The sequence below is a fragment of the Oreochromis aureus genome, linkage group 7 (assembly GCF_013358895.1).
Source record: "Oreochromis aureus strain Israel breed Guangdong linkage group 7, ZZ_aureus, whole genome shotgun sequence".
Taxonomy (NCBI): domain Eukaryota; kingdom Metazoa; phylum Chordata; class Actinopteri; order Cichliformes; family Cichlidae; genus Oreochromis; species Oreochromis aureus.
The window spans coordinates 34,075,106-34,145,707 of NC_052948.1; the positions used below are offsets into that span (position 1 = coordinate 34,075,106).

The 70,602-nt window shown below is 39.6% G+C and overlaps 5 protein-coding genes across 7 annotated transcripts in view; 1 reads left to right on the forward strand and 4 right to left on the reverse strand.

The window, feature by feature from the left end:
- Positions 1–2,170: 2,170 nt before the first annotated feature.
- On the forward strand, positions 2,171–23,804 carry LOC116324923 (MAM domain-containing protein 2). 2 transcript variants are annotated; one of them, XM_031745708.2, is made up of 15 exons: positions 2,171–2,488; positions 2,620–2,730; positions 8,890–9,179; positions 12,035–12,119; positions 12,313–12,450; positions 14,325–14,599; positions 16,325–16,418; positions 16,774–16,920; positions 18,615–18,734; positions 18,867–19,009; positions 19,851–19,947; positions 20,096–20,254; positions 20,332–20,585; positions 23,508–23,592; positions 23,690–23,804. In XM_031745708.2, exons 1-15 carry the CDS (start codon positions 2,458–2,460, stop codon positions 23,734–23,736), a joined length of 2,076 nt encoding a protein of 691 aa, XP_031601568.1. In that variant the 5' UTR covers positions 2,171–2,457; the 3' UTR covers positions 23,737–23,804. The 2 variants fall into 2 exon arrangements, with proteins under 2 accessions (XP_031601568.1, XP_039471135.1); XM_039615201.1 differs by lacking the exons at positions 2,171–2,488; positions 2,620–2,730 and adding an exon at positions 8,666–8,777.
- Positions 23,805–25,552: 1,748 nt separating this feature from the next.
- On the reverse strand, positions 25,553–36,721 carry slc30a5 (solute carrier family 30 member 5). 2 transcript variants are annotated; one of them, XM_031745666.2, is made up of 16 exons: positions 36,200–36,720; positions 34,689–34,811; positions 34,309–34,375; positions 33,987–34,072; positions 31,803–31,890; positions 31,274–31,361; positions 31,081–31,157; positions 30,736–30,906; positions 30,363–30,651; positions 29,141–29,349; positions 28,104–28,261; positions 27,883–28,012; positions 27,440–27,689; positions 27,135–27,361; positions 26,690–26,818; positions 25,639–25,809 (listed from the first exon to the last, which is right to left on the reverse strand). In XM_031745666.2, exons 1-16 carry the CDS (start codon positions 36,268–36,270, stop codon positions 25,639–25,641), a joined length of 2,334 nt encoding a protein of 777 aa, XP_031601526.1. In that variant the 5' UTR covers positions 36,271–36,720. The 2 variants fall into 2 exon arrangements, with proteins under 2 accessions (XP_031601525.1, XP_031601526.1); XM_031745665.2 differs by having other exon boundaries at positions 25,553–25,809; positions 27,135–27,689; positions 36,200–36,721.
- An 816-nt stretch (positions 36,722–37,537) lies between these two features.
- LOC116324916 (annexin A1-like) lies at positions 37,538–43,725 on the reverse strand. The gene is made up of 12 exons (XM_031745696.2): positions 43,661–43,725; positions 43,089–43,194; positions 42,853–42,958; positions 42,554–42,648; positions 41,252–41,365; positions 40,750–40,840; positions 40,402–40,538; positions 39,881–39,974; positions 39,097–39,192; positions 38,735–38,793; positions 37,855–37,977; positions 37,538–37,727 (listed from the first exon to the last, which is right to left on the reverse strand). The coding sequence occupies exons 2-12, from the start codon at positions 43,155–43,157 to the stop codon at positions 37,671–37,673; spliced, it is 1,041 nt and encodes a 346-aa protein (XP_031601556.2). The 5' UTR covers positions 43,158–43,194; positions 43,661–43,725; the 3' UTR covers positions 37,538–37,670.
- A 1,503-nt stretch (positions 43,726–45,228) lies between these two features.
- Positions 45,229–57,324, reverse strand: tmc2a (transmembrane channel-like 2a). Its single transcript, XM_039614482.1, has 20 exons — positions 57,203–57,324; positions 54,845–54,887; positions 54,298–54,723; positions 54,022–54,177; positions 53,809–53,899; positions 53,641–53,722; positions 53,441–53,547; positions 52,662–52,760; positions 52,167–52,309; positions 51,781–51,928; positions 51,274–51,462; positions 50,986–51,165; positions 50,390–50,548; positions 49,971–50,099; positions 47,726–47,793; positions 47,284–47,523; positions 47,069–47,194; positions 46,752–46,830; positions 46,212–46,329; positions 45,229–46,121 (listed from the first exon to the last, which is right to left on the reverse strand). The coding sequence occupies exons 1-20, from the start codon at positions 57,237–57,239 to the stop codon at positions 45,931–45,933; spliced, it is 2,811 nt and encodes a 936-aa protein (XP_039470416.1). The 5' UTR covers positions 57,240–57,324; the 3' UTR covers positions 45,229–45,930.
- Positions 57,325–68,597: 11,273 nt separating this feature from the next.
- The window catches only part of zfand5b (zinc finger, AN1-type domain 5b), an 8,662-nt gene continuing 6,657 nt past the window's right edge, over positions 68,598–70,602 (reverse strand). The window contains exons 5-6 of the mRNA XM_031745646.2: positions 70,407–70,535; positions 68,598–69,744 (exon numbers count right to left, since the gene is read on the reverse strand). Of these exons, the coding sequence (XP_031601506.1) occupies positions 69,596–69,744; positions 70,407–70,535 (278 nt within the window). The 3' untranslated portion in view covers positions 68,598–69,595. The remainder of the gene's footprint in view (positions 69,745–70,406; positions 70,536–70,602) is intronic.

The window sequence follows — 70,602 nt, forward strand, 5'->3', positions numbered from 1 at the left end:
ATGTCTTCTCATTAAATTCTAGCTGTTATGCTACGAATATTAACTCTATGACAAAAGTATTTGACCACCCAATATGCTTATGTTATAGCTGAAGGTGTCATTATACAGCCGTGGCTTTTAACGTGCACGATTTTCGAGCTCTGCTGCAGAGATTTACTCCAGAGGGTGTAGAGGAAAACTTCTACGGGTCCTGGCTTTGTGCATGTGGGAAATGCTGTAATATTGAAAAGGGAAAAGCGGTGTCCTGAAATTAAAAGTATATTTTCTAAGTTAAAAGACTCATTATGTGAAAAAATCTCTTGGTGGCTCAAATGAAAAAAGAAGTACTGTCCATATATTTTTGACTACTTTATGCACTTTATTGCAATAGGAAATCTGCACTGGAGTTAAATTGGAGCATCTGGAAAAGATTTTCAGCAACACAATAAAGTCTGTGTTTCAAAAAGACCCACATGATTATTAAAAAATGATAAAAGTGTCACCACCCAAACAGGTTCAGCAAGAGCAGGAGTACTCTTCGCTGGGTTTAGATGTTTTGGATCCCCATCAGGTTAGAGGTGCCCGATTGCTTTACTACTTAATAAGCAAGGAATCAAAGGTATATGATACACTGAATGAACAGTAAATGTCCCCCAAATCTTCTTTTTTTATGTTTTTTTTTTATCACTGCCAAGAAGTTTTTCGTAGTGTTTATATGTGTGTGACGTGTGTGTCATTCTGTCTGTAAACACGATAGCTTGAAAAGTTTTGAATGAACTTTGTGGGGGTGTAGAGTGGGGTCATGTTAACAGTCCATTAAAATTTGTCACCTTAACGATTTATTGGTCAAAAATGAACAAAAACTCTTATAACCTAGAAACTATGTATAAACTTCTATAATTCTTACAAAGTCGAACCTTCATCAAATGTCTTTTATCTTTAAAACTATGTTTAAAATGCTACTGCCTTTGTTGCTATTGGCAACATTTAGGCAAGTATACCAATTTATGAGGATTCGAACTCCACAGAAAGCGAATGTCTAGTTAGTCAGAAATAAACTGTAAACTCAAGCTATTCATGTGCAGTTACTCACATTATCCATTACCTACTCCCACATCATGTTTGCGTAGTCAAAGTAATAATCTGCACTGCAAACTTCTTAAAGTTTGCTCAAAAAGAACACAGAAAACAAAATGAATAAATACGAAACACATTACTGTTCCCTTAAAGGTAAATACAGCCCAGAGAGGGAGAGCTGCCTTGACGGAGGAGTGCTTCTTGTTTTCCATAAGTTCATCATTTAGTTGACAAAAGCCTCTCGCTTCTCTCCTTCCAGCCTGATTCATGTAGCTGTAACGTTTTCATAGCAGCCGGTGCACTCCAGAGTTTTCATGTCATGGTAAAATTAGCTCTATTATTTCCTTTTGGGTGTCCATTTACCATCTTCTACCTCCATCTGAACCTACTGATCAATGATGCCGCTTCTCGTGAGAGTCCGACGGTCAAAAATATTCAATTGTGCACATTTTTTGAATAAATGTTGCCCTTTTGTCTCAAAGGATTTCTCTATATGAAGCTGGTAAAAACACTGACACCAGGCCTGTGTGACATAATATAATTTAATGCATTCAAAGGTTGTAACAACAGGCCCTCCTCAAAAATGTGTAGTTTTTCTACACCGCTGCAAGTTACTGCTGACCACTCGACACTAAAACACCTACAGAGAGGAGACAACCCTTTACAAATTCATCTGAAGTTCATATCAGGACAATCTTTCATAGCGCATTATTGTTTGACAGTATCACAGCACACTGATAGGGGAGGTTAGTGTACACCCAGTATACATAGTTTTACCACACAGTCACATTGTTCACACCATAATCAGGTTGTTTGCAAGGAAACTGCAAACTCTGGAGATTTTAGGCATTTTAAAAATGTACCGACTCTGTCGGTTTTCTCTGATAAGGACAGTTTCGCTCATTAGGCTCATGTCTTAACTTGAAGACACGGGCCTAATGCTCAGGGTGGGGGATGAACTGAGTAACTGAGCTGTCCTTGCACAAGACATTTAACCCCTAACTCTGGTTTTGCTCTGAGGCCAACAGATCAGAAGAGGAGAGCTGCACAGTCGTTGCTGTTTTAAGTCAGTTTCTGATGGTGTGTGAGGTGCCCCCCTTCCCAGCCTCTTCATTTTCTCCTTCCTCCTGCTCCCTCTCTCGCCTAACATCAGCCCATCAGTCACCTTCTTTCTCCTCCTCCTCCTCTCCCTTTTTCCTCCCCACTCTCCACACAGACAGTGTGCTGCCAGTCTGTGAGCTGGAGAGACACTCAGACGACGCACAAGAGAGAAGTCTTCAAAAACAAACTTTGCAGAACCATCTTGCATTTTCCCCGACCGTGGATGAAAGAGGACTGCTCCTTGTTCTTTTCCTACATCCTCCAAGAGTTTTCTTTGTATGTTTTCCACAGAAAGCAGCAATGCTTCCATTCTACCTCCTAACTTTTGCTGGTGAGTACATCTTAACGGTTTTGGCCAGTGCTGGTGGATGAGGGCATGCTTCTATTAATGCCAGTTGCAATGATTCATACTTACCATTCCCTCTCTCTCTAACGTCTTCCTCCTCTTCGTTTCTCTCTCAGTCACCATCCAAGCCCACAGCCAGGTGTTGCCAGGATCTTGCAACTTTGAGTCCAACACCTGCGGATACACGTCAGATGCAGACTTTATGAGCTGGACCCTGCAAAAAGATGGTACTTAAAACGACGGCACACTGCACTTTCAGGGTTTTAAAACGGATTTAATGTAGGAGCTTATAATGAGTGTAGAGTTGAAGATGTTTTAATGACAGTTTTGGTGCTGGTTTTGATGGTTTTGGCTGTGCCACTAAAGAAGCCCCGGTGAAAAGAAGCCCATCTGGTCTGCATTGATTGCAGCATCTCTGAACATCTGGAGTCAGTGAAATAACACATTTAGCTATTCTCGTCGGGTTGGTACCGCTGCAGCTGATATGAATGAATGCTGCACACGCCCTTATCTTAGTATCTGTGTTATATCACCATCTGTTCATGCAAAGTGATCAAAGCCAACAGATGGATGAATGAAGGATAAATGAAACGTTTGTGCACACTTTGGTCGCCGTGGCGGGAAACAACAAAACTTCTTAAGCATTGCTGAACAAGCATCTGTACAATTGTACACTCTTGTGTGGTCCATGAACAAAATACTGAGAAGTCTTGAGCTGTATTTATCCTGGTGAACTAGTGACAGGGTCTCGTCACGTAAATAGTGACATGAGGTGGAGCCCGCTTTAAGCCTTTGAGGTCTAAGTGATCACCGGTAATCACATTAACCCAAATATAATCAGAATCGTATCAGATTTTTTTTCCAGACTCTTGGCAATCAGAGATTAAAGAAATTACTCGTTCTGATAGATTAAATCCTGTTCATATTTTTCCAGAAAAGCCCATTTTGCCTTTCTCTCTCTAAAAAAAAAGGATTGGGGGCAGAATTATCATCAGTGGTTTCTATGAAACTGATCCAGTCCAATAATCTTTTATTTAATATATATAAATGTGGATCACTGGTGATAACCTTAACCTTGTATTTTGGAGAAAGGAAACAAATTTGGGAGAGTAATTTCAAAAATACTCAAATAATAATATTGAAAAAATCCCCAACACTCCATATTTTGATTGCCTTGACTTTTGATCATGACTAAAGTGGGATGTATGCTTGTAACTGGAGAATGAAAGTACACGTCACATGATTGTGACTGGCCTGTTCATACCATCGTTTCCTCTTATGTATTTTTGGTTACTTCTTCTGCCGCCATTTTTCAAATCGACTGGAAGAAAACACCCAGCACAAGTATAAATGCTGGCAATGGTATCGACCCCTTGCATAGGCTCTACTTAGAGTCGACGCAGAAGCATAAATCATGCATTATGCAGAATTCATGGTAATGTGTTTGTGTCAGAGGGTTAAGAGGATTCGCCAGTAGTTTGCATAAGTGTTTGGCTTTGCAGAGTGAAGGATTATGGGTATACAGCCTATGCAGAGGTGCTTGTGTGCAGTCCTCCAAAACCACCAGCGCATAGCTGAATAGGGAACTGTGTGGTGGTAAAATGCTGATTGGTTGAAAAGTTGGCCTGAACAGGAAAGGAAAGGACCGCAGAGAAGCACAGACAGTGGACACCTTTCATTGTTTTCAAACACTCAGTGTCACTTCAGCTCTTTGCATCCTGTAATTGTGACAATTTTCTTCACGGCCAGCTGAAGGAACGGCAACAGCCAAAGCGAGACTAGCCCACAAATCCACATATTTTTCACACTGCTCCTGAAGTCAGTAAACACCAGGAGCAGTAATCCAAAGAACAGAGGAGGTGAGGGGAAAAACTGGACAGATCTATATAGACAGAAACAAGAATGCCACATACACTTAACCACACAATACACTGTGACAAAGGTTACAGCACTATACACTCAGGGCTAATTTGGGGATAAGACACAGCTGCATGTGATCTAGACAATCGGAGAGGAAGCAAAACTCAAACAGCCATAGAAAAATAGAAAAACAGTCATACTAAAACAGGAAATGAACAAAAGCTGTTACTTATGTTCATGTTTAGTGTGTCATTCTTGTTTCACTAATTCAGGGGGAACACCAGAAAACCTAACACAACAAACAAATAACAAACTCAAATTAGGAACTGAAGGTAAATACAAACAAGAATGTAGAACTAATACTGGAACAGTAAACCATCTAGAAAGGCATTGAAAAGTCTAAGAAAACTTATCTGGAGCTATAAATGCAATCAAACTACATTATCAATATATTACTGTATTGAAAGGACATGACAACAGAGATCCAAAACTCAACCTACAAACAGTAAGAATCAAAACTTCAAACAGAAGAACCTGAACAGAAACGCAAACCCAAATATATTAACTGAGGATTCCCAATCCAAGAACAACCTCAAACCCAAGGACCATTAACTCCGATTCAAGCATTTGCTAACAAGCTGTGTTCACTGATATTGGGTTTTAGAAGTCCTCTTGAGCCTGTGCCGTGACTTACACTGTGTAACACCTGTTTTTAATGCAGAACGGAGGACCTGACAATCAAAACCACTTTTTGGCCTTGTCCTATGTGTAGATGGTAAGAGGTTAATAAATTAAGTGTTTGAGTCCAAGGCAACTGGACTTCTTATTTAAGTTCTTTAAGATGTTTTACTTGTCATTCAGAAGGGTTCTTCAGTTCTAACAGCTGATGTGGAGTCCCAGATGTTTAACTGCTAGTGGGGCTTACACCTTGGAGGTGGTCCTGAGAGTCCTTGATACTGACCTGTCATCAAATGAGCGGTTAGACTCACATGAGCTAAAATATGAATACCTGGGACACCTAATGAGTTTTTAGAACTGAAGAAGCCTTTTGGATGAGAAGGCAACCATGACCTGGATGACTGAGAACCCACTTACACGACTTCTTGCCATCTATTCAAGGATATAGTTAAGGTTATAGGGAGGTTAACATCCTGCAGAAAAACGACTGTAGCTTCATTTTAGAGGCAAAATTTTTTAGTTTCTGAAAATGAGTCTGTTTAGCTTGTGGTTAAATCCATCCCTAAGACTAGCCCTTACTCACCTATGATCTGGTGGGTGATAAGAGGTTAGATGATTAACAGTCATAAAAAAAACAAACTCTTTATCTCTAATCTTGAGCCATGTAACTGGTGAGGCAGAATTTCTATCACGGCTCTACCCTGCTGCTCCAAACCCTGCTGAAGAAAACCTCTAATTACCACTTTTTCCCCACTACGATGTTTGCTCACAGCCCACTTTTTCTGAAAATTGCTCTGCTCCTGTCTGGGATACTGTGTGTTTTCCTGTTTCCATCTTTGTTGCTAATGCCGCTGGCGTGCCAGAAAAGTCGGTGTATTTGGTGCGTTAATAGTGTGCTTAGTTCCTGCTCATTTCTTTTCCTTTCCTCCACTGCTCCTTATCCCTTTCATTGCTCTGCGCAGCCAGAACGGGAGCAGTGAAGTCATGTCAAATGTATGTATAAAGCAGTTTTTATGTACCCTTTTTTACTCTGCTTGAAACCAAATCAGGCATTGGGATGATCTAATCAAGACATTGCATCAGTCTGAGGTTTTCACATCTGTTGATTCGGTTTTTAAATATAAACAACTGCAGTTTACTGGGGGGGAAAAAAGAAACTTTGAATTTTCCAAACTGAAATCATCTCAGTGAGTGTGTTTAGGAGGCCTGGGGCAGCAGGGCATTCCACAGGGACAAATAATAAATGACAGACCACTAAGAAGAGCTCAGAGGACCCTGGAGCAGAAAAGAGTTACTGAGGTGGATTTTATGATGCTCCGACTCAAAGTGTCTTGACTTTGGCCATGAATCCTGATGCAAAATGTCACATCCTGTAAATCTGGGCTTTCTATAACTTCTTTCAGATAAAAAGGTCCAGTAAAACTACATCTGATTTTTAACAGGTTCCAGTCCTTAAACAGAAAGTGTAAAGAAAATGATTGATTTTTGCATATTATCTGGAGCTGGGTCAGACACATTTTATAATTCCAAATATTTAAACACAAACTGATGCTGGGATTTAAATCTCCTCACCTTGTGCCTAAATAAAGAAAAATATATTTGACAGATCAAGTTCAGTCATCAAGTTCGCTTTTAGTACAGCCAAGCTCATGTTGGTTTGCTAGGCATCAATCTAAAATGAAATCCCAGACAACTGGATAGATCAGTTGATTCCGGCCTTCATTTTAGTCCCATTATCAAACAGAGATGTCAGAATGTCCAAACCTGCACATCGATCAGTTAGCCTGTTAGCTGCCTCTGTGTTCGTATTTAACTCAGTTAATTAGTGTGGCTGCACTTTGTGGATCGGCTAATATGATTTCCAGTCCAGCAACAACAACACCCAACTCTGTTAATTTGCTAGTGGCTCTCAGTTTGTGCTCTCACAAGCTAGCAAATAGCTTGCTTGTTAGTAAGCAACAAACGGTATAAAAGGTACAGTATGTACCTTGATTTCTACCAGAAATTAGAATTTGTTACTTTAGTCCAGATTTACTAATGCATGTGCAGTCCTGTGAAAACACTAAGTGCACCCCATGATTTATCTGGCTATAAAACACCTTTTATTAGAAATAAGCTAAAGTAATTGTTTTCTGTATGAATTCATCAGTTTCTCACTTTGTGAAGGAATTTTGACCCATCTTTCATTGAGGTTTCCAAGAATTTGATGATGCACACAGACTTTCACTGGGATATTGAAACACCTTGACCTTTTTTTTCCGTCTTTCTGTTGTAGATTTGTTTGATCAGATGTTTTCCTCATTGTACTGTCAACATTTAGCATGCTAAGTGAGGTTTGTAGAATCTGAAATATAGCTCTTGGGTTTTCTCTGAGCTTTGCACAGTTTGACCTTGCAGTGAATTTGCTGAGATCTACTGATGATCGCTTAATTAAGTGCATTTGAAGAGCAGCACCTACCTGCTATGTACACCCTTAATTCCTGTGGAAGCAGTAAGGACTGCATAGAGTCCTGTGAAAACCGAAAACTGGACTGTAAGGGTCTGTCTTGTATTACAGTGAAACATGGGTTTGCAGTACTTTAGGTTTTTAGTCACATTTCTGTACAGACTTAGGTCCACAGTGCAACCTTTTCTGCATGTATTTTCTTAACAGTGCACACCCTTTTAGTAACTTTTCTCTAGTAAGTTCTGAACTGAAATTACTGCCAAAATTCAGATATTAATGGGAGACAGATCTAAAATGTGTTAGATGTCTGAATACTGACTAAACGTATAATAACAGTCTGCAGAAGCGCAGCATCCTGCTTATTTGGCTAGCTTTATAAATGGCTTATGTCATGCAGTTGTGTTGTTGATTGTTTGTGCAATCATGCAGAGACATATGAAAGGCAGAAGTGGTAATAATTTTCCACATTTCTTGTTCCTTTTTGATCCAAGACCTTTTCTTTGTCAGATTCTTGGGAAAATCCAGGAAAACAGATGTATATTCACCATGAGAGTGGCTACATTTGGGTTAAATTAGCATTATGAGCTATCATAATGGTTTAACCTTGAAGCTGCTTTTCTGATGAACCATCTGCATTTTATTATCTATTATCATGTTGTTTTTGTCTTTGTGCATCTTTTTATGCCTGGCCCTTCTCATGAAGGCTCTATATTTCCAATTAGTTTTACAGCTGACACATACTTATAGCTGGTATTCAGTGTGCTGTTAAAAATCTACCTCCAAGGGCTGAAAGTTTTTAAAGTCTTATTCCAAACATTGAAACGTTTGCTTTAAAGCAAGACATCACCAAGCTTTTCCTTTTTTATTGACATATGTAATATTAGAGTGGTGGCTGCTGATATCAAAGGCAGCCAAAGTTTCCAATAACAAGGTTAGCTTATGTAATATTAGCCATTCTGGGCCAAAAGATCAGCTTCTGACTGCCCAGTTTCAGACATTTTTTTCCCATTCTTGGCTCTGTATGATGTCAGAAAGAGGGTTTTTTTATGCAAGTTTTCAAAAGTTGTTTTTGTCGGGGACTCAATCAGAAAGAAGCTAGCTTAAAGCAGGAGGAGCTAAAACACTCTTTTTCAGACAGGATAAACTGAAGGCCCAGTAACAGACAAACAGTGATCATTTACACTGTGAACCATGCAAAATTTACTCTGGTAGAGTCCAAAAATAAAAATATGGAGCTGGAAATGAGGAGACCACATATACTTAACCTTATTGGCGGCACAAATATTAAAGGTTTGTACAGCAGCACAGGGTGAAAGATCAGGTAGCAGGTGTCATTAATATGCTCTTGATCATGCTTTGTTTATAATGAATGAAATGCTGTGTTTCTAATCTGTCTGTTCAGGCCGTTTTGTCACAGTGGAAGCAGCCGTGAATGAGGATCAGGAGGACTACATAGGCAGTGGTGCTGACCCACAGCGAGAGATCATAGGGGTGCTGCTGAGTCCCCGTTTGGATCACGGTGAGTGGAGCTGCCTGAGGCTTGTCTATCAGATCACAGAGTCAGGAAGCCTGGAGGTCCTGCAGCGCACCGAGGGGAACAGCTTTGACAGGCCGCTGTGGAGCAGCCGGTTGCCCTCCGACAGCTGGGTGGTCTCAAGCATGGACCTGCGGAACAATACAGAACCTTACAGGGTAAAACACTTTTCAAATAGTATCTAATCTTTGTTTAACAAAGAGATCAGATTAAAATGTACCAAAACATGGCTGAAGTTCCGCCAGAGGCTCGAGGCTGTTTATATCTCTTTTTAAAATATAAAAGGTACAGCAGCTAAGCTATTCTTAGGTACTAAAAGTTGAAAGGTTGTGTAGATTACAGCCAGAAGAAAAGGTATAAAATGGAAAATGTTCATCCTCTACGGACTCGGCTGATAAACACCCAGCTGTCTAGTTGTACAAGGAAAAAAAAACTAAGGGTGAAAGGTGAAAGAAATCCCACTGCACTTCAGTTCAACTTGCTCACAGATTGCCAGTTAATGAGAGAAAATGAGTGCAAAGAAAGGTAAAAGTAAAAAATAAAAATTTACTCACAATTTCCTGTTTTTATTTTCAAAGACTGAAGATGCAGTCTGACAGCTGATTTTCTAACCTACTGCACATATGCATAAAACCTCTCAATCTCTCATTGAAACAACACATGCAGGTTAAAATGACGCATGCAGACCTAAACTGAGGCGAGTATGAAACATGCTCGTAATTATCCAAACACTCTGGGAATAGTACACCACGTGTTTACACTATATGCAGCGGCAGAGCTGACTCTGACAGGGTCTGTGACCTACATCAGGCTATTCCAGACCTGTGCTATGTGCAGGCCCCTCAGTGCATAAACACATTTCAGTCCAGACCTGGGTGAAGAAAATTAATGTGCCAGTGGTTTAGATTTCACACCAACTGCTGAAGCATTGTGCTATTTACTCCCACTCAATGAAATAAATTCACCCAGCATTAACTTTTGTTATTGGAAACAAAAGCCAGCTTGACTTAGGGATGCAGGTAGTGTTAGTTTGCTAAAGATGGGACATACTTGGCTAAGTTTAAGTGCTTTGGCGCCTGCTGTATTGTTTTTTGGAGGCACTGGATGAGAGAGTAAAGGGTTATTAGTTAATGATGCCAAGCTGCATCTGTAGACAGTACGGGGTTTTGCAGGGACACAGATACCTGCGAATAACCAAATAACAAAACTTGTTGTGAGAGATAAACTGACTATTGAGATAAAAACATATGAATGTAACGGGCTACGTCTAAAATATGTTTAATTTTTCTGTAAAGTTGGGCGTTTTAACATGGGAATCTGTGGGGGCTGACTCACTTTTAGCTCGGACTCCAGTGGCCACTCAAGGAACTGCAGTTTTTGACTCTTCACCTTAAATTTAAAATGTTCAGCTTCAAAGCTGCAACCTGATTTCACCTTTCTCTCGCCACATTGAGTAAGCCAAAAAAAATTTAATTCATTAATATTCCAATTATTTTGGGGATTTAGATGCATTGGTAGGACTATCTGTCCCACCTTTAAATATGGAGACTTGTTTCTGCCAGTGAGTAACCCTATTTCTGGCATTTCTTGCCACCTTGCTGTGCCAGAAATGTCCATGCTTCCCTAAATTAAAGCAATAAATAAATAAATAAATAATAAACAAAACTTCTAGTATATATACACATCATCCAGCTGAGGCACTCTTCAGCACCTGATCACCTTCAGCTACACTAATTTGAATACACATTGTATCAAGAACAGAAACCTGAGGAAAGCCAAGCTAAAAAATGTTTTTAATTTGTTTTCCGATATCTCTTTTTATCGCTTCATAAATCAGAAAAAAACGTCATCATAGTAATAAAATAGCAGACAGATTAATCCATGAAAGATATAAACAAACTCCTTTATAACCTCTTTAAGATTATAGGCAGGAATAAAACTTTTTAGATTTGTCATGTAAATTCTAATAGAGTGGATATTTCTGTGTCAGAGGTTGAGAAAGTAAACAGGTGAACGATGCATTGTTTTACTAATCTATATCGCCACGGCAGTTCACCAGATGAGTACGTTTTTGTATTTCTGATTATTGCTGTCTTCCTCCCTTCACCCACAACTGGTCACGGAAGATGGCCGGCCCTCCCTGAGCCTGGGTCTGGTGGAGGTTTCTTCCTTTAAAATTTAGTTTTTCCCTCCCACTGTTGCCAAAGTGCTTGCTCATAGGGGTCGTACTACACTGATCTGCTTGTCAAATGGACATATTCCAATTATTTTAGGATATGATGAGAGGACCCAAGTGCAGGCTACAGAGAGAAAGACAAAAGATTTCAGGAAACAGACTGTACTAGACAGAAAAATGACTGAATATCAGGGAACAGGTGGAAACTATCAACAGCAGGTGAAAATAATGATGGCAGGGGAGACGATCTCAAACGTGAGAAGACAAAGAGAGGATGTAGACACAAAAACAAGATACGTGAGAAAAGAAAATCTCAGAGTAAAACAGGAAATAACTGAAAGACAAATAACTAAGACTAAGCAATGAAGGCTGGCAGTAAACATGATGACAGAGACAGGGCAACACAGCAGGCAGGAGAAGAAAATAGTAGTTCACCACAGGAACCATGATGATTTACTTAAAGAGGATGCTTGACATTAAAGCTTTTTGAGCATGCTCCAATAAACCCACAAAGTATTATCAAGCTGTTTTCACTTTAGAGGTTTTTGAGCCACTTTTAGCTTGTAGTTTTGGCTTTATTGCACATTTGCTGCAAAAACAGTCTCAGCGTTTTTCCCCCAAACCACCTTAACATCTTAAAAGGCATGACATATCTTATAAACGTGTTTCTTCTCCATCATCCTGTGTGTCATTCCCTCTTCTGCACGCCACTTTAAAGTAAATCAGAGTCAGGAAAAGTAGACTAGCTGTCAGCATTCTTTGTGAATGAACTCTTTTTAACCTCATGTGATGTCAGACCTCACTTCGGGGGATTACTGAGCATGTGTCGTTGATTAGGTCGTCATCGAAGGTAAACCTGGGTCGAGCAAAGGGAGCAGCGTGGCCATCTTTGAGATCCACATCAGCCCCGGATACTGCCTGGGTCGGTGACTTCACACTTATGTCACTCACACATTTTACTTTAAACTGAAAGAAAAACATCACCCACATATGTACGCCTTGATGAAGACCATCTGCACCCTGATCCTCAGACATTACAAAGCTCCGACAGCATGAAAACGCTTTCACATGCGCACCCATAACAGCAGGTCTGTTGTTCATTTGTCTGCCTCTAGAATGTGATTTTGAGGAGTCTCACCTGTGTGGATACAATAACCAGTGGAATGCCAACGTAAACTGGTATGTGGGAGGAGGCGAGGTCCAGGTTGTCCACAATGATATGCCAAATGATCACACATACAACAACAGGTCAGGTGAGCAAGAGTGATTTGTACATATAATTACTGGGTGTACTATTAATGACTCTTGAAGGGTCAAACAGATTTTAGTTCATAAGCCAAATACCACAAAGTTAAAGAGGGCTACAATGGGTCAAAGTACAGGTACAAATACAAATAATGAACTGCCTGGGATACTTTAAAAAGTGAAATTTCATCATTATATGTCAGACAGTTTAAAATATGGGATTTAGTTTCTAGGTAGTGCTTAAAATCTGCATACTTTCTAATGACCTCTTGGGATGGGATGTACTAATTATTTAACGATTCTGATTCCATTATCGATATCACTTATGATTCGATTTCTCACTGGCTCTGCTTTGGGACTAACCACCATCACTAAGCAGGATATGAAAGACATTCATGCAAATGTCATCAGTATTTCCCTTTTTTATTGTGTTCTGTGTTGGGTAGTAATTATTACACATATTACACAGAACACTGTTCTTAAATATAACATAGTATGTTGCTTAATCACTTCCAGGAGAAAGTAATTGCGCTGTCTCATAATTACCATTTACCAATATAAACCTGAGGCACATAACCCTGGGCTAATGAGAATACACATACGATCTTTACCTTAGCATTAAGGAATCAACACAAAAATGACAACACGAAGCAAGGATTAAAACCAGCACAAAGAGAGTTTAAAGCGATTGCCACAGTGATTCTACTTTAGATAACTGACTGCTCATCAGTTTGTTATCCGTTGAAGTTCAGGGTCTGGCTCCTGGGCACTCTTGTCTTTTTGTGCAATTAAAATAAAAGTAATGTCCATATGCACTTTAAAGACCGCGCCACTATTTTCCTAACTGAAGTCAGTTGAGTGCAAGTGGAACCCGCGAGTGGGAACAATAGGTAAGGAGACTAACAACTCCAAAAAATTTAACTACTGGGAACCAGTTCTCTACAAGAACTCTAATGTCTATCCTTCCAGTCTGTTTCCACTTTCTTCATCCAATAAAGGGAAAAACAAGAAAAGCCCCCAAATTCATTAATCCATCTTCTTAACTGCTTACCAAGTTCAGGGTCATGGTGGGTCTGGAGCCTATCCTAACAGATGGACCGAGCCATAGTCCATCACAGGGTGCCAAACTATGCCTTCAAGTGCAAAGCAATCCAGTCAATCCAGACTGGATCCTCTGGAGCAGCAGTCCCCAACCCATGGGCCACGGACATGTACCGGTCCGTGAGCCATTTGATCCCGGGCCGCGAGAGTTGAGGCTCAGGTGTAAAAATTGATGGTTTTCAGGGTTTTTATTGTTTTTTTTATTGTTATTTTAAATTGTTTTTATCTTTAACTCAGTTTCCCTGGGTCTTTTCCCATGTGTTATGAATAAATCTTCTTTTTTTTGGTACTGGTACTGGTTCTATTTTGTTGTATTTATCCGCGACACCTTAAAGACCGGTCCGTGAAAACATAAACTGGTCCGTGGTGCAAAAAAGGTTGGGGACCGCTGCTCTGGAGGGTTAATTCTCGGCCCCGAGCTTCACATTTGATACCCCTAATCCTGGGGTTAGGGTTAGTTTATTATGTTTTTCCTAAGTGGTCTGTAGAACGGTCACTAGTTTGACTAGGCTCACCTTTTACAAAGATTACAAAGGTCTGTAATGACTTATCCTATGTGCTTGACTCTAACTTGACAAGAATGGTAAACATAATTCAAAATGTACCCAGAATGGTCCTATCTTTCAGACTGACAGCGTCAAAGCAACGGATTATCATAACTTTTAAAGCTGTTAAAGCTTTAAAGGCTGTGATGAAGGTCTTTACACAACTAGAAATCACCAAATCAGTGTTTACATGGTCTAAATAAACCCAGAAAACTCTGCCACTTAATTCCTTTCAGGTCACTTCATGTACGTCGACTCCATCTACGCCAAGACCTTCAAAGAAGTGGCCAAACTGGTGTCTCCAATGACGCAGGTGCCGATGTCCGGCTGTCTGAGTTTTCAGTACCAGCGCAGTGAGATGGGAAACCTCTTCTCTGTTTTCACCCGGGACCAGCTGGGTCAGTACCAGGAGTTGTGGAGGGCAGGGTTGGAGAATCAAAACGACTGGACAGAGATTCCTGGAGAGTGGATATCTGTGCAGGTGGACCTGAAGGCACCGTACTCGGTACAGGTCAGTTCAAGACCTCTTATAAAGTCTTATGTGATGACCTAATGAACAAAGCAAGACCGTTACTTTTAAAGAAGGCAACTTTTTTTCTTATAAAAGCAAAAATAAATTAAATGGTAATTAAATATATACTTTTGCTGCTGTGAACCCAATTTTAAAGCTAGATACTTTTAGAAAAATTCCAATGATGTATTCTTGAGCTCAGAATTATCTTATCTTATGTGTTGTGCTCCTCTTTTCTGTCTTGTCTTTCCCCTAACCCTCAAAACAAAAGTCTCTTCCTGTTAAAAGAGACCCCACAATCAGCAGATGCTCTCTCTAACAATGTATGTAATATTGTAGGATATGTGACAGTATAAAGTGCCCGGAGACAACTGTTGTTGTGGGTTTTTTACAATATAAAACTGATTGAATTAAAAAAATAAAGTTTGCTATTGAGGTATACACCAAAAACCTCTTTGAACCTTAGTGGATTGCCACGGTCGCCCATAGTTTGCACGGCAGAAAACAACTTGCCTGTAAACACTGAGCAGAAGGGAAATTGTGAACTTGCAAACCAAAAACCAGAGAACCTTTGCCTTCAAAGGGAAAGTTGCACATTTTAAAACGTGTTGATTGCAATAGTGAGGCCCAAGTTTTAGGCTTCAATATGGTCCATTGCAGACGCAGACAGCTGGAGACCAAACGGTTGAACAGTCATTGCTCTTATACTTCTTTGAAGACCCCTTGAAGTTCGCTGCCGGGAGCACATGTGTAGCTGGCGCATTGAAATGTTAATTCTCAGCAGACAAGTATACGCAATCACAAAAAAAGGCAGGCACGTGGACATTCACATGGAGCCTCATGCTCACTGTGTGGCAAAATATATCGAACTTGAAACAAAGCAAACCCTAGTCAAAAGTACTTTACTGACTTTACTTTGAAGAAGAAAGTCCTCCATTTCTGGTTTGCATTGCACTTTTTCCATCCATCTATCCATCCATCCATCCATCCATCCATCCATCCATCCATCCATCCATCCATCCATCCAAACAAAAATAGATTGGAGAGCATATCTCTAGTGTCATTGGGGAAATATAAAGACATTAACTGTGCTATCAATTGTGTTATTGTTTGACAAATGTTACAGATCTTGTATGTATATTTCTCTGTCTCTATGGCCACATGCAAGAGATGATTGAGTTGGATTTCACTGAACATCTCCTTTATTCATATAATGGTCAGGATTTTAACTTTTAAAATCTTTAATTGTTCCGTAGCTTTAGTCGTGTAGTATTAATTGAAAGTGCACGTTTCTGACAATGTAAAAAAAATAAAAAAAATAATGAGTGACTGCTTTAATTTTTTTCCATGTGTACGTAATATAGTCACCAGTGTATCTACAAAGGGAATAATACAAGTAATCTATGTTAAGGTAGTGTTAATTGATAGATTAATTGATAAACTGCTTACGGTCTCATAGGTATACATGATGACCTGTAACACAGATGTTCTGGTACGTAATAAAGTGGGCAGGGTTAAATGCAGTGACTCTATGTTAGGTTATCTTTAAATTCTTGTGCTTCCATCATTTGTCTGACAAATGTTTTTGTTCTTTATTTGATTTTAAAATGTTTTGGGGTTTGACTTAAAACTCCTACTAAACTATGACTACTGTGCATTAAGATGTAAATGTGAACGCATCTGTGTGAACACATAACGGCCTACAGCTTTATTTATGTCCTTTAGGTGGTCTTTGAAGTGGCGTTTAACAGTCCACGTGGCGGACGTGTTGCACTTGATGACATTTCCTTTTCTTCACAGTTCTGCACCACAGACACTGGTGAGCTGCAAATAAAGCCCCTTATTCTTTCACCGCTAATGTCACCAGTAAAATAGTCAAACTGGGTAAAATCTTAAGCCTCCAAAATATTCAGATTTTAAGAATTTCAATTAATTAATATCTTAAAGCACCAAATCCAAGTAGCAGCAAAGTCATAAAGTCTTTCATATATCAAAATTTGGGAGTTTGGATGTAGATTAAGAAGATTAAAATAACCATGATTAATATAGGATTCATCCTCCAGGGTCTACAGATGTTAACATGAAATCGAATACAAATGTTTAAAGGACTGAACAGGAGCCACAAAAGTGTTTCTCCTACATTAACCTGCGGTTTCTGTGCATTTATTCTACAGAGCCAACTTTTGATCCCTCTATCGCCAACTGTGATTTTGAGTCTGGTTTCTGCCTCTACACCCAGGAGCAGGCAGAGGAGTCACCATGGAGAAGAGTCTCTGTGAAGCCCAACATATTCAGGAATGGAGACCACACCACAGGAGCAGGTGGGAAAACAACATCTGACCGTGGACTCTGTAAAACTTCCACTGTTTAAAGGGGACTTAATACACTTTTCTGTATTTCCCGTCATATATAAAGTGTGACAATACTGTTAAAAATGGCCCAAGTTTCAAATAATAGGGTAAGCTGATGTGCACGTAATTATGCATGAATCATGCAACGCTTTTAGAGTCCGAGAATAAAAATACAAGCAGAATAGGTCAACTGTGAGGCTGCCTCAGAGGGAAACTCCTGATTTTTTCCACCACAAAAGAATCTTTTTGGTTAGAAAAAAACATCTAGCAGACCAATACTTTTATTCTACCTCATCACCCAGGTTTCCTATGGGCAACACATAATTGGCTTGACCATAGAAAACCCACATAGGGGCCCCAAAGGGCAAAACTGGTATGGGCCCTGGATGGGAACACACTTGGGGCTCATGTGGAAAAATGTGAGTTTGCCTTGCCCACACAGCTCCACGGTTTATCCACACCTACTCGCAGTGCGCCCAGATGTGCTCTACATTTCATGGCAGTACTGTGGGTTTGCCCACAGCGGCCCCATACAGGCCCCAAGAGGGCACGTTTGCTGGGTAGTTGAGTTTTTTTGAAATTTCTTGAAGTAGTCTTCGATAATAGTTCTCCAAGCTTTGTGACATCGAGGACATTGAGAGTTTTTCTTTGGATGTTGACTGCCTTTTCTTTCATTATCTGCAAAGATGATCCCCTATTGCTACAATAATGTTGAGGTCCTGGCTCTGGGAAGGCCAATCCATGGTCTATAGTGCTCCATTGTGTGTTTTTCATTTCCCTTTCTTAAGACTAGCTTGTTATTAGCCACACTTCCACTGAAACCATTACTCATGAGTCTTAAGAGAACAGCGTGGATCAAGTGAAAAGCCAGATTTTTTTTTTTGTATTTCCTAGGGACATGACTTTTGGCTATTTATCACCTGTAGATAGTTTCCTCCACTCCGCTCCACTTTTGGTCTGAAAAATATTATTTTATGCCTGTCGAAGTGTGATATCTTTGGCACTTTTGTGGATTCAACTGAAGACATTGGAACAAATTATTTTTTGTGACAGGCTGCTAGTAACAAAGTGCCAGAAGATTAAAGAGTTTAAAATTGGCAAAGTTGTTCGTTATGTTTAGACGCAGCACTGGTTCATCTCAGTGTTAAGTGGCTTAAACAAAAAAAACAAAAATATTCCTCTGATAATTGTCAGGTACAAAGACTGGACTAAAAAATGAGTGAAAAAGCAGCCAATGGTCAAAGAAAAACTTTGAAATACCCCCAGAAAGCTGTTCAAGACCACTTATAAAAATACAAGAAAGTCTGGCTCCTTCATGAAGAAATGAAGGCTTTTACACAGAACTGTAGCTGGTAAACCAAGTGAACCACATAGCATTAAGAGCCTGGTATTGTTCTCATTAGATGGTGGATGTAAACAAACATCAAAGCTGTGAAATTTAGGCCAGCGTTTTGGTGGCTGTGTGTCTGTCGGCTTTTTCGACATTTCTTTGCCTTCACGTGGCGACAACATCCATGCATGCAAACAAAGCACAGTTTGCCACTGAAAAACAGTCGAGCAGCAGATCATTACCAGGTGTGAGTGGTGATGGGAACGATCACAGCAAGCAGATTCCGAGGAAGAGAGAGTTAGCAAGAAAATAAAATGCTGTCTTCTCCCTCCAGGATCTTTCCTGTTGGCTCATGCCCGACTGGGCCCACGCTTCGGCTACGTTAGCCGTCTCATCGGTCCAACTCTGGCCGGGAACATGAAGTACTGTCTGACATTTTACTTCTCTTTGAGGGGTGAGCTGCACCCTGAAACTCGACAGATTCATATATTTTCCCTGCAAGTTGGCATTTATTTGAAATGTGTGAATCTTCTGCTGGAGCTGATCTGAATGATTCACCAACCAGAAATAACTCTGGCAACTGCAGGTTTCAATCAGACGGACCAGGCCCTGGCTGTTTATCTGCTGCAGGCGAACGGCAGCCAGGAGAAGATCTGGACTCAGGCAGAGAGGTCGAGGGGAATCTGGATCGCAGCGGATGCCACCTTCCAGACGTCACAACCTGCCAAGGTCAGCTATAAGGAAGTGGGGGAAAAAGCACACATGTGTGAAAGAATAAACAAGGAGGTGGATAAATATATATCCACCTCCTTGTTTATTCTTTCATAAACATATATATATATATATATACACACATATATATATGTGTGTGTGTGTGTACCCTTGTTGACGTTTTCCTGGAGGAAAAGAAAAAGATGGAGGGCTGAAGATTAGAAAGGAGTGAACAAGACAGAAAGGAAAGAAGAAGGAAAGAACCAATAGAAAAATGGGAAAAGAAAGAAAGAAAGAAATGAAAGGAAGCAAGAATTGGGATGCACAAGCATCAGTACAAGAGGGAGAAGGAGGGAAAATGTGCAACTGACAGAACTGAAAAGGAAAAGTGGGAGCAGGAAACGAGGAATGAATTCAATAATTATGATGGAAAAATATACAAATAATGGGAGTAAGGAACAGAGTAAATACGGGGGAAGAAAGAAAAATGAACAACAGAGTGAAGAATGTGAGAAATAGCCAAGAAACACTGAGAAATGAAAATAATTCTTCAGAGAGGGAAAGATAAACAGGAGAAACAGGATTTTTTTAATTTAGTGCTGCTGTAGGACATCATCATCATCACATGTGCTGCGTGATGAAAATAAAGTCATTCAGATGCCAAAGTGCTCAAAGGATTTCTCCACACTGGCTCAGTATTTCACTCATGATTCATTTCTATCCTCACAGACTAACTGAGGCTCGTGCACACACCAGCACCAACCCAAACAAAGGGTTTTGGTTAAAGTGTCTTTGGTTGGGATCGATCTTTAAATCTGTAAACACCTCGTGGCTCACCGGTTTGTCCTGTGTTGTTCAGGTAGTCTTCGTGAGCACCTGCAGGAGTTTCTGGGACTGTGGCTCTGTGGCTTTGGATGACATCAGCATGAGCCTTGGAGAGTGCGAGCTGGTGGCAGGTAACAGCTACAAAAAAAGCACAGAGAGAGAAAGAGATGGTTTTTATTTTATAACCCTGCTTTCAACGAAAAAACCCTACTAGCCTAAAAAGAAGAAGCAGGAACCCTGCTGCTTCTCTTATTCGGCATATGGATTTTCCTCTTGTAGGCCTGCTGTCGTCTCTTCTCCCTGGACGCTGTGATTTTGAAGCAGGGATGTGTGGTTACACTCAGGACAAGAAGAGCGACGCTGCTGACTGGGAGAGGAGGAGGGGGCCCACACCGACCTCATACACCGGACCCAGAGGGGACCACACGACGGGACCTGGTGAGTCACCTCTTCTTTTGTGAAAATTGATCCTTTCAGTCATTGTAAGCCCCTGACCTACACTCTGTGCTCCATAGGATACTACCTCCACCTGGAGGCGTCGCCGATGCTGCCCGGCCAGAACGCCCGGCTGCTGTCCCGCCCCGTGAGAGGAACCAGGGGACGGCACTGTATTAGCTTTTTCTACCACATGTATGGGTCGGGCACAGGCCAGCTTAACGTTCACATCAACAAATATGGAAAGGAAGAGCTGCTGTGGCAGAGGAGTGGCGAGCAGAGCATCGCGTGGCTGAAGGCCCAAGTCGAGTACGAGTGTCACAGCCAGCATCAGGCAAGAGTGGAAATAACTTTCCCCTTAATGCAGAAAAGTTTTTTTTAAACAGTTTAGATGAAGATGATGGTGGATGCTGATTGGCAAACAACTCACTTTAGGACCACGTGAGGACAGAACTGTAGAGCAGGGGTGCTGATCTCAGTTTCTCTAAGAAGCCATGCTGAGAAATGAGGATCACTTTAATGTCACTGAGATGCTTTAATGCTTTCATTTAACCCTCCAGTGTGGCCCACTAGACTGCTTTGGAAAAAATTTAGGAGGCTATGCATTTCTGGAATTTTTTAGTAATAGATAAATGGTAAATGGCCTGTATTTGTATAGCACATTACTTAGTCCCTATGGACCCCAAAGCGCTTTACACTACATTCAGTCATCCACACATTCACACACACTGGTGATGGCAAGCTACATTGTAGCCACAGCTGCCCTGGGGCGCACTGACAGAGGCGAGGCTGCCGGACCCTCTGACCACCACCAGTAGGCAACAGGTGAAGTGTCTTGCCCAAGGACACAACGACCGAGACTGTTGGAGCCCGGGCTCAAACCGGCAGCCTTCCGATTACAAGACGAACTGCTAACTCTTGAGCCATGATAAACAATTACATGACAGAAAAGTTACCGCTTAATAAATCCGGGACAGTCTGGGCAGTGAGCTACAAGAACTTTTTCTGTAATTTTACATATTTACCATGTAGAAAAACTGAAGAACCGATGCTGTTGAAATTGCACTTCTTTTTCTTATATTAAGATATCTCAGGGATTAAATGTGTAGTTAAACATCTTTACACTGATAGAAAAATCAAAGTGGGCTCAACATGCTAACAAAAAAACTTTAAGGTACCCCTTCATTATACCACTTAAATCAATAACATGTTTCATAAGCTGTTAAGCAGCATAACAAACTAATTCCTGATGTAAAAGCGAAATAATGCGTCTTTAATTTTATTCTTTAACATTATTTTCAGTGTCTGACAGGCATGAAAATAACAGCTCAGTGGTTCTGTGAGAAATTTGAATTTAAAAAGGCAAAAGCAGAACATGTAGTTTCCTTTTGATAACAGGGGAAAGAAAATCACCCCAGTGTGGCCTTTCTGACTCCACTGTGATGAAACTCGCCTCCACAGCTCCATCTCTTTGAGATTTGGCACAGATAAAGATGTTTTGTTTTTTTTACATAGCTTCAGGCTTCTTTTCAGTTCGACGGCTTATTGACGACTGTCATTTTGGAACCACACACAACCAGTGGTATAGAGTCATTGCCCAGGAAACAAAGTAGCCTATATGAGACTGCATCATGGAAACATGGGCCTCGCTTTAGTCTCGGTAAGATGAACTCAGTCCGACATCCTCTCTTGAAATATTCTGCCTTCAGCATCAGCTTTGCCCCTGTCAGCCTGCAGGTTTGGTATAATTGGTCCTGTCTGCACTCATCACTGTGCAGACTGCATGCACGAGTGGGTGTGCCAGAATATACTGAGAACCTAAAATCAAGAAATTACAGCGTTGAGTGAATGACTCTCAAGGTGAATGGATCTTATCTGCAAACAAGCTTTAGCGCATTTGATCTCATTTGTCCTCTGTGCAGGGTATTTCAACATCTCGGCTGTTTTTATTTGGCTAAATGAAAGTTTCAATAATTAAAGGATCATTTTTAAATTTCGCTCGCTCCCCTTTGCTTTCTCTTCTTTCTCCCCACCACTCCCCCACCCAGTCGGGGAAGATGACTGCTCCTTCATGAGCCAGCCTCCGTTGGACTTCCCTTCATCTTAAAAGGGATTTCTTCCTCCCCACATTCACCAAGCACTTACTCGGTGTTGCAGGTCTCACTCTAATTTTGTAAGGTCTTTATCTTACAACATAAACACATTGAGACTAGGAGTTATAAATAGAACTGAAAATTTCAAAAACTCATTCTCATAGGTTAGATATGAAAATATTCAGTGGAGTAGGAATTGTGATTAAAAATCTATAAAGAACATTAAAAATAGTGACAGTAAAATTCAATACTGCTGTTAATAAGACAACAGATTAGTGCTGCAGAAAATTGCTAACCTGGTGATTTAGCACACAGAGCAGTGAAATAAGCATTTTAATTCAATTTAATTATTCTATTGAGTTTGTTCTCTGTGCTGCGCACTACTAAAGTAGTACTAAAGCTTTAAACCGCCTGAGTCTATTTAATGTTTTATTAGCTGCAGTTCCAGCAGTGTAAAAGAGACTCAACAGCAGATCAGTATAACTCTAATACATTCATGTGTCACCAAATTAATACACAGTTTGGGCTTTATTCAGTGGTTTTAATAACGTACAGCTTAACCTAGCACATATAAAATGTATTCCCTCTGCAGATAATCTGAAACTTGCATAAAACATGCTGTAAATAAAAGAATTGTTGAAAACATGGTGCTCCCAACCTGGTCATGTGTTCAACATCGGTTACCATGGTGATTTAGCCAATTTAAAAAAAGGGCCACTATCATGATTCAGAAAACTCCGACTTTAAGCTGAGCCGTTAATCTCACTTCGTAGCACAGACCTGCATGATCATCATCCGTGCAGGTCTGTGCTGCAGCAGTATTAGAGCTTATTTATAGGATAATTCAGTGTAACTCAGAGGTAAGAACAGAGCAGGTCACTTTAGTTAATTCGCAATTATTTATTGTAACGACTCACTTGTTCATGATTTGAATCAGAATCAGATTCAGAGTGCCTGTTATTGTCAGTGCATTGTAAAATACAGCGAAACTGAAGCGCTACTTCTGCAGGTGTTTCAAAATAAATAACACAGTAAAAAAACAAAAAAAACATTAATAAATTATTAATAAAACTAATGACAAAAAAGTCATTTTTCTAACGGGGGGGTCCACTGCTGACCTGAACTTTCTTTATCTAAACAGTTTATTTGTCTTTTTGTCCTAGATTGTGTTCGAAGCGATCAGGGGTTCTTCAATAAGAAGTGACATTGCCATAGATGATGTTGTCTTGGAAGGTGGACCTTGCCCAGGTAAACAAACTGAAACATCCTACAAAAAAAGAAAAGATGCAAGAAAGGATTCCAGGTTCGTCACAACCTCCTGCTTTCTTTCTTTTTTTTCCTGCAGAAATGGTGATCAGCGCCCATGTGGGAACCTCCAATGAGATCGAGTAAAGGGTTCAAGGAGTGAAAACAGCGTATAATGCTTACCCCCCTCCCCTTCCTGTTTTTTGCACATTACAGACAACTCAAAATGTTGTTGAGTCTGACTCCTGCATGTCAGTCTAAACATGTGGACAAAGGAAACTTCTCATGTAGTTTCTCTCTTCTTGGAGCGACACATATCAGTCATGTCACAGTCAGCGTTTCTCTGCACTGTAGCAGCAGTGAGCATGTTAAAGTGTTTTTCTTCACATTTGTATTGCATTAGATTAATGCTCATTGCTCAAATAAAGCGAGGACATTCTTTAACATGACTTGCTTTTGGTTCTCTCTGTTGATGCCTGGAGTCGGATACAAGAAATATTATATTTTACTGTCCCCTAGTGGGAATACAGCATAGCATACAGGGCCATTTATAAAGGAACAGTGTGAGGGAATTGAGATTCCTTCTCAGGTGATTCAACCCTCAGTCACACCTTGAACCATGTCGCCTGAATAATTCTTATGGTGGCAGGGTGGGTAAATGACGCTACGGACCTCTTCCAAGGTGACAACCACATTACGGGTTAAATACCTGAGACTCCCCATTAGCTCTAAACTGAAGAAGCCTCTTTTCAACAAGCTAAATAAAAGTTTAGCTCCCTTCAACTTAAACCCTTAAGTCTGCAGTAAGAACCAACCTCATAAATTTATTTTTTTTTAAAAAGAAGTTACATCAGAGGCTCCACACTTCTGTTTTTCCTACACAACCTGTTCATTAATCACCTTAACTGACAGATGAACAGATGAATGGTTATCGCAGATATTCTTATGAAGGGTTTGAAAGCAAATCAGCTAAAATCCTCCGGTCCAAACAGTGGACTGTATAGAAATGTTTTTTGGATTTAAGTGTGGCTGTTCTCATGATCATTCCCCACAGTTTTAATTGGATTGACTGGTGATTCTACAGTGGAATATGGACATTATATTAGCACTGCCAGAATATTCCTGACTCCAGAGATGCTGATGTATTCTCATACACACACCGGTCACATGCATGCGTAGGTAAGCGCCCTAACGTGGACCCTGTACTTGTAGCCCATCTAATGTCATGGTAACAGAGGTCTGATCTTCACCTGATCTTGGATCGCTCCAGCTTCAAGCCTGGAAATGTCAGAGTAACCTGCGAGTAAATTAAAAATAACAGAAGACGTCATGTTTACGCATCAGTAACTGTAACAAAAAAATGGAAACAAAGTGAAGATTTATCTTGTTCATATACCTCTCCAGAGTAGTTTGTTATTGTTTTTGATAAGATCAAGACAATGTTTCCCAGTTTTTCCATGTTAACCTGACGTGTGCACATATTGTTCACCCAATCTCGCAAGAAGATTAAGAATCCTTCCCAAAATTCCAGTTTTTTAGTCTTTTCAAAGCTGAATCGAGCTAAACATCTACGGTAACAATTTTCCCTTCTTGAGTTATCGATTCAGAAGATATTTAGAAAATTCTACCTCTGACCTTGACTTCAAGGTTGCGGAAATTCTAATTTGTCTGAGATTTTTAGTAGCTACATCTAGGATATGAATACAAAAGCCTACATCACCTTCAAGCCAATCGGACTAACAAACCTAGATTATCTTTAGAGTCTGATTGGGTTTCATTTTTTTCCTTTTAGAATAAAGTTAAAATGTCAGTTTACTTGGAGATAGAGTGTCTGCCATCATTCATATGGTTATAATTGTGGTTTGACATGATAAACCAATCCCATAGCCTCTCTGGTGTGCTGTGAGTCTTTGGTACAAGAAACCTGAATTGTGACACTGGGTAAATAAAGACGACAGCAAAATAAAACCAATATATTCAGATTTATTTAAACCACATACGTACACTGTACATATCAATGAAAACGGACTTGTAAGCGTTTCTTTTGGTCTACATGATGCACGTCCCGTCGTTCAGGTACTTCATGGACTCCATCTGCTGCGTCATTGCCAGAACTTCGTGAAACCCGGTGCTGAGACCTGACATGTGCTGGAAGTACGCCTCCTTCTCCACCTGCACCGACAAATTGTTCACGCCGGCTTCTTTCAAAATGGCGGTCACCTGTTGAAGACCAGAATTACAGTCCACCATAAAAATCCTCAGAGCCAACAATCTAGCCTAAATGTACCTGTAAAACCTTTCTTTTTTTACATTTAAATATTTAATAGTAAATAAATGTGCATAAAGATATTCTAAGAAATTAACTGAACACAACACAGAAAAAAGAGCAGCATGTGAGTGAGAGAAAATATATTATTAATGCCCCCGTATGAATGCTTTTTGAAGCTTTAGATGCTCTAACGGAATATAAATTCTTAAATTAATGTTTAGACAGTTTTTTTTTGCTCTTGCAGTATTCTGAAACGTCTACATCAGTGCTGGTATAGGAGGAGAAATCAAAACCGGAAGCAAAGAAATCTTAGATTCTTTTTTCCTCCACTACATTTATTTTTTACTTTTTAGTTACTAAATATTGTCCAAACTGAACAAATTAACCCTGTAACACCAAGTTTATCAGATTTGATGCTTGAGGTTTTGAGACAGTGTGATTTTTTTTCCCCTGTAAAAACCTGATGTTTACAATCTGACACATGCACTGCATTTGAGCAATGAACTGTACAAAAATGCCTAGTGTAGGAATAATTATACAAATTAAAACTCATATATGCAAACTGACATTTAATTTAGTCTTTTTTTTGTTTTGTTTTTAATTTGTCAGAAGGTTCAATAAAAACTCAATTTTTTTTTCACAGTTCAGGTTTTACAGGATAAATATATAACTGTACTTCTTATTTATGCTTTATTAATATCGACTAAGTAACTACCCAGTAATAAACCAGGTGTGCCATTACAAACAGCCAAGACAATGTTTGGCATTCATTCACCAAACATTAGGATTCATTGCTGTAAAGTAAAACATCAGTATTAAGTTTGTGCCAACCTGCTGAATGATCCTCTGCTCCACCACGTCAGACATGACCTGGAGGTGGATGGTTCCGGCGATCATGTTGGCTGAATGCCTCCAGAAATGAGGGTCTCTGTACGATAAAACTCCTTCAATTTTCTCAATCTGAAACATGAAGAAAATTTAAATCAGAATTTTTTTTTGAAAGTTCCTATCCTGTCGTTTATGTCCATAAATGTTATATATATACAGAATCCGCTGCCACAGCAGAGTCCAAGCTGTAATTAGGAACTAAAAAGTTAAAATAGGTAGGAAGTAGTGTAACCTGAAAAATTATTTTCTCTATTTGTGTACTAGCTTTCCAAATTTCATTGATCCTGCAAACAGATAAGCAGTTCTCAATACAGATGCTCTTCCTCTCATGCACGTAGAAAAAAATTTCACGACATTCTGCTGAGCAACCCCATCTAGATCTCCTCACCTTTTCCAGCGCATTGTTCAGGTCCTTCTCATGCTCTGGGGGAGTTCGCAGAAGCAGAACCTCGCAGGCGTCCTTCAGCAGAGGGATGACACTGAGGAAAATGAGAGTGGCAATGAAGAGCGAGCATATGGGGTCAGCGATCAACCAGCCGAACTGCCGGATGAGGATGGTGGAGATGATCACGCCAACGCTGCCCAAAGTGTCGGCCAAGACATGGAGAAAGACACCTGGAGAAAAATAAATCAATATCATGACTTTATCTAGCTTTATGTTTCTCAGCACAGACCATGTTCTCAAACACACACCTCTCATGTTGGCATTCATGCCTCCAGAGCCGTGGGAGTGCCCGTGGCCGCCATGCCCGTGGCCTCCGTGTGAGTGCCCGTGACCTCCGTGCGAGTGCCCATGACCACCGTGGCTGTGCTCACTGTGGGAGTGGCCATGATGTGAGTGCCCGTGGTCATGTGACGAGCAGCTTTTGCTGCCATGGGAATGAGCGTGACTGAAAGCGCAGATGCCCACCAGGTTGACGAGTAAGCCTCCAACAGACACAGGCTGCAGAGAAGGATGAACAGAGTTCAAACCAGACGAACGCTTTCATATTGTCTCTATGATATCCAGCTGTACTAATCAGTATAAGATCACTCCAAAACTGACAAGATGCCACCAGGAAATATTAAAAGGCGTGATTTTAGTGACCAAAGGTAAGAAGGATATTCACATGGTGTGGTGCATGCATTTTACTCACCGTCAGCATGTCTGTGTTTATGTTGGGAGGATCCAACAAACGGGTGACCGACTCCACAAAGACAAAGAAAGCAATGACCATCAGGAACAGGCCGTTGATGAATCCGGAAAGAATTTCAACACGACCGTACCTGCAAAACCACAAAACACTCAGTTCATTAAGAATCCAGCTGGAGGTGATGTTCTTCAATTTTACGATCACAAGTTCTTGATGGATTTTACCCATAGGAGAAGATCCTGGTGGCTTTCCAGCGGGTCATGAGGGCGGCAAACAGGCCCAGAACTAAAGCAGAGCAGTCGAACAGCATGTGGAAACCATCAGAGATGAGTCCCAGGCTGTTGGTCCAAACGCCATAAAACAGTTCCACAAAGGTGAAAGCCTGAAGCAATGCAGAGCAACAAAAGTCTTACGACATACCCGCAGCAGAGTGTGTGCGCCTAAACGCAGCAGGCGAGTCTTTCAACAGCTTGAAATGCTTTAATGTATTAGATAAAATTATTTAAGATGATCTCCAGATGTGATAATCTAATTCTTTTATTTAATTGACAACTGGAAATTACTTTTTTTTGCATTCTGTTCAGTCAGATGCAATCCTTTGTTCTCACGGTGGTGTAGATTTTATTATTTACTTATTAACTTGTGCATTTCATTTATTCCACCTGTTATACTTTTTTAGTTTAGTTTATTCTGTATTTTTTTAAGAAACAGGCACAAATCAAATATTCATACACACCCATCCCTCATTAAAAGACTATCCATTCAAAATATAAGCACAGTATAAGAATCAGGATCATTAAGGGTTAAGAAATGTGGAATTTCATTCATGTTGACATAAGCGTTTCTTTGAATAGGTTTGTAAAAGTAAAATATGTAAAATATTAGCTTTTAGAAGCCAGCAACTGTAAAATGTTAGACTGCTCCTCAGGTCATTGAACCCTTTATGACATATTTTCAATCCACAATGGCAGCTATGGTCTTTATTACTAAGATTCATTTTAGCTGGAAATCTCATTTCCAGGCACAAATGTCAGTGAGATGTAGATCAGATCCTATTAAACAGCTGATATTAAAGACTGTAAGCTCAGACGTGTGTTTTTCCCCTTCATTTCTCCTGTATACGCTGATCCGTTTATGGACCTCTAAGAATTGACGTGCTGCTTTCTGTTACTATTGTGGTTCGGGTACGGAGCTCTTACTTTGAAATTAGACGGTCTAAAATGTGAAACATCAGAACAAAAATAAGCAACTTCCTACACACCAGGTTGAGACACAGGAAGTAGAAGATCTGTCTGGAGTCATACTCCTCCAGGATCTGTTTCAGGGAGTCTTTGATGAATCGTGGAAGGGACTGGGATGTGTGCTGCAGGGCGTCACCCATGAAATTGTAGAGAGGTGTCCCTTCAGGGGAGTAACCCACCAAGGTGCCCTTCTGACCTTTCTTTGAAGGAGATGAGAGAATATTGGACGCTGCATGGAGAGAGGAGGGAGGGTAGAGAGGTGTAAACAGGGGTTTTTGTTATTATTATCCATTTCTAATTAGTTTTTATTTATTTTTTCAGTTCTCAGTTTAGTTCCAGTTTGAGAATGGGTTTGCTTACTTGTGGTTAGTTTTAGTCTTTTTTTTGAGTATTATTGTATGAAGAGCATGTACCAGTACAGGGATTACAATAAAAATAAAAACATTTTGAAAACAGTGGACTCACAGTCTTGTTTAGTGACTTTACTGAGACCTCATCAGGCAAGTTTTGATAACAAAGTTTTTATCAAAAGAAAAAAAAAAAAAATACTAACACTAAGGCTATTTTCTCTCTCTGTTTTTTTTAATTTTAGTTAGTTTTCCCAAGTCCACAAAATTGTGTCAGTTAATTTTATTCATTTATTTTAGTTGATTAAAATATTTTTCACATTTGGCTTTTTTGTTTAGATTTAGTTAACTATAACAACTTTGTCGTAAACCCTGTTTAAAGACCAGGTTTTGACCCAAAATAAAAAAATAAATAAAACCCACAGTGTTTCAGAAACACTTTCACTTTACGTAAAAGACAGGGAGAATGTTTTTTTGTATTTGAACAGATAGAACAAAAATTCCTGGAGAAAGACAGATGTAATGTTTTGTTTCTATACTAACTTCAGGTTAGTCCCTGCCCGGGTTTTAAAGGATGTAAAGGAGGCTGGAATCTGAAAAGTCAGAGGTGCCATATCTGGTTTTGTGACTGCGTTTTCTCAGGTGTTGCTACATTTTACTAAATGTTGCCATGCACCAACTTTCTAAAATAGGTCTTCACTTTTGTGTAGCACTTCCTGAGAGGTGTTTACTCCATTTTTTCAAATCCCATCACGCATTTCCCAAAATGTCTGTTTTCTGTAGGCAGTGTCAATTAATTTTTTTTTTGTTTTAAGTCTTTCTCCCCATTTAATTTTAACTGTTGAATTCAAAATATGAATTAAAAGGCAGGTAAAACAAATTAGCCGTTACTCACACATAATGAAGAAGATGGCGCTAACCAGCACTCCACCGGAAAGCACATGCTCTGTGCTGCCGTAGTGCGCTGGTTTGCTCATGGAGCGCAGCTGGTCAGTCAGCGGGTGAGTCCAGAAGTTGGCCAGCAGCAATGCGCTGAAGAAGAGGGCCAAGGCGCCATAACGGGCGCACCTCGGCATCTCCATCTTGGCGCTGCAGATGGCCTCAACGTAAAACTCCAGGATCATGACGGAGAAGATGATCATCCCGAAAGGCAGGACAAGAGAGGACCACGACTCCACTTTGCTCTGGGGTTGAGATGAGATTCATCGGTTTACAACACGGGGAGCTAAACAACAAACACATTTCATTAGGTGATCTGGTGCACGTACTTCTGTGGTCGCAGAGAGTACTATAACCCAGGGCAGCAGCACCAAGGCAGAAACCAGGTTGTCGAGGGCATAGAGACGTTTGGCACCGCCAATCTCCACCGACAACTTCCTGGAGGCCGTGTGGAAGCCGACCTTCAGACACAGGGAGGCCACCAGCAGCACAACACCACCCTGACAGGAAGTACAAGTACACATTACCATAAACACAAATATATATGACAATAAGCAACTGAATCAGGTAGAAGGAGCACAAATTCTCTTTCTTCGGTGGTAAAATGAATTAATTACTGCAAAGCCAATATTTAGAAAGAAAAAACATGAAGGTAAGGAATAAGCTTTACTCACTTTGTGATCTGCTACCCCTAAAAATGAAATCACAGTGTACAGGAAGTGGGTGAGAGCGCTGTCATGGTGTCCCTCAGCTGGTTATGAGGGGAATCAAGGCAAATGCAGCAAAGGACAGAGGCATAACAACGCAACACAAACACATAAACTAACAAACACTGAAAACAGACTAAAGTGTCGGATCAAAGGATACGGTGCTCGGCCATCTTTGCCATGAGATCATCGTTGTCAAAGAGGAGCAGGCAGATCACAGCGATGATGAAGAAAGCAGCACCTCTAGTCTGCACAAGTCACAGCAAAGTAAACACAAATGCACATTATAAACACTTAACACACAGAGTTCAATCAGTTACCTTTTTCAAAATAATGAGTGTTTCAGCTATTATTATTCGCCAATTTGGTGCCTCTTTGCCTGCTCTATAATACCCTCTGTAAATGTAATTTATCTGCAAGGATGGACCAGTTCTTAAACTGCATATGGAGGAGACATGTGGCTTGTAATCGGTCAGTTACATTTCAGTTTATAATTTACACAAGTTTATATTTATAATGAAGATTTGTTTCCTTTGCACAAGGAAATAAATACAAACACTACCCGTACTTTTCAAACATCAGGAAATGAAGGAACAAACATGTTACAGATATAAAGCGCTCATATCGTATAACCACAATCACGCCGACGCTAAAAGCAGTTTCTGCCACGTGAATTTATGGCCTCCTACCTTTGATGGCCCTCCTCCTGAGTTTGTGAAGAGGACACCAAGAAGAGCAATGACCACCACGTCACTGTGCTCAAACAGCAACAACGTTCTGTGAAAGACACAATTTTAATACTCATTTGAATTATTAGGCAAATGAGTATTTTGTCCACATCATCCTTTTCATGCATGTTGTCTTACTCCAAGCTGTATAGGCTCGAAAACCTACTACCAATTAAGCATATTAGGTGATGTGCATCTCTGTAATGAGAAGGGGTGTGGTCTAATGACATCAACACCCTATATCAGGTGTGCATAATTATTAGGCAACTTCCCTTCCTTTGGCAAAATGGGTCAAAAGAAGGACTTGACAGGCTCAGAAAAGTCAAAAATAGTGAGATATCTTGCAGAGGGATGCAGCAGTCTTAAAATTGCAAAGCTTCTGAAGCGTGATCATCGAACAATCAAGCGTTTCATTCAAAATAGTCAACAGGGTCGCAAGAAGTGTGTGGAAAAACCAAGGCGCAAAATAACTGCCCATGAACTGAGAAAAGTCAAGCGTGCAGCTGCCAAGATGCCACTTGCCACCAGTTTGGCCATATTTCAGAGCTGCAACATCACTGGAGTGCCCAAAAGCACAAGGTGTGCAATACTCAGAGACATGGCCAAGGTAAGAAAGGCTGAAAGGCGACCACCACTGAACAAGACACACAAGCTGAAACGTCAAGACTGGGCCAAGAAATATCTCAAGACTGATTTTTCTAAGGTTTTATGGACTGATGAAATGAGAGTGAGTCTTGATGGGCCAGATGGATGGGCCCGTGGCTGGATTGGTAAAGGCAGAGAGCTCCAGTCCGACTCAGGCGCCAGCAAGGTGGAGGTGGAGTACTGGTTTGGGCTGGTATCATCAAAGATGAGCTTGTGGGGCCTTTTTCGGGTTGAGGATGGAGTCAAGCTCAACTCCCAGTCCTACTGCCAGTTTCTGGAAGACACCTTCTTCAAGCAGTGGTACAGGAAGAAGTCTGCATCCTTCAAGAAAAACATGATTTTCATGCAGGACAATGCTCCATCACGCAGCGTCCAAGTACTCCACAGCGTGGCTGGCAAGAAAGGGTATAAAAGAAGAAAAACTAATGACATGGCCTCCTTGTTCACCTGATCTGAACCCCATTGAGAACCTGTGGTCCATCATCAAATGTGAGATTCAAGGAGGGAAAACAGTACACCTCTCTGAACAGTGTCTGGGAGGCTGTGGTTGCTGCTGCACGCAATGTTGATGGTGAACAGATCAAAACACTGACAGAATCCATGGATGGCAGGCTTTTGAGTGTCCTTGCAAAGAAAGGTGGCTATATTGGTCGCTGATTTGTTTTTGTTTTTTGTTTTGAATGTCAGAAATGTATATTTGTGAATGTGGAGATGTTATATTGGTTTCACTGGTAAAAATAAATAATTGAAATGGGTATATATTTGTTTTTGTTAAGTTGCCTAATAATTATGCACAGTAATAGTCACCTGCACACACAGATATCCCCCTAAAATAGCTAAAACTAAAAACAAACTAAAATCTACTTCCAAAAACATTCAGCTTTGATATGAATGAGTTTTTTGGGTTCATTGAGAACATGGTTGTTGTTCAATAATAAAATTATTCCTCAAAAATACAACTTGCCTAATAATTCTGCACTCCCTGTACAGCTGTGAGTCTGCAGACACTCTCATAAACACTTGTAGGAGGTAGGGATAGCGTAATAAGATAGAAATTATTCACAAAAAGTTCAATTAAATGCAGAAAAACTAAGTAAACAAGTAAAAATCTAAACAAAAGCCAATAAAACGCCAGTAACAAGCTGAATATAATACAAGAACAGCTCTGTAAAGTAAAATACTTGCTTACTACATTAAATTACCACTTTAAAGTAGCTGTGTAAAATGAGATGCTACTGTACTAACTGAAGAAACATGCAAATATAAAGACATAAAGACAGGTGTCAAATAATTCTAGTGGAAATTCTGCCAGGCAAAGCAAGGTTGTGTCCTTGTACACCTCTGGCTGACCTGACTGTCTTGTTTCTTTCAAGAGACCACCAAACAACCATTTTTAGTCCAAAGAAACACAATGAGACTCGGGGAGGGATTTGAACTGTTTTTCCTGCACCTCTAATGCTGCATTTGGTTTTATTTAACTACTGTTTAACTACTTCTTACCTAAGAGGTCCACAAAGAGTTAGGCCGAAGAAGCCCAGGAGGGATATGACACAGCTGAAAACAGCATGCTTTAACAACTTTATCCACTGCAAAGAAAGCAGATTCATCAACAGACATTAATACAATGCACAAGGTGTTTTTTTTTCCTTTTGCAAAGCCAGACTTAAAATATCTTAAGCACGACATATATAAGAAAGGCTATAACAAAATCACTAAATATTTAGCAAACATTCACGTGTTCAAGCTAATGAACAACGGTAAAAAGAACAGGAAAATTAGAGGTTGAAAAACTGACAAATTTAAAAGGTAAAGTCCAACAAACCTGTCTTTTTGAGATGACTTTTCCAGATGAAAAAGGTTTTTGGAAAAAAAGCAGAAACACTGCACTCCTAAGACCAAAACAAACAACCAAAAAAAGTATCAGCATGTTTTCACCATCCATAAATACAAAATTAGCAAAAGGTCTTGGTGAATAATCACATTTTGTCTTTTAACTCCACCTCGAAAACCTTAAACTCACTCACTGCAGCTGGTAACACGTTCAGCTGAGATGATGGACATTAAATATCTATTCATCGCTCTTATTGAGCAAGTGTGTGAAGTCAACAAAAATTGACCAGAATAACTGTAATTAAGATTTTTGTCACTACAGAGCAGCCCTAACTAACAATAATACATAAAACAAACACAAAGAGTACTTACCCTAATTTCAGTATGAAGATGAACTGAACTATGTGAACCACTTTGAGGATATCGTATGACTCAAAGATCCCAAGAGCTTTGAGGACCTTCGAGATGACCAGCAGAACAATGTACCTGGTTAACCTGTACAAGGAAAGAACACACTACACATTAGTACAGACTGTGGTGATAAGAGTAAAAACAACTGTCATTTACACTGATGCCCCACCTAAAATCTAACACCATCTCTTTTTGCCTTGGCCACATTAGAGGTAGAGACAGGTAAAAAGAAAAACTTTAATTCACTGATGGTTTAAAGAGAGTCTGTGTGTGTTCCTTTTTTGCACCTCAGACTTTCAACATAACAACACGTCATGCCACCTACAAAAACACTCTGAAAATTATGCAGTGATTGGATTCATTAGTCATGGGCAGGAGAAGGAGTACAGAGCACTAGTTGAATGATTTTAGACATAGAGAGACTCTCTAAGTCTTTTGTGGCGTGATCTAAGACAGCGGTCCCCAACCCCCGGGCCATGGACTGGTCCATGACTCGTTTGGTACTGGGCTGTGAGAGTTGAGACTCGGGTGTGAAATGCATGGTTTTCAGGGTTTTTATCGTTATTTTTTACCGTTTTTTATCATTAACTCTGTTTCCCTGGGTGTTTTCCCGTGTTATGAATACATCTTTTTTTTGTACCGGTACTGGTTTTATGCTGTTGTATTTATCTGCGATACTTTAAAGGCCAGTCCCTGAAAATATTGTCAGACATAAACCGGTCCATGGCCCAAAAAAGTTGGGGACCGCTGATCTAGGAGGAGGAATGATCTGCTTTTGAATGTGAATAAGACCAGAGAGATGGTGAACAACTTAAGCTGTGCATATCCTGGGACAGGATGTTGATGTGGTGGAGGAATACAAGTACCCATGTGTCCACATCTACAACAAGATGAACTGGAAGTCAACGACAGAGGGTGTATAGAAGAAGGAAACGATCAAGCTCTATTTCCTAAGCAAGAGTTTGAAGATTTTCTCAGTTAGTTGTGGTGAATGGAGTGTAATGTGCTGTGGTCTGCTGGTGATTCAGCATCACAGCCCGTGACACAACAGACTGGATAAACCGATTCTTAGACAACCCCTGATAATTTTTAGATGTCCACTAAAACATAGCATGCTAGAGTCAATTCTTGAAGGTTTTTATACCAACATACCGCTCAGATTAAGGGCATAATTAATACTAATTAATTAATAATACTTAATAATAATGTAATGACTGTTAGTTTATAAGCAAATCTGACGACTTTTTGTCAGTGTTCTTAACTATGGTGTCTGGTTGCAAATATCGGACACAACAAACAATGGGAAATAATAATGGGTTTTCCACTGCTGTGGACAATTTATAGAGTAATCAATTCTTCACAAACGCTAACATATGGACTACAGACTCATGGATGAGACTTGACTGATTCCGTGACATAAAAACAGTTAAATCAGTTTAAACTGAGTTTTTAATGAAGGGTGGAGAACATACCTGGAATCGGGCACTTCGACCATCCCCAGCTGACCCCCTGAGAGCACGTTGCTGCTGTATTTTTCTTCCATTTTCAAGCTCCCCAAACCACCAGCTCCACTCCACCGAGAGTTACTTCTGTTACTTGTGCATCCTTTACATCGCTGCTGGCGGGAGAGTCAGCTTAAACTACTGTCTGTTCACTGCCGGAGAAAATAAACGGGCTTCTTCTGCGTCCTATTCATCCTCCCGTCAGTGTCTGATGTGTAAACTACAATCAGCTGGTAGCCTTGTTAGCGTATTAGCCGGCTAGCTAGCCACTTTTTCCCCAAAGTTTCCAGTGGCGTCACGTCCTCGGTGTACGGTTCACGTGACCCAGGCGCATGTGGACTCGCGGTCAGAAAAAGATAATGAAAAGTTATGAGTCTAAAGTGGCCGCAATAACTGAGAAAATCCGCAATGACAGGATAAAGAAAATCAAACACCCAAGCTGCCCGTGTTGCCACGGCACTTCCGGACACGGTAAACTGTCCACGTCACGTGCAATTATTCGTCAGCCTTGCGCCTGCGCGGATGATGAGGATAGAAGGGTTTTTTTTTTTATTTTATTTAGAAAGTTGTTTTATATACTTTTTATAAACATTTTCGACGTTTCTTTCTTTCTTTCTAGAGAAACATACAAAACATATTTTAAAAAGTTGTCCTGTGTCGTGTCCTCCGTTTATGCTGTGTGCTCCTCTGCTTCGCCTGTTCGGTTTGTTTTTCTTCTACTCTGTATGTTTTTGTTTCTCCTGTGGGTTTCCAGCACTGAGTTTTGAGTTCATATTTTGTCTCCTGGGAGACGTAAACCAAGTGCTACTATCTGGGACCAAATGCTGCTTACCACTCAGTGTTATGAGCAATTTTTAACCAGATGCAAAACATACCACATTTCTTTTCAGTCCTTTCAAATAAAAGTCTCATACATTTTGGCACTGGAGATTTGGTTTTTTTTGTTGTTGTTTGTTGTTGTTTGTTTTTGTTTTTGTTTTTTAAAGCATTTTGTGTTTTCAAAACACTAAAAAAAAATGTGCGTGATATTAACCAATTCAAAACTTTATTTTAACCCTAGATGGTTTTGCCAGTAGGTGGAGGCTATGGGCTTATGTAATATAAAAGCCTTACTTCTGATACAAAGTAAAGATTTGAAGATTAAATAGAAAATACTGTACTTGATTTCCCATTTTATCTTCTGCATTTCCAATAACCAAATATATTTTAATATACATTTCTACAACTTCCTCATACATTATCTTTCAAAGGACATTAAAAGAAAAAGAAGAAATACATTTTGCCAGAAAGAAGGCATGAAATGCTTGGTGCTGGAATAACTTCTTTATTAAAGTTTAATCTCAAAAGAACAGAGTAGTCATGCATTTCAGAGTTAAAGCTGTGAGTATTTAGTGGAATAAGTTGGTCTCGGTTTCCAGAGTAAAATGGTAACAGATGAAGTTCAAAAAGCTCCACACAGGCTAAGCAGGACTTTCCGATAGTGCTCCTTGGTGTCTTTCTGTGGAACAAAGATATTATTAGCTGAAATATTCAGATACTGTATGCTGTCATTTGAGTTCACAATTAGTAAAAACAACATAATAACAATGGGTTTTTTGTGTTTTGCTTTTTTTTTTTTTTTTTACCTCTATGTCATCATTTAGGGATCTTTGGTGACAGTTCCAGTATACCTCCTTGATCTTCTTGAGGTCGACCTCAGAGCGACTCACCAGTATCCTGTTGAGAGTTTTCTCACACGTGCCTGGTTTCTGTGAGAGCAGAGCAAAGTTTTGGTTATTGAATACTGTAAAAAATAATCTAAAAGGTTATGCTGTACAGACGTTATGTTGGCGTTAAGCTCCAAACACTTATTCAAGAGTTAGCTGCTGAGCAGAAACCTTTCAGTGTTTTGGGTGGCCAAGAGTACGGACTCCTTCAGCAACTCGCGGTGTTCCTGTAGCTGTGCAGTATCCTAACACAACTAAATAGTATGTACAAGTACTCTCAACTGTCTGAGGCAAAAGTCTAAGCCATTCATCGTGGCATTTTCTAAATGCCATTTGTTAAACTAAGGTTATATAAAGTAAATTTAAAACAAACTAGTGCTGTTATTTGGTATGCTGTTAAGTATTGTATACTTAATATAGCTTAAGTCTTTAAGGGGACTTAATTTTTGAGGGAACAAGTAAGTGAAGTAAGTAAATAAGTGAAAAAGTGAATCTGTTTTGCAATGTAGATACTGCAGAAGTGCTCAGTTTCAAACTGCTTGAACAGTTTAAGACATCCAGCCTACTCACAGACTTGAACCTTCCTTTTAAAATACATAAATCAATGTACATTTATCTGAATGGATGAATACACACACAAGCGTGCACACACACACCCACACACGCACACACACACACACACACACACACACACACACACACACACACACACACACACACACACACACACACACACACACACACACACACACACACACACACACACACACACACACACAGGGGAAAAAAAAATACACACCTCTAAAGCCTTAACAAGCTTCTGGGCAAAGACAGCTGGTGTGTTCCAGGCATATTTTGCTATGGACATCAAAGAGAGATAAACAGTTACAAAATGATCTCAAGTTGAGTCCAGATGCTACCTCACAGCTGTGTTATAGCCCATACCGTGGAAATCTGTTTTCAGGTTATAATCAATCTTAAATATTTCCTGATCTAAATGTACACAAGACGTGCTATGGCATCACATTTGTGATACACATTTCCTGCTCACAAGAGGATGGATTTCATCACTCGCATGTCCTTTGACCTCAGCCCACCCCCACCTTGAACAGAAAATAAAATGAAAACTACATAAACTGATGAGGACAAACATCAACTTACCAAGGTCGATGAGACAATTTTCAGTGTCTCCTTTCAGCTCCTTTTTCAGCACTGTGGGTAATTTGACGTCCGTTTGTTTGCTATATGCCTCCAATACTAACAGGTAAACAGACAAACAGGTAATTCTGGGTTATTAGACCAAATCCAAATATGTTCTTAAGGCTATGCAGCATATTTAATTAGCAGCTGAGGAAATAAATAGGTTTTAAAATATTTATAAACATAAACATTCAGATTTTAGTGAACAGTGAAACATTAGACTGAAGTTCTAAAAAAGAAGAAAACAAATACCGCATTACTTCACCCAACAGCAGCTTCGATTGGAAATTTATGCAATTGTATTTGTGCTAGATGCCTTCTCAAGAAAGGTTTCATGGTCTGATGAGACAAAATTGAGCTATTTGGCCACAGTGACAGGAGGTCTGTTTGGAAGAGTATAGGTGAGGCTTTCAAACCTAAGAAAACTGCACCAAGTGTCAAGCACAGCAGTGGTAGCATCAAGCTCTGGGACTGTTTTGCTGCCACTGATACATACATTGCACAAAGCGGGGTGGATAATTAAGAAGAAGGACTAGTTCCAAATTCCTCAGCTTTAAAAAGTAAACAGACTTCATAACTCACTTAAAATCCAGACTGACTTTGACTCTGTATTGTTCTCACACTGCTGGGTGTGTTTCACCTCCTACCTGCAAGAGTGTGGTTCCACCTGTTTTTCTAGATGTGCGTTGTGTCTAATGAGTCAAACCCAACCAAGAAGAAGTGTTCAGACGTTTCAAGAACTCACCTTTTCGGAGGTGAGGATAGCTGCGCTTGGTCATCAAGTCAATGAAGGTGGACACGTTGAATTTGCTGCCCTGCTCACATAATGTCAGCAGCGTCTACAGACAGACAAAAAAATGGATGATAATCATAATGACTTATACTTAACTGCAGTTCCTCTAGTGGCCACATGAGACTGGCTGCAAAAGTCAGCTACTGACTTCCACGGTAAAGTCCCTAGAATTACTACACTAATAAACATATTTACAGCCTGATACAAAGGACTGCTTTATTAGTTTGTTACTTAGCAGATAAAGCACAGTTTATGGGTGTAGATTGCTAACCAAGTGTGCTAATGTCCACCAACAACATGTTTGAATTAATGACCATCTTTTATACCCTCTGTGATTGTTACATTATGTGCACAAGAGAAACTAGTCCATATTTGGCCAAATGCCACAGATAGGAACCATCAAAACATCTTCTCACATAATTTGGTGACAACATAAAGCAAAATAGTTTAAGATTTTGGTTACGTGAATTTACCTTTGTGTCTTTTGAAACAAGATCATTGTCTACGCGAGTGCTCTCATCTCTACCTCCACTTAGTAATTCCAGGAGGCTCTTGGTGTAGTTGCCACTGGTCTCACTTTTAATAACTTCTTCCAGCTCTGTTTTGTACTCTGAGGAATCAGAAGAATTTCAGAATAATGGTAACAGTTTACAACAATATGATGGCCAAATGTGACTACAATAAGTCTAGCTTGCTAGCAGCTACAGACACTGGAGACACTTATGAGTGTCAGCTAGATATCTAAGATGTTGTATAAAATTCAATCTTAGTTCAGTAAACCCAAACAACAACCATGTGATATCACATGACTGTGATAAAACCTTGTTTGAAGGCCTTCTTGATCTCTTGAATCTCTTGGTTTGTTCTCGTTGCCAAAATCTCAGTCAGAACTTCCTCATCTGTGCCCAAACCCTGTTGGAATAAATCAAATAACAAAAATAATAAAATCTATAAACAGAAAGAAAAAAATATTTATTTAAATATCCCTCAAACAGAATTACAACTAAGTAGTTTTTTATAACTTATTCTGATCAATATGTTTAGCTATTCCTTAACATTAGCATAAAAATATCCTTCAGTTCAAACTATGGTTCAGTGTGCTGCTGGGAGGGTTCTTGGCCCATACTGAACCCACTAGCAAATTTGTGATCGCCATTTAATTCAGTTCATAGTAACACAACCTAAATGATAAACTTAGTCTAAATATGTAACCTCTTAATGAACTGAAAAAAAATTAAAACTATAACACTGCTTAATGAATTAAAACAAAAGAAGTAATATTGCCCCAAATCAAAGGTTTAGTACATAAACCACAGATCCTACCTTTGTGGCTTTCCTAAGTTCGTGGGCATCATAGTGAGCTGGTGTCATGAGCAGTGCCAGACAGATGACCTCCAAGTGTGCTGTCAGAACTGCTTTCAAATCGTCAGCCAGCTTCTGCAACACACAAGCATGATCTACATGAAGGACTACTGTTCACTGTAACCATCTTTGAGCTTAAATTAAACATATAAAGGTTATCTTTCTATATGAACACTGCCTTTTTAGACCAATTGTGACTCAGTTATATGGTTGTCCAAAAATAATACTGATTTTTTTTGCATTCAGTGACAGATACCAAGTGTTCAAGCCCCTCAACATCTAGAGAACCACTTTCAATTGAAAGTTGCCCAGTGGTGGGCAATCTGTCTCTTGCGACAATGGTCGCCTATGCTCATTCAACTCAGGTATATTTCTATATAAAAGCAAGGTTGTCATTTTGAAGTAAAACTTCTATTCTGCAGCAATGACGTCAACATTTGTAGAGGAATTTCTGTTTCAGATCTATAAGAACTGGACTTCACCAGCTGCCAACTTGACCCCATTCAACCACCTTATTGCAGATGGACTCCATTTTAGCACCAACAATTTCAAAGGCAACAAGACTGCAAGTTTATTGAAGATCGTCACAGTTATTTTGGTCATGCCACAGTCTCCAGCAGCCATTTTCTCTAGTGTGCCTGTACCATTAGGGAGTTGGCAGGGTAGAGGCTGTTTCATGTCTGGTCTGACAGCATCTGAGATGGCAGGTATGATCGCCATGTTTGATTTTTGGAGCTAGAAGCGAACATATTCCCATGATGCGCTGAGCACTTCTCCATCACTCCAGTCTTTGCACTCCTCAGATGTTTATATTGCTCATTAACACGCCTCCCTCCCTTAGCCTGGTTCTGCTGGAGGTCTCTTCCAGTTAAAGGAAGTTCTTCCTCCCTACTGTGGCCAAGTTTTTTTCCTGATCATTGATTATTGTAGTTTACTTTAATTCTGTAGGTCCTCAATGTACTATATAAAGTGGCTTGAGACAGCTATTGTTTTAAACTACTGCTTTATAAAAGATAGGTGAGACATTTGGACTCATGGAATTGAGGTTTTAGGTCAATAAGATCCTGTATTGAACTCTCATCAATTCAGAATGAGGTGGAATAAGATTTAAAAAAACATGGCAACTTTTCTTTTAATCTTTAATAGAAAGCTTTGCAGTAAACAGCAGCTTTAACCGCCACAAAGTGGATGTGGTGTAATGTATTTTCCTGTTCTCAGGCTCATGCTGTACATATTTGACTCTGTCAGAAATTAATGACTCACTCTCCCATTTTCCGTTTCATAGACTGCTTTGATATTTTGCCTCTGCTCGTTGCTTCGCTTTACCAGGACTGCAATGATCACATCCTCGTTCACTCCTGTTGGGGCGACAAGTTATATTTTACTGAAAGCACCACAAAATGTTAAAATCATTCAGGCCAAAAGAAGCAAACCACCTCACACCCAATTCAAAATTGCAATAAACATTTTGTCTTTTCCAACCTGTATTTCAGCTTTAAACTTCATATCACGTGGGGAAAAAAATTCATATAATACTTTAAAACGAGAGAGAGCACACATACCTTTACTTTCAATGGCACGCCGAAGAATTGCAGTGTCGTCGCTGGCATTGAAGTTTGGATATGGAGTGACTGTTCCATAATATATAGGTTTTTCCTTACCCTTCACCTAGAAGATCAGCCAAAATACAGACTTTAAAGGATTTAAAGAAGTTTAATTCCCAGCCAGTGAAATTCATATGAAATTCAAATACTCAAGTAAGCAGACTCAGGTGAAATATCCTCACAATATGACTCACTTTGACAGTGTCATCATCGGAGTGTCGGTCATGGGAGAAAATGTCCTTCAAACGATCGAAGAATGGCATTTTTGCTTGGATGAGAGATTTAAAAACTGAAACAAAACTGTAAAGAGAAAAGAGAAGAGCGTAAAGGTATCAAATTTGCCTCTGCAACCACCCTCGCACTCCCTTTCCATCTCATTCTGTTTAGCCCTCTGTGATTGTTAGCAGCAGGCGTGTCTGGGAGGAACCACACAAACTGCAACTCATCACAGCAATCAAACTCTCCACAATGCTCTACCACAGACATATATACTCTGTTTTAGTCATTGTGAGTTTTTGGCCACCTTGCAAATATTTATTCCTCTTTAACAGCAGTTCTGTAAGGTCCATCTAACTCCTGACCTCTACTGGTTCCACTTCCTTCCTTACTCTGTGGCTGATCTGTCCCTGTCATTATCACGTTCTTCATTAAGTTATCTTTTTCCCTTTTCTACCTTTTTTCTACATCATTACTCACCTCAAGTTCCTCGTAACAATAAGCAAAACAAGAGTTCCAGTGTTTTACATGTCCAGGAAGAAACCCTCACCTGTGCTGCTGAAGACCGTCCTGCACTCCAGCTTGTAGCTACTGCACTGTAAAGCTCACTCTGCTGCGTCCCCACCCATCACTGTGCATTTTCACATGCAGAGGTTCAGCCAATCACACCGTACCTCTTAAATTCTTTTGAGGTGAGAGGTTCATATGCCTCTCGGACTGGTTGGGGAACTTTTCGATTCAGACTTCTTTTTAAAAAAAATCTGTATGCATTACCCTTTAATCAAACCACTTATTTTATACATGCAGACAGACAATAAAACTGACAGGTGATGTAAATGCACGCTCATAAACACTGAATTGTTGGGGTTTTAGGACAATTGTATAACTGAAACTGGTGACTTATATTTTTCTAAGTTGGCAGTGTTAAAGGTAAACAACATTGTTGATACCAATCAAACAGTACTTTCAGGTGTACTCTGTGTGAAAATGTTCCTTGATCATACCTTTGTGGCACCTTGAGTTGCACTGCAGGTAATGGAGGGAACAGGTTTTGACACAGGAGAAGCACATATGGTATTAAAAACACTGCATTTGGTTCTGCTGGATTCATTTTAATAGAATGATGAGACCACAGGTCTCAACTATATATTTTGCCTTTTGCCCTATTTTGTTTCTTAATTTTCTTTCACTTGGCTGGAGCTCAGTGTTTCTTTTCTCTGTGGTATCATAAGGTTACCCTGGTGCCACTCATATAATTTCTATATTTTTAAATCTGTTTTTCCTACATGATATTATAAAAACAAAAAACTAAACGCTGCTGTCAGTAGTAGGGGAATATTGAAGGAAACACAGCAACTCACTGTTACTCTTGGCAAGTATGGGAACATACTGTAAGGTCTGAGTATATTAACATAACAGCAGGTGAACTGCAAAATAAAATACCAGTGTGTGTGTGTGTGTGTGTACAATTCACAAGGGGTGAGGGTCTGGGAGTGTCTGTGGACAGCAAGAAATGAAGTTAGCTCTGTTTGATACAGAGTAATGAGGGAATGGTGTTTGTAGTGACTAAGTTGGATTATCTTATTTAAGGTCCAGAGTGCAGAGGTAGGGATGAGATATGTCAGAGGGTAGGCTGGGTCCCAGAACTGAGGAAGCAGGTGCTGTGGAAAGTGGGCCGGGAGGTGTGATTCCTCAAAAGTACTGAGTTCCAATGATGTAAGTGAGGCTGAGGCTGAGGCAGGTGTAAGGACTGGAGCTGGCTGAAAGCTGAACCTTCAGGTAAGTGAGCAGATAGGCACAAGAATCACTATAGTAGAGAGTACAGTGCATATGTGGAAGAGAAAGCTGTAAAATCAACATTAATACTGGCAATCATGCTGCTAATAGCATAAATACACCAAATTTACAGTAATCAAGGGCATGGTATCATTACAGTAACCTATGGTAGTATACAATATATAATAGTATGAAAATTGAAAAATTAATAACATACTGGCAACTGTTCTGACAGTTTTACTACACGACAATCACTTATAGTATAAATGAAACAGAAAATAGAAGCAAATAAAGAAAGTAAGCTGATATTTTACAAATGTTATTGAAAGAATTTTATTGGAAAGTCAGTCTCATACAATTAATACAAAGTTGGTGTAAATATAAGAAAAAATATGTGAAAATGAACACACACTGTTTCTACCTTAAGTAAATGGATGTATATCTAGGTTGTAGGTAGGTTATCTTCAAAATTATCACATTATTTTAACATTATTAACATAGTGAAATTAAATCAGTGACTACTAATATGGCTACTTCTATCTAGTTTAATAGTTTATGTGCCCTTACAGTTGTTAAGTTGAACTAAGTTGCACCTGAGTGTTTATATATTATAATTTTCCAGCCAATCAGAAACAATTTGGCTGCCTATTTATCTTTCACCACATCTACTTAAAAATGCAGGATGATGAACTTTAGCTTTCTTTATTTGACTTTCACCATTTTTTCTCTCCCTGTCTTTGTATTATTATGATCTAGACCTGGCACCAACAATGCCATGTCAGATATTTCAAGTTTAGACAGAAGCTATTGACCAAGAGATGTCCCGTTTGGGCCATACATTTGGCTAAAAGGGCTAAATATGGTTGCAGTTTAGCTACTGAGCAGAAACATAGATGGACTGTACTGTGGGTTACAGTTTATAGGATAAAAATATCCAAAAATTCTTTCCAGCTGACTTCAAGGAGCTGTTAATAAAGTCTTCAGTGAAATTTAGAAAGACTGAGGAATGAAAACAACCTACAGGAACATTAGTTTCTTTCGCTGTTATCTCGGAGGTGGCCCTCTCCCACGGCCTCGACCGGGTCCAGGTCCTCTGGGTCCAGGTGGCCTGCTTACTGGCGCTCGAGCATTAGGATTGGGCGATGCAAGAGCCACATCTTTCTGCAGGTTAACACCTTTGCCGGCTGACCCGGGCTTTGTCTTTGTTGGTTTTGGTTCTGGCTCCGGCAGTTTTTCTGTTCAGGGAGAGAGAAAACAGTCCACTTTGTAGCCTAATCAGAGTTACGCTTTGAAAATCAAAGCTATCATCAGGGTGTGGTTCTGACCAGGCTCTGGTGGATCAGGGGGAATGAGGGATCGGTTCGGCAGCAGGTCCTCCAGGTCTTTCATGACCTGGTTGGTGGTGTCTGCATTGTTCCGACGATTCTTCTCCTCGTCGCGAGCCTGGATTGAGAAATAGAGTTAGGTAGTAATAGTTTTGGAGCTTCTATTGGACACAAGAATAGATGCACACAATATGGTCTTTGGGTATGATGTACTATAAACAAGAAAAGACTAGGAATTACAGCTGGCTTGTTCGTTGAGCAGATCTTTAAGTAACTTAATGTCCCAAAATAGAGGGAATCTATGTCTGATGGCATGTAATAACAATCTTGGATCTAACATTAGTTCATTAGCAGTAAAAACCTTCAGGAGTGCCTTGAGGTAAACATAAATGTCTCTATCAAACATCACGACCACTATCACTAGCTAAATTTCTGCTCAAAAGTTATTATTCCAAGTCATAGTTTCAGCAGTGCTCAGCTCCACAGCAAGAGCCCCATTCAGCACATGTGCAGACTGAACTGTGGACTTTTTCTACACACCATCTTCATCTTTTTCTTCAGCTCCATGTTGGAGTTTTGGTATGCTTCAGATACTGAGTTCAAATAATAGATGGCGAGCCTGTAAAAGAGATGGGACAGGATTCATTTTCTTGAAATTTTCTTTTAAAAAAAAGGGATTTTAAGTAATTGCACACCCGCATGTAGGCCAGTTTGTGCTTCTATTGTTCAGTTTTAGAATGTATGATTACATAAGATTAACATTACAAAATTGGCAAAACGTTCCACCAAATGAGTAATAATATATTTAGGGCCAAAATTGAAAATGATGCATGGGTTTTATGTGTGTCTGCACTCACACCATGAGGAGTACAGCTGGTATAATGAGACCGGGGTTAGCTGCATAGCTAAAGAGCGTCCCCATGAAAGCCGGCAGGTCCAGGTCAATCGTCTCCATGACCACGTCAAACATCTTGTCCTTTCCACTGCAAACAATAACTCACTTGCTGTATTTCATATTAGCAAATCACTTCATGTATCTCATGTTCAGATTAATATCTGTGCTTTTTATCACCTGAAAGGCCCACAGTCAAATGAAGGTGGCAGCGTCATGATAGTGTAGACAACAGGTAGCAGGCTGAGGAAGAGCACGAGGAGCAGGAGACCCATGTAGAAGTTGTTGGACTTGGAGGCCTTGAAGACTCTCTCGTGGGGGACGTTAGTGGCCATCACAGCCCAACACTGATAGTACATGGAGCTGAGGAGGCGGAGCACATTGATGCCCACCAGCCCAGGAGCATAAAATGCTCCCATCCTGATATCAAAGAGAATCAAGTGAGCAGGTAAATACCAGCACGAGATTGGGTTATCACCAGAAATAGGTCAAATTTAAAAACACTGAGTAGGAAAAAGATGTATTATAATTATCACATAAATGGTTTCTCAGCTTTAAAGTGGCATGATAATTAGAAGGATTGTAGATCAGTGTACATGGCACTCATAAGAAGAGTTTGTACCAAATCATGCCTTGATTGAAGACCAATCCAAGAACATTGCCACTGATGTCAAACTCACCATATGATGGCTGAAGGGACAAAGACAAGTATTAGTTTCGCAGCAAAACAGACTAGTGGGTACAGGAAACTGGAGCAAGCATTAATATTTGTCAGGTAATTCAATTAAAACGCTTCAAAAGACACCAGCACTTGTCAAGTGGTCATGCCTCTAGCTCCAGTATGCAGGTGGATGAGTTCTGCAAACTATCTAACAAAATGAATGAAAGGATACATTTTTAGATCAATTTTGGTCTCATTTTGAGCCTGGTTCTGCCAGAGGTTTCTTCCTGTGAAAAGGGAGTTTTTCCTTCCCACTTTCGCCAAGTATTTACTCACAGGGGGTCAGATTTTGTGCCAGATTTTCTTTCAGGCAAATGCCTCCAAACTACTAAGAATAGTACCAAGGACACTAGCAAAAAAACACAATCAGAGAAAATTAAGGGGAAAGGGTTAGGGATAAGGTGAGAGCCAGTGTCTGTGGCCACCACCTGCAAAAACATTACTTTATCGTTTTGAGTTATCATTTTGTTAGCACTGCGCGTTTTTTTATGTTCATTTGCACCAAAGTAGCTGAAATGGATCCACAATGGTTTATGATTCCTAACCAGACAGATTATTATTTCTGAAGTTTAACAGACTTTGTGTTATACTGTGATAATCAAGTGTTCTCTTAATTTTTATTGAGCCACATTTCATCAAAGGTTTCATCAAATGCTTCACGATTCTAATGTCCAAACCTACAGTGGACCTCTGGTGTATTCCTAAATAAAATCCATATTACTACATCTTGTTTTACCGAAGACATATTGACATCTTATGAAAGCAAGGTTATAAATGAATGACGACTGGATTCCATTTAGCCTCAGTTTGAGGCTCCTCTCCACATGTACAGTGTCCAGAGATATGAGGGAGCTGTGGACAGTTTACATCAGGGGTCCTCAATCTCAGTCCACGAGGGCCGGTGTCCCTGCAGGTTTTAGATCTCACCCTGGGTCAACACACCTGAATCACATGATTAGCTCATTACCAGGCCTCTGGAGAACTTCAAGACATGTTGAGAAGGTAATTTATCCATTTAAATCAGCTGTGATGGATCAAGGAACATCTAAAACCTGAGGGACACCGCCCTCGTGGACATGGGGACCCTGGTTTACATTAATTTGCTGTATTTTCCGCACTATAAGGCGCACTTAAAATCCTTTAATTCTCTCAAAAATCGACAGTGCATCTTTTAATCCAGTGCGTCATATGTATGAATTCCGGTTGTGCTTCCTGACCTCGAACCAATTTTATGTGGTACACAGCACTCAAAAATCTGTCAAAAAATGTTGTAGTGCGACTTTGGTAAGCTACGAAGCCGCACCGCTTGATGGATTGTCAGAGCATTGCGGCTTTTGTACTCAGGAGCCTCGCGGAGTAATCTGGGTCCAAAACTCCGTCCGCTTCAGGTCCCAAAGTCAAACAAACACTGCAGCATCACTGAGAGTTAAAAACCGTCTGAATTCTTTCACCTTTAATAAAGTGATCAGCGTTGCTGCGTTACCAGGTGTAACAATTAAGTTTAACAGGCCAGGCATCCATGAAAACAGAATTTATTAAATTTAACGGAGTTAGAAGTTAGCAGGAAGTTAGCTCGCTAGTTCCCACCTAAACATGATATAGCATGTTCTGACTGAGAGATTTCTGAAAAAATTAAAACGTACAGCTCTGCTATCACTTCCAACATAAATGAAGACAGAAAACTAAACAGCAGTGATGTTTGTAGGGTTACTGAAGTTGGACCAGCTGGTATATAATGATGTGCTAAGTGATCGCCAGCAACACAGCTATGTTAGCATAACATAAACAGTGAAGCTGGAGGATAAACGCTAACTTCAATCGCATGGCAGGATGCTGTAAACGGACCAAACTTCAGTCAGGAGAACAGCTGAGATAATTCATCTACAATACGAGGTTAATATACTGCAACAACATGGGAATAGAGCAGCTGCGAGAGAATTCAACATTAATGAATCAATAGTACGGAAGTGGAGGAAGCAAGAAGAATGAGTTGAGTAAAGCTTGACTTATCTGACTGTTTTGTTTCGCTTAATGCACCTTATAATCGGGTGTGCCTTATGTATGAAAACAGACCCGTTTATCAACAGTGCGCCTTATAATTTAGTGCGCCTTATGGTCCGAAAAATACGGTAATCAAGAGACTTACAAATCCAGCCTCCAGGTCCCAGCACCAGCAATAGTTGAGGAAACGCACAATCACGGCTCGGGCAAAGTCACCAATCAGGATGGTCAGGTAGGACACCTGGATGTCTGACACAGTCAGCTTCACAAACTCCTGGAACAGCACAGTTAAACATAAATTTTAACACTTCTAGTTCATGCCTTCTTTGGAGTAATTTAAAACTGCTCTGTGTGATGCATAAAAAATATGAACTGTGTTGGGGGTATTCCATAATTTCCCAATTTTTGGCACATCAGATGAAGAAGGAGGAAGTTTCTGATCACATTATCCAGACCCAAGTAATTATGTTTTCTGAAGACATGCATTTAAAATAAGTGGTTGTGGTCTGTCTTGCAATTGAGATGTTTATAGATATATAAAAAATAAGTTGTCATTTTATTTACAATGCCCACTGCAGTCTCCCAGCAGGGTCCTCTAATGACATCAGCTGGGTCCATTGGAGGTGGGGTGGCCTCCGAGTCATTCATCAGACGTGAGTAGTTAGCGTAGTACTCCTTCATGGCCCAGATGGAGGCGTTCTTTATGGCCTGCTCTTCCTCCAGCTGAGGAGAACAAAGAAGATAATCTCTGTGCGTGTGTGTGTATGTATGTATACATATTGATATAATGATAGATGAGCTATAGATAGATAGATAGATATGAGAGAAAGAGAGAGACAGAGATATAGAGACAAGAGACATAGAGATATAGATATAATGATCTTAATTGGAGAAGATTTTCCTTCAATTAACCAGTTTGAAATGTGGATGATGGACTCTTCTAATATTTGTAATGTGCAGTTTTATTTATTTATTTGCTCCAACTGCAACAGAGAGAAAAGTAAAATTTTTAAAAATCTTAATGTGAGAGGTAAATTTTTGTAATATATGTAACCATTTCATTTGAGTGCTTCTGTACAAGGTTAAATTTTGGCTCAACTTTACAATAACTCAGATAAATGTGCCACTGTCAAATTGAATGGAGACGACAGCTGCAATACCTTGGTGTTGACCTCATCAAACAGGGCGAACAGAAACGTGTAGAGGTTTCCGAGGAAGAGGGCAAAGATGCGTCCGAGCTGCCATTTGAGGGCAATCCGAGGGTGGTAGTCCTCCAGCTCAGCAATGGTCTCAAACAGAGGTGGACACACCAGCCCCAGAAGAGACATGACGATCTCCATCTGAACAAACCAGTCAAAATGATTCATAAGCTTTTATTTTCGATCTCCATCATCTTTATATAAACCGAGCTAAGTATTTACAAGCATTGTGACTGTGACCAACATTACCTCATTCTTCTCGTACCAGCTGAGGTCGTCCCTTGTGGCGAACTCCTGAGATCTCTTCACCACAAAGTAGATGAGGTACCCACTGCCACCGAGGCTACAGGTGATCAGGAAGTTAGCAAGGACTCTGAGGAACCTGCGCAGATGGATGTTCTCGTCCTTCTGGTTCTCCTGCTCGTCCACAATGGACTCCTGTTCTTAGCCAAACATGAGGGGAACTGACTGTCAGTAGAGCACTTTTTCATTATAACAAGCAGTTATAACCAAGCTATTATAGAGACTAAAAGGGTGAGGTCGTTTATGATCCCTTTATATTTCACACAGGAATACATTTTTGAATGGCCCTATTTATGTACAATAAAATCATGCCTACAATATAAAATAAGATAATAAAGTTTCCTTGCTAGACCAATTCCTGTAAAAACTACAAAATATTGTAAGAGAAGTGTATTGGATGTTGTATATATTCCATACTGAGCATCCCAAAGGCTTTAAGATTGCTCTGGTTACCTTGAAACTGGTGGTGATGGAGGCATACTTGTTGTCAGCGGTCTCTGCATTGCCAATGAGGTAATCCCAGCTGGTGAACATCTTCCAGGCGAAGGTGAAGTCTGAATCCTCCCCGTCTCCACCACCAACATCAGCATTTTTGGCCATTCTGCAAGCAAAGAAAGTAAAAAATACCGTACCTACTAATTCACCTTCAGATATTTTTCACAAACTAATCAAAACTTTTGGCAAAAAATCAATCAATCAATCAAAATATCCCTGCATCCATCCGTTTTCTTAACTGCGCATTGAATTTAGGGTCACCTGGTTTGTGAAGTAGGTGACTGAACTGTTAACAATTAAAAAGGCAAATGCATGCGTCCTTCTGCGCTGTGCTGCAGACTCACGTGCGGATCACAAGCATCAGGCTGTAACCGAAGGTGCCGATGCCGACCATGAGATAGGACAAAGGTAACCTGAACTTCAGCACACCGATGGTCCTCTGGTTGTTGTAATATCCGTAGAACAGCACTGAATATTTGCAGTACCCCTGAGAATGGAAGGAATGACATCATGTTTTCTCACTTATCTTTCTTGCCTAGTGATCAAAAAGGGATAAGACTGAAAATATAAAAAAATAGCATTAATTGAAATGGTGAGATGCTCCATCAGAGATCTGACAGTTATCTTATGCTTGTGTGCTCCAGGTGGTAATAAAAGAAATATATATATTTTTTTACTTTTCCTTCCTCTTGAGACCATTGTGGCTGCCAACAGACAGGAAAAGTGAATATTCATCGCAACTCAAGTTATTTTTCTTTGTCTAAAACATCTGATGTTTGATAGAGCACCAAAGGTTCCTGTATTTAGAAAGAAAAGTGTTCATTTTGCATTAAACTCACATTGAAGTCCATGAGGACAGAGTAGTCTTGAGCAGTATCCTGCTCTGCTCTGGGTACAGTCTTCCTGGGAATAGACCCATAGGGAAGACCCATCAGGACCTGGAGATGATATGAAACCCTGAATTTGTTTGTGTGAATTACAGTACACTTTGTTCCTGACAACATGGCGACAAATTCCAATTTCGTCATTGAATAGCTATCAGCTGACTCTCTTTTATCAACATCTAGTGTTCTTAAATGAGAGTTTACTAACAGAAAGGTTCGATCTTAGCTGTCAGGAAAACTGGACACGCTTCTTGAAATGTCTGAATGTTCAGTGTGGCCTTCCTAGCAATGGCAAATTTGTATGAAAGAAAGCTTTCGTGTTTTAGTTTAATCGATTCTAAAAAAAAAATGAATCGATTTGAAAAAAAATGTGCCTTGTGACCCCATCTCACTGCCTCTGTCTCTGAATTCTTATCTTTTTGAACTAACTGACCCAGGAGCTGATGTTTGTCGCACGCTAAGTGTGTAAACTGAAATAAACAAGACTTTACTTGAGAATTTACATGGAGGGAAAGGTAAATGGCTTCAAAGTGTTGTTTACATAGTGAAAAATGGGTGTTTGGTAATTCTTGTCTGTGTAGGTGGAGACTACCTTGTGTTGCTGTCTTTAATAACCAAATTAGCTGTCAGTCAATCCCATTGGATTAAAGCTCTTGTACATGGAAGCATCAACATCTGACCATCAACAGTACAGTTTTTGCATTTTTCTGAGTAACAAGACAACATGATGTCACCTCAGGGATAACCACAAGTCCAAAGGTGAAGCCAAAAAGCACGAGGTTCATGCCATACATCCATCGCAGGAAGATAAAGTAAGATGCAACAGATGACCCAAAGTGGCCTGGGGACAGTGAGAACATTTTTCGTTTTTGCATCTGTCCAGAAGGAGGTTTCCATTGCTGTTAAACACACGTGCTGTAAACAACAAACTTACTTTCCACCTCCTTGATCTTCCTCTCCCAGGGGATGCACGCTGTTCTGAAATTTTCAAAATCCCTCTGAAACTTGATCCATTTCTTAAATTTAAAAAACAAAATGACAGCAAATCAGAGAAGCAAAGCACACGCAAACACAAGGATGAAATCTGAATATTGTGCCTAACCTTTGTCATCATCACTTTGTAGGCATACCACTTCCGGCCTTTCCCTTTCCCCAAAGCTCCTTCAAACTTATCCACAAATTCTTGAGCCTCTCTGTGAAGAAATGGAAAAAATGTTCATTAGAATGCAATTAAACCGTTTTAAAAATACAAATATTTCAGTCAAAGATAAGTTTAATGCTAAAATATGAGTAACATGAGAAAGAAGGAGATTACTTTAGGTGTTTGAGCCGCCGCTGCATCCTCCATGGTTTATTCCTGATGTTGGCGATTAGTTTCTTCTTCTCCTCCACCTCCTCCATCAACCGAGCCATCTCTCCCTCTGACATGGACTCCTCTTCCTCACTCGAGTTGGAACTGGAATCTGATGAACTGGTGGAGAAAGGACAGACGGAGTCAAATCCCACATGACTGACTGTTAGGGAATTGAGGGGAGCCTAAAAATAATCTTAAAGATTCATCGTGAGGATACAATGAATTCCTCTGACCTACCTGTCACCCTTTTTCTTCTTCTTCTTCTTGTCCTTGTCATCATCCTTGTCTTTGCCCTTGTCCTTCCCTTTCCCTTTGCCATCACCCTTCTTACCCTTAGTCTCCTCTTCCTCTTCCTCCTTCTTTCCTTTCCTCCCTCCTCCCTTCTTTCCCTTCTTTCCTTTCCCCACATCACTGTCGTCATCATCACTGTCCTGGGCTTTGCCTCCTTTCTTCTTATTGGCTGCTCCTCCTCGCTTCCTCTTGGGAGGCTCATCCTCACTCTCATCCTCATCATCACCACCGCGTTTCTTGGCCGGCTTCTTCCTGTTTGCTCCCCTCCGCCCCCTGGGAGCTTCGTCTTCCTCATCCTCATCCTCATCGTCGCTAGCAGGTTTTTTGCCTCGTCCTCGTCCCTTTGCGCCTCCTCTTCCTCCAGCCTGCCTCCTGTTCGGTCTCCTCTGAGTGCCACCATCTGTGTAAGCCACACGGTTGATATTCTGAGCATTTAATTAGACTCTGGAATTTTCATCGTTGTAATAAAGAAGTGAAATGCAGTTTTATTCACTCACCGTCACTTTCACTTAAATCCCCGTCTATCTCGATCCCAACTGAGGAAGAACACAGACACACAATCAAAAAGAAAACAACACAATCAAATAATCAGCCCGGCTTGAACCATATCACCCGCCTTCCCCAGCACAGCTTACAGATATCATTTATAGACTCTTTGCCTGCAGGATTTTTTATCATCAACTGGCTTCAGGATATAAGATGACACGTTTAAAATGCATTCAGACTGCCTACGTGGTTCTCAAGTGTGGTAAAAACAAAAACAAATAAAACTTTAATAACTTAACCAGGGGGTCGTTACTGCTCAAGAAATCAAGATTTCAAGTTGCAGATGTAATGCGAAGTTTATCATATTTGCTACACAAGTTTTTGTGAGTTTTTGACACTTTCGCATTATGAGTGTAATTGTTTTCCCCAAAAACCTAAATAAATTACCCAATAGATTGCACAATTTAAAATAAAAGCAAATTAATATTTAAATGCTTTTTTATTTGTCAGAAGGTTCAATTAAATACTTTTTTAAAAGTTGAACTTTCTGGCCTTTATTTCATGAATCAGGTTTTACAGGGTTAATAACGTTAATTTAATTAAAAATTTAAAAAACAGGACTTTTTTTTGTAAAGTGAATGTATCACACTTAAGAAGGGAGGATACCTTACTCTAAAATTATAAAAACGATTGGTGATAAGTGCTTAAAAATGTTTACCAGCAACATTCTTAACACATTTTTAGTGGCGGGGTTTTAAATGTCCCTTGAATGTTTTGGGGTGATTTATAAAATGACCAGTGCAGCGTCAATGGAACGTATCCCAGCTGACTTTGGTTGAGAGGCAGGGTGCACCCTCAACAGATCACTAATACTGGCCAACACAGAGAGACTGCCAACCACACACTCCCATGTGTACACCTCTATAATTACAGACAAACTTCACAAACAAGTCTTTGGGCTGTGGAACGAAGCTCAGAGGGAACTGATAAGGTTCTTTCCCCTGGAGCATACAGTGTACCTTTAGTATAATGTCAGGTGTCATGCTAATTACTTTTTAGTCAAATGCCAAGAAAACAATGATTTTTTTAATTATTATACACAAAAGTTACTGATGACTACACTGTATATAAATATTTCAGGACAGTAACTGATACTGACACTTCAAGCAGAAGATAGTTTGATGTTGTTCTCTTTCTTTATTTACTGCATTTCCATGTGTGTTTGCACAGTTTTCAGTAAATTGCAGCATCTTGTTCTCAAAACAATACATAAAAACAAATCCAAATTCAAGATGCAAAAAACTTGAAAATACAAGAAGTGCTGTGTAACATTGGCTCAGATAACTAACTGAGGTGCAAGTACACCATGTGAAAAGGGCAAGAAATAAACTGACTATAAAAGCACGGGGAAGTCTTTAGATGAAGAGACACAGCAGGGAGCAGTGTCAGGAGACATGAGATAGCTGAGAGCATGTAGACAAGAAAGACTTTGAATATATTATACAATGAAACTTACACACACATGCACACATCATGCATTTGCAATATTAACTGAGCCTCTTGCCCTGTTCATTAGTCTGGACTGCACCTCACTGCACTAAAAAGCACTTTAAAGACAGGTATTGTTACATTGCACTGATCTGTTACATGCACTTGTATTTTGTATCATGTTGTGCGCTGCTGGATGTGTCTTGTGATGGGTGAGCAGACCAAGACTAATTCCTTCCCTGTGTTGCAGAAGTAGTGAAAGTAAATGTGAAGTTGAACTAGAAGAAGGAACACAACCCTAATCTGTAAATTTAGGGGCGGGGGTTTTAAAGATAGAAATATAATTTCATAATTAGTGACATACTAGTTTCACATTGTCAAACAAAAAGATACTGCCAAACATAATATTTGGTTTCTTGGGATTTTTTTTGCCCTGTGTTGCTGGACAAGAGCAACAAGAGAAAATATCCTGAGCTATAGAGCATCCTGCACCAACCTTGAGAGCGTTTAAAGTCATGCAGGTTTTTACAATAACACAATTAACTCTTACACTGCGAGAACTTCAAAGTAAGTGGAAGTGTTGCATTGGTCCAAAAAGAGAAAGCAGCCAAATTTACATCAGGTGGCTTTTTCCTTTTACAGGCACAATGGACAGGAACGTCTAACTGCACTAACGCGCCTTCTGAGCGATCTTCTTACTGCAGCAATCACCTTATTCAGCAAAATGAGGCCACAAGTTGGAAGCCAACATGATGTCAGACCCTAGACCCAAAAGTAAAAAGGTTTGAATCCTCCTTGAGTAGGTAAACCTGTCTGCAGTTTCTTCAATTACAAGTGAAACTAAACGAATCCGCCAGTCCTTCAGCCATAAACTCACCTTCTTCCATTTTAGCCGCGTCACTTTTTCTCGGCATGATGAAAAATAGGACGTGTCTGACCCTCTGCGTCCTCTGCAGTGCTTACAGAGCCCGACCCCTTCAGATGGCTGACTCTCCTTTGCCTCGGATGCCTGCCAAGCACCCAACTCAGGTATCCGGCAGTCCCGTCACTATGGCGACTGTGAGCTGCTCAACAGGTGAGTTCGTGGATAAGTCAAGCAAATTCCTCAGAAGCTGGGACACTTATGTTTTATTAACATACAGATGCTATGACATACAGCTGTGGCTTATCAGGGTGGGGCGGTGGGGCGGTGGGGGGGGGGGTGTAATAATCAGTCTTTCACTAAACTCAATGTAGCCCTACTTCTTCACTGCTCTTCCCAACAGACCATAGATCCACATTATCTAATGAGCCTTTGGGCACTCTTACTTGTCTTGTTACTGGACCACACACACACACACACACACACACACCACCACCACCACCACCAGGCCAGACATCCTAAAGATTTAATGAAGGTTTTTGTTTCTCTCTGTCTGTCACAGTAAGCAGGCCGCAAACACCTTGAGATCAACTTGCAACCTTCATACCTTTTTGTTTTAGTTAATAAAAATAAGGCAGGCGTTGGAATCGGCCCACCTGAAGCAGAGGCTGACAGTGATGGCTGAGTGTGTTGAGACAGAAAAGGTAACAGCAGCGTAACCCATCAAGGACTCATTAAATAATAGAACAGGGCTCATTTTTCACATCCAAAATGATTCCATTACACGGTTGTCAGCTCCCACAGGTAAGAGGTGGATTACATCTTTTAAGACCTGTTGCCTATTCACAGAATATTGGCACATACTGTGTGAATAGTGCCATGGAAAGCATTGCCATGAAGCCTCCAGGTACACAGGTTTCTGTGCTGATGCTAATGCCAGAGGAGGTTTGATAACTGAGTATCTGGCTTTAGTGTACACACTAAAGCCAAATTTAACACCAACAGGTAACATTACAGTGGCCGTGTCCGTCTTTTATGTACAGTCTATCATATAACTCCAGTTCAGTGTGTATGTGAAATACTCATGAAAGCAATTGTTGCTTAGCTACCCAGTAGATACTTACCAACACTGACACATTTGGATTTAATCCTTAAAATTACAAAAACAAATATATCAAATTGGTAATCACAGGGTGTGCAACTTTAAATTATTTAATAAAACTGCTTATTTCTTATTTATTTTACAACAATGGATACCAGGCAGAAAAAAAAAACATCCAGTGTTTCTGAATCAATATTTCATGCAAGGCCATCATAAAATATATATAAGCAGTTAGAAATTAAAGGCTCAGGTGTTGTAATGTTAACTGTACATCTGCAGTGGCACTATTTATCACCATATTAAAAAAAAACAGTGTTTTATTTCTCCCTATCCCCCTCTGATCTAAAACATGGCTGGGACCCTGGTAAATGTTTCTAACCCCTTAAATATCCTCACTACTCAGGCTGGGTCTGGGCTTGGCTCAGAGTGAACCAGTCATGGTATACTGTTGATCAGGCTGACCTTTGCCTCCCAAAATGCGACAGAGGCTCCGAATGAGGACACCCTGTGTTTTTCAATGCACACAGATGTTTTTCCAGTTCCGTCCCACTAGGGCTCCTGTCATCTGTGGTAACACTGGTCCGTGTCATTGCAGCCTCAGCTTCTGGACTGAACAAAAGATCAAACAGCCTGACAGCACCCCATCACACACATACTCATCTTACTGTTACGTCGCTGTTATTTTGTCAGCATTTTGTCCCACTGCCTTTTCTTTTCTATGCCTTTTTGTTTTCAAAACTATATATTTTCTAAGGCACTGGTGACCATACAATATGTATATAACTTTAATTTAAACCCTTAACTTCTCCTATAATTTATACTGGCTGTATGTTTATGTTACAATGGACTACTTGCACAATCACTTCCGCGTTCTATGTAGTCCTGCCCCAGTGCTTCCGGTATGGTTAAACCATGGCGACGTTCTACACTCGCTGCCTACAAGAGCTCCCAAAATTGAACATCACTGATGTTCATCGGATTTGCAGATTGACGACTACCCCAGCCAGTAAATTAGATAAAGGATTTAAGTTATATGCTGCATCATATATACACAACTACGAAGGTAAGAAAACGTAAATTAACCGACAAAGAAACGTTAGCTAACGTCAAATGCAAGCACTGATAAACTTTACTCTTCACAATGAGACTTCTTCCCCGTCTCTGTCAGTCCCTGCATCCTTAAATGCCTCCAGTTGTCCCGAGTTCTCTCTGACTGCCTCCTTTGTGCATTTAAACCCCTGTTCCTCGTCTGTTGTCTTCATCTACGTTATCAGTCATCATAATTTTACCGTCTCTGTGCAAGTCTGCAAATTTCTTTATTAAATCATAAGATTCTTAAATTCATCAAGTCTCTCTGTGCCTGGGTCCTCATCACAAAACATGAAATCATTGTTTTGTACATTTTAACACAATTTAATCCCCACATTTGTGAAAGAAAAGCAAAACACTTTTTGTCTGTAACAAAACCATCAAATCTGATAAAGGTTATTTAAATGCAGCAAAAGACTACTACTGCAAAAGAAGAATGGATTGGAATAAAAAAAAAATACATATCCTAACCTTAATTACTGCGGGAGAATAATGAATGATGCTCATAGTGAGTAAAAAGTAAACTGAGTGTATTTTTTGGACAAAGATTCACTTTTAATGTGTATGTATAATACAATACAGATACATAAAAAAAATAGAAGAGTCCTTGAAATGTACAAAATATTAATTTAAAAAATTTTATAAAAATGGAGGCAACTTTGCCTATGGTACAATGTATACTATGTATGAAAAGATCTTTACTGCAGATACTACAATGGCTCTGCAGATTTTTTATTTTATTTTAACCTATGTGCCTCACCTTGAGGTTGGCAAATCTGTCTATAACTTTTTGGTGGTCAACTCTCTCAAGCAGTTTAACAGTTTCAGTTTTGCCTGTCACTATTCTCTGTCTGTTTACTTACCTGGTTCTTCCTGACCTTGTACTTTCTCATGTTCCCCTCTTTCCTCTCTCCCTCTTTGGACTGACAATCATACACAAATAGATTGTATTCGATTAGATGAAAAAAATTACATTAATATGGAATAAAAATACTATTAAGATCACTAATAAAAAAAAAAAGTCCTCTCTCAGTGTACTTTCAACCAAAAGGCAAATAACAAAACCACATGTACATCTAATAAAAGATATAAATATTGAAACACTGATCCAATATTATCCTTTATTGACGGATCATTTGAGCTTACACTTTTACCTGAATGTGGCTCCTGGGTTTAATATCGGCACAAGCACATATGACAAAATAACCAGCTTCTCTCATTCCATTTCAAACAGGACAGTGGTAACACCAGTAGGCTACGGACAATTTTAAGTTTTAGATTTTAAATAGGCTATATAAATTTCAATGGGAGCAACAGGACGGTCAAATGTCGCTGATTTTTTTTTTTTTTTCATTAAAGTCAAGATTGAAATCTCAGTGCTATATAAATGTTGGATCAATGTTAAAATACTGATGAAATCTGACAGTGTATGTGTATGACAGTGTGATTTATAGTTGAAAAGTTGTTATCAGTTAGACTGTTCCATCGCACCCCTCTCACATTGGTACACCCCATCTGTACATATATTGCTGAACATGCAATACATTGACACATATTGTAGACAGTGTTGCCAGCTTAGCGACTTCGTTGCTATATTTAGCGAGTTTTCAAACCCCCTTAGCGACTTTTTTTTCTAAAAAGCGACTGGCGACAAATCTGGCGACTTTTTCTGGTATCATTGGAGACTTATTTATGACGACTTTTTGACGTGAAAGCGCGTATCGCTCTTACTCTCAACAAGCAGCGGTGTTGCCGTGGGCACCTCGCCCGAGCCAAAGCGCTCACAGGCGGAGGATAGTCCTCCCCCAGCTGCTTTCAGGGCAGGAGATGTTCACATCTATGCGTCCAAACTGCAAATGAATCGCGCATGAGCGAAGCCGCTGCTCCCGCACTGACTGTAACGGAGTCAGTTCTTCTTTTACTGTTATGTTGTTTTGTGGATCACAAGGTTTAAAACTACTTATAAACACACACACACACACACACACACACACACACAAAGTAACTCCACCTGAGTGCCTATTTCGGGTCACTTTTGCCGGTCCAAGCCCGGGTAAAGGAGCAGGGTTGGAATTGTGACATTAAAAAAAACAATAATTGCTAAAAGAAATGTAATTTGTAGTTCTACGTTTTTTACTCACTTTATGTCTCGTTCCACGTTGTTATTTCTCTCTTCAACAACTTAGGTTACAATTACATTAGCATGACCAATTATGCAAATCAGGCGATGACGTCATTTAGCGACTTCTAGTGACTTTTAGGACTCCTCCTTGGTGAGAAGTTGGCAACACTGATTGTAGATGTATGACTGTCACCGTGGTCATTATTAGATACATGAAAAATGTCATTAACTGAAGTTAGATTGCTAACGTAACTGATACTAAAGGCGGATTATATTAGCTAGGATGAGTTAGTGAAACAGAGAGAGATGTCTTAGGTGGAAAATTTCAAATCTGACCAAAGTATGCCCTTTCCTTAACTTTTTCATGTCCTTCATTCACTTTTTGGTTTTGGTTTCTTTTGTAGATGAAGCGACTCGGCAAATTGAAGCAGTGACAGTCTGTGAGTTCTCCTTTAACTATAGGTAACTCCCAGTTAGGATGCAGACTAGAGAAGGACATCATTCAGTGCAGGAGTGAATTCACCAAAATTATTGTAAAGTAATCTTGATTTCATAAATTAAATAGCCTGATGTAAAGTTGTCTTTTGCTGCTTATATGTTAGAGCCTAGTCTTTAATAGAACTGTTAAAATGTTTTAATCAACACCATTACATCATTTATCATAATATTAGATAAGTAAAATATATTAATCTGAAGTATTTCAGGTAATTTGTTTTGTTTAACATCAGTTGAATTTCCACTTATGTCCTCTTGGTCTTTAGTAGTTACTTTCACATTGTTTTTATATTAATTGAGGGTGCAAAAGTGGTCAGAATTCAATGAAAATTAAGTTGACAGCGTGGCGGACCATCAGGGTTTCCACTCACACCCAGCAAGAAGAAAAGTGGGATGAGTAATGTTTCTGGGTTCTAGGAGATGTTTTGGCACGTTGTGAAACCAGTTGAGTGAAGCTGAGATTAAAGTTGGAGTAAAATGTGAGTTCTCGTGTCATCCTTACATACCTCCATAACAGTATAACTCTGATTTAACGTATATTAAATTATTGTTTGCTTTCTGGGGTGACTAGTGACAACAGTGACGATTAGATGCCCACATTAAATTATTTGGCTGCCATGAGCAAATTTGACAATGGAACAAAAGAACTACAGCAATGAAATTACAACTACTCACACTCATGTGAATACAATTCCCAAATGTATAAAATACAATTCACACCAAACCATATTATCCTGGGTTACAATATCCTATTAAACAGTATATAAAAACCAAATGCATATTAGTGCTGTCAATAGATTTTTTTATTTTTTTCGCCTGTCCCGTTTGGTTCTTTTGCCATCAGAATTATTGTCTAAAGGCAAAGAAAGATGCCCAACGGATTTACTTTAACAAATGGACCATCCCAGCCTTGCCGTATTGGTCTATTTGATTCACCTTTGCTTTTATTGTTTATTTTATTTTATTTTCACTTGCTAAATACGGGACAGACTTGACTGGGGAAAAGAAAAGGGAGAAAGAAAGAGGGAAAGAAAAACAGCGGGGAAGAGGAACGCTGATAAAGGGCAAAAAACAAACAGACAAAAAATACATATATCAATCACTTGGATCACCTGTTGAGAAAGAAAAAAGAAAACAAGCAAAAAAAAAGAGCAATATAATAAACAACATCATCGCGATGATCTATGTGAATATAACAGTAAATACTAAATATTGAATATTATTGTGCAGCACGTAAGATCGACAGCGCACAGTGTGCTTTGAGGTAGGAGCCAAAAAGGATGTGTGAGCACCCGTGTGTACACCTGTGAGCATGAGCGCGCTTGTATTTAAAAGGTTCCTTCATGTAATGATCTGCTAGAGGGTGTGGGGGGCCACTGCCCCGTCCTCCAGGGCATGAAGCAGGTATGGAGGAGATCCAGGCTCCAGACATCCAGAGGCCCTCAGAGCACAAGAGACCAAGGAAGACCAACGGAGGGGCAACTGTGCCACTATCCCAGAAAGAGCTGAGGAGAGTCCCAGATGAGGGCTCACTCAGCAGCCGCGGAGCAGAAGCCAGGGGGGGTTGCAGTGACGTGCCCATGAGCTCCGCCCGCAGCCAGCTGTGCCAGAGTGACCGTCAATAGATTAAAAAAATTAACTAATTAATTGCACGATTTTCTGTAATTAATCGCGATTAATCGCAATTACTTGTTCAGTAGGCCGGTTGCAATTACATTTTTTCAATTTATATTTAAGCTTGTAACTGAAATTTATGCAATATAATGAAGTAAATGCAGAATAAACACAAAGAATGTGTGCTTAATTTCAAAGAGAATTTGAATAGTTTTCTTCAGTCTTTTAGCATTGGTTCTCTCCTGTGAAATACAACTGTTTAAAAAACCTAAAAAACAGGTAAGTATATACTAATATATATATTAGTGCTGTCAAACAATTAAAAATTTTAATCAGATTCATCACAGGGTTACTGTGGATTAATTTTGATTAATCACGATTAGATATTCATTTTTATTTTATATTAATCACATTTCATTTTGCATGAGCAAACAGAATCGAGAAAAAAGGGAAAAAATATACACTTAATATGTTTATTGAACATCTTGAACATTCATGTTAACAAAACACTCTGTAAACATTTATCCACTCTCTCTGTCACTCTTTGGGGAGGCACTTCCAGTCCTTGAAATGAGGAACCAAAGCTATGTAAAGAGCGTATTCCTTCTTCACGTTTTTTACACCTTAAGTTATGTCTACTGTGCCACCTGGTGGTGGGTCATGATAATACAAGCAACTCAAATCCTTAAATATGGAAGTATATGTAAATTAATAGGAACTAAGATTTGATTTCGAGATCATGTTAAGTATTTAAATGGTTAATAAAACTTCATACAGTGTGAGGGGTTATTCACTTTTTCTTAATTTCTGTTAACTTGTTGCCTGTAGTTTTAAGGTTTTAACTAAGGTTTTGCTATATTGGTCGAGAAAGGCTGGTTGTCTTCATGTCATCTCATCTTGAGCTGAGGTGAATATAAAACAGCCTGTAAGTAAATGAGTCTGGGGTTTAAGAGCAGAGCGAAAGCACACCACTGTAATCAAAAGACAAAAGTGTGGCTTAAAACAAGAGGATCTTTGCAAAAGCAATGCAGAAAATCCTTCTGATTGTTTGATTTGGATTGTCTTGTTTATATATTTCTTGGATCCATTCCTCCCCGTTGCCTCTCCCAAAAGTCCAGCAGCTGGTCTCCTCAGAGACGTTTTTTCTCATCAAATTAAAAATGAACTAATTTTCTTCCTTATGGTAAATTTTCTCAGATCAAACATTTTCGGTGTTGTATTGTGAGAAACATTTGTGTTTATTAGATTTCTAAATAATTGTAATCTTTTTTTTTTAAATTTTACACAGTGTCATATTACAATATAAAACTCTTTTCTCCTTGTATCTATATCTCCTTTGTTTTGGACATTTATACTTTCTTTAACCGTCTACAGTTACTTCGTGGAACTTGAGAGCCAAATAAAACGGCCACAGCAGAACAGCAGCTGAATCCAAAAAACAATACCCAATAGGAATAACATTATGTGTCGCTTTGCTATAAATAATCTCATGGAGAAACACAACCATGTCATCGCCCTCTTTTATGGTCATACTCAGACTGCAGGAAGGCCAGAGGACAGTGGTCTGGGTACACTAAAGGCAGCCCTTCTGTTCCTGTACGGTAAACACAAGTGTTACGTAAAACCGAGAGCTTCAACTGGGTCAGCAGCCGGGTGTAGGCAAACACAGAGGAGGAAAGTACATTTTGTTATGACATGAAATTAAAAACACTTTACCTTTTTCATATGTGGCATAGAAACATTGCCTAGTAAATTAAAATGGGATATTTTTCTATTTCTTATTCTTCCTTTACTGTTAAGATTAGTTTTTCTTCCAAGTGAATTTGCACTGACTGTTTGAAGATTACTTTACTGCAGTTAACACATGAAATGACCAGAGGAAGATAACAAGGAGAAATTAAAAAAAAAAAAAAAACTCAACTCACTCTACTCATCCTGGATAGAGATAAGAGCCTGTGGGGGTGGTGGGGAACAGAAGTGTACATGTTGCTTTCTTGTGCCTGATAAGTGAGTACACTCTGCACTTGTGTATCAAAACAGGGAGCAGGTGTCATAATGTGACCCAAGGCCAGCGCTCACTGAAGCAGACCCTGTTGAGTCACATGGAAACAACAGCCAGCAGCCTGGAAATGTCAACTGGATTTTGTATACATGCCTTTTAGGGGGAAATGTTACAGTAGTATCTCAATTTTACTACTAAAAAAAAAAAAAAAAAAAATGCAAAAAATATGTGAAAAAATTCCATAATTCCATAATTTATTCATTGAGCAGTATAACATTTCTGAAGATAGTTAAATGCAACTTCCACTCACTTACTATTGATAAATACACCTATCAATTTTTTTTTTTTAAATCCACACATATAAAAAGGAACAAAATATTCAAGATGAACATCTTTATTGACATGCGTCGTGTACATTCTCCAACATCGGTCCTATGAACAGCATGCTGTAGCTCATTACTGTCACCAGGCGTCAGTGTCACAAACAACTAGTCTGTGGACTTCCAATGGCTGAGTCACAGTAGAGCAACTATGCCAAAAGTCTCATTCTGTCACTGTAAAGAACTAATCTTAAAGCTTAAATTGTAAGAAATACATGCGTAAAATTGGCAATTCATTGTCCAGACTGTTCTGTAATTATAAAATAGTTTTTTGTTAATTCAGAGTGGTACTTTTTGTTGTTGTTGTTGTTAAAAACAAAACAGAAAAACTGAAATCAGGAACTTTTCTGTCATTTAATTATCTATCACTCAATGACTTTGTTTTAATGATCAAAGGGGAGGTCTTTAATGGGGGGGATAAAACTTATGAAAATACAGTTAAAAAGGCCTACGTTTTTGCCCTCCAACTCATTTCGAATACAGGGTAACGGTATTCCGTCACCCTGTATTTATAGATTTGTAATGACAATAAAGTTGAATCCTAATCCTAATTTTCCAAGGTTTCATCTTCTGCAAGTGAAATGCATGCTCAATTGGGTTAAGATCAGGTGACTGACTTGGCTATTTAAGAATGTGATTCTGGTAGACGTTTTTTGTGTTTTGTTTTTTTTAGCAAAGTCCAGTCTAGCCTTTCTATTCTTCAGACTTATGACTAGCTTGCACCTTGCAGTGAACCCTCTGCATTTACTTTCATGCAGTTTTCTATTTTTATGGTAGACTTGGATATCGATACCCTGACCTCCTGGAGAGTGTTGTTCACTTGGTTTGCTATTGTGAAGGAGTTTCTCATCACCACGGAAATTATTCCGCGATCATCCACCACTGTGGTCTTCCTTGGACATCCAGGTCTTTTTGAGTTGCTGAGTTCTCCAGTACTTTCTTTCTTTTTTAGGATGCACCAAACTGCAGATTTTCCCACTTCTAATACTGTAGCAATTTCTCAGATGGGTTTTTCTGTTTTTGCAGCTTAGGCATGGCTTGTTTCACCTGCATGGAGAACTGCTTTGACTGTATGTCTGTTATGTCTGTCTGTTCACAGCAAAATCTTCCAAATGCAACCACCAAAACTTCAAATTAACTCCAGACCTTTTATCTGCTTAATTGATAATGACATAATGAAAGAAGTGGCCACACCTGCACATGAAATAGCCTTAGAGTCAATTGTCCAATTACTTTTGGTCCCTTTTCAAAAAGAGGGTGGCACATGTTTAGGAGCCAAAAATTCCTAAACCCTTCATCAAATTTGAATGTGGACATCCTGAAATGAAAGCTGAGTCTACACATCATGTCCATTATATAAGTATAACTGCAGTAAGTTTCAGTGAACAGATAATAGTTGATCACCGTTTTATCCCAAACAAATCTCAAGCCACATTCACCCCATTCATTCAAACTGATTACAGTATCTTACTGCCGTTTAATGGCACCAAAGTTGCCTTGAAGATGGCAACTGACAGCAAGTTGTTGCAGACCATTTTTCCCCACACAATCTCCAAACATCATTGTCTGTAGCGTGATTGAAGCATAAGTGAGTGCATGTGCTGTCTGTGCCTCACATTATGTTTTTCTCCTACTTTTCCTCTGGTTTCCTGGTCTGGCCTGCTTTTCAGCAACCTGCACACAGCATCGTCCATGTTGAGCTACATCAAGCAAGGTATGTAGATAGGTTGTATACCTGTAATCCTTCACTCCAAGTAGGTAAATACCTTCACAAACAGCCACAAAAGCAGGACTATGAGCAGTGTGTTCAAGTCACGTCTGTAGTTATGTCAGTCATGCCGGCCACCTTCTATTTTTAAGCTCTCAAGATAGTTTTCAATTCAGGTTTTATCAAGTACCTTTTTAAAAAAAAATAAAATAATCTGATGGTGATGGGTGGTATCAAGTACCAGGCCCAGGTCAAGAATTAGCACAGGAAAGACTCCTATCCGACCCACGGGATATCTTTAGAAAATGTAGAAGAGAACATAAAATGTACTTACTTTATGGACCATCAGGAAAAGCTAGATGTGCTACTAGGATTTTTTCCTGTAATTTTACACAATTTTTACAATTTAAGTTCCTGCACAGACATGCGTAAAGATTTTTCCATTTACTACAGCAACATTTCTTCATTATTTGGAAAAACTGAGATTTACTTCTAAAACTGCATTTATATCAAGATATCTTAGGGATTAAATTTGTACTTAAACTTAGGTTCCCTAAGAGAAAGAGGACCTTCACTGCTCCAGCCCACTTAAGATCAGTCTGAGTCATGAGTCTGGCATGCCTGCCTTACAGTATGCAGACAGTTATGTCAACCTCTCAATCTTAAATATTACTCCAAAGCTTCTGGATGCAGGTCACTTTGACAAATTTGATCAGACTTTTTTTTGTACATTTCACATTACTTACCTAGTGATCCTTGTGTATGGACAGTCCGAATTTTTCTTATTATGCTGGTTTAATGTTAACAGGCAATTCTGTTTGGGTGCTTATTAATCCTAATCCTGACTTTAAACTTAAGTATGAAAGACAAGAAACACAAAATGAAGAGCCATGACATCTTTACCGTTTAGTGAACATAATTTATTTACAATCATACAATTTATTCTGTATTATTAGAAGATTAAGCACACGGCAGTGTATAAATAAAGAGGTTTGTACAAACTTGCATGACTGAAAAGGGGTCAAAACCAAGATGATTAAGCAGCCGGACCAAAAATCAACTGAAATGGTAAATTATTGATAACTTCACTAAGTCACCACCTCATTCAACACTCCCAACACTGTCAATTCAACTCACATTAAAAACCTGAAGAAAACATTCAATAGTGAAGTAAGATGATTATTGAAGGAGCTAAACCCTCCCAAATGTTTTAGCATATGACACACTAACCAGACGTCAAAAAACAAACAAACCAAAAAAAGAAAAAAGAAAAAAGAATTTGTGGACGGTTTGAAGCAGTCATCTGTCCAAAATCAACGGGAGAGAAAACGCTCCAACTATCTTAGGTTTCCGGGAAGGAACATGAGCCAGAGAGAAACAAAGTCCAAGAAGATAAAAACTTACCAAATTCTGGCAAGACGGGAGGGTTAAACACTGACTTCACAGAGCGACGGCTGCAAACGGAAAAGCAAGATATCCATTTTGCTACTCAAGCCAGCAGAGAGCAAGCACAGCTGAGAAGTCCCAGAGTCCAAACAGGCCATCAGAGCCCCTTTCCACGCGAAGTTCAAGCGATTTCAGGAGGATCACAAAAAACAGGCAAGGAAGCTTTTTTCTCCCCCCCCCTTCCCTCTTAAGGGCAATCACATTGACACAAAACCGCCTCACTTCAATCCCAACATTTCTTTAGTTCAATACAACCCCGTTAAAGTGTTTAACTCACACACAAACAAGAAGCTGAAAACATGTGAACATCCATGCACAGGGGGCCCCAAAACACCCTGAATGTGTAACCAAAGAGAAAAAACAAACAAGTCCTTCAGGAGGAAAAGTCGGGCTCGAGTCCATCGTCTGAAAGCCGATCATTCCCAGGCTTCAAAGTCAAACTCCCAGTTTTCATATTCTCTGGATCTTTTCAGCAACTATGACAGGGTTCTCCTTGCGGATCTTTGCGGCAGCTTCAGCTTTATAGTCGTATGGACAGTTGTGCTTATCGGAGTAACGGTGAAGTCCGCAGAACAGATTCCCACAGCGACAGTCGAAACCTGAAACAGCAGAAAAAGGAAAGGTTTTAGAGAATGAGACAGAGGGAGAAAAAAAAAAAAAAAAAAAGATACCAGAACACACCGCTGCCTTTCACAGTTTTTTGATTTTACACTTTTTAAAAACAAAAAAACAAAAAACAAACAACAAACCTGCAGTCAACCTGTTCTGCTCATTTCCACCTCCATGTTTTTATTCTTGGACTCCAGTGGTTTCAAAAGTAATCGTGATTACTTAAACCTGAGATGCTCAATTTTGATTTTCTTTGTTTAAAAAAACAAAACAAAACAAAAACAAACTAAAAAAAAAAAACAAAAAAAGGTGCTTTCCTTCAATGCCAAATTTGACTTTCATAATAAAACAATTTCATCTTTCCAGTTTTCCTCAAACTGCACTAAATTACGAGTACTGAAAGAGGTACAGAAGCCATTTTAAATGTAACTTTATTTTTTTTAAGTTGTACATTATTGTTGTCGTTTTATTTCATTTTGCTCAGACTCATTATCTGATCTTTGGACTTTGAACTGCTAATCAGCACGTAAGGCACTATATACAAATGAAGTTTAATTGATTGGTGCAGTCCCCTATTTCTTCATCGCCTTCATCAACTGGTGTCTTGGTACATTTAGTGACACAAAAATCCATCATTTGTGAGACATCTTACCTGTAAGGCCAACCTTTTTACGACACATGAAACACCGGTTCTTCTTGGGTTTGGGGGGCTCGGGGGTTTTGGACTCTTCACTGCCAGCAGTGGAGGGATGCAAGGCTGAGACGGCTGGCTGACTCACAACTGGAAAAAGAAGGGAAAAAAAATTACTTAAACTAGAGCTAGGCCTTTGTATAAAGGTTTGTAAACT

Coding starts and splice junctions, on each gene's coding strand:
- LOC116324923 (XM_031745708.2), top strand. CDS start 2,458: ATGCTTCCATTCTACCTCCTAACTTTTGCTG. Junction 12,120..12,312: donor CAGCCCCGGATACTGCCTGG/GTCGGTGACTTC, acceptor GTCTGCCTCTAG/AATGTGATTTTGAGGAGTCT. Junction 18,735..18,866: donor ATTTTACTTCTCTTTGAGGG/GTGAGCTGCACC, acceptor TGGCAACTGCAG/GTTTCAATCAGACGGACCAG.
- slc30a5 (XM_031745665.2), bottom strand. CDS start 36,270: ATGGAAGAAAAATACAGCAGCAACGTGCTCTCAGGGGGTCAGCTGGGG. Junction 31,891..33,986: donor ACTCTTTGTGGACCTCTTAG/GTAAGAAGTAGT, acceptor TGTCTTTCACAG/AACGTTGTTGCTGTTTGAGC. Junction 27,690..27,882: donor TAAACACAGACATGCTGACG/GTGAGTAAAATG, acceptor CCTTCTCTGCAG/CCTGTGTCTGTTGGAGGCTT.
- LOC116324916 (XM_031745696.2), bottom strand. CDS start 43,157: ATGCCATTCTTCGATCGTTTGAAGGACATTTTCTCCCATGACCGACAC. Junction 42,959..43,088: donor CCGATGATGACACTGTCAAA/GTGAGTCATATT, acceptor CTGATCTTCTAG/GTGAAGGGTAAGGAAAAACC. Junction 41,366..42,553: donor ATGAAACGGAAAATGGGAGA/GTGAGTCATTAA, acceptor TGTGTGTTGCAG/AAGCTGGCTGACGATTTGAA.
- tmc2a (XM_039614482.1), bottom strand. CDS start 57,239: ATGCCGAGAAAAAGTGACGCGGCTAAAATGGAAGAAG. Junction 54,888..57,202: donor CGCGGCTAAAATGGAAGAAG/GTGAGTTTATGG, acceptor GTTCTTCCTCAG/TTGGGATCGAGATAGACGGG. Junction 46,122..46,211: donor CCCTGATCCACCAGAGCCTG/GTCAGAACCACA, acceptor CTCCCTGAACAG/AAAAACTGCCGGAGCCAGAA.